The sequence below is a fragment of the Somniosus microcephalus genome, chromosome 11 (genome assembly GCF_052327205.1).
Source record: "Somniosus microcephalus isolate GS21.2 chromosome 11, FLI_Smic_1.0, whole genome shotgun sequence".
Lineage (NCBI taxonomy): Eukaryota > Metazoa > Chordata > Chondrichthyes > Squaliformes > Somniosidae > Somniosus > Somniosus microcephalus.
The window spans coordinates 207,621,443-207,693,531 of NC_140997.1; the positions used below are offsets into that span (position 1 = coordinate 207,621,443).

The window sequence follows — 72,089 nt, forward strand, 5'->3', positions numbered from 1 at the left end:
CAAACAGCAATGTGATAATAACCAAATACAGGAAACTTTGTGCTATCCGGAGGCGAACCATCCGGCAAGCTGGAACCACCGGCAAAAATCAGGAGCCATTTTCTATAAGTTTTTTTAGTTCTCGTTGCTTTTTTTCCCAGTCAAGCACTGCAAGGTCTGTAGCTATAGCAACAGCTTCAGCTACAGACGCTTGCAGCCACACCCGAGTGTTTAGAAGCTGTTGCTAAGCAACAGTGTTTGTTGTCAGATACGGAGATAAAAAATCTCTGCATCTTTCAACATTAACTCTGGAGTGTCCGGCAGTTTTGAGGCAACGGCAGCAGCTCGGTCCCGTCGGTGCCGGATAGCACAAAGTTTCCTGTAATCTGATTTTAGTGATGTTGTTTGAGGGATAAATATTGGCCAGAACACCTGGGAGAACTCCCCAGCTCTTCTTCGAAATAGTGCCATGGGATCTTTTAAGTCCACCTGAGAGAGCAGATGGGGCCTTGGCTTAACATCTCATCCAAAAGACAGAATCTCTGACAGTGCAGCACTCCCTCAGTCCTGCACTGGAGTGTCGCCCTAGATTTTGTGTTCAAATCTCTAGAGTGGAGCTTGAAACCCACAACCTCCTGACTCAGAAATGTGAGTGCTACCACTGAGCCAAGGCTACACAATCTGGAAAAGATATCACTCCATTAATGTGCAGGTGGTTTCTGCCCACCGCAATAGTCATTGCAATGCCCTGTGCTTGAGGCAGACTCCTCCATTCTCCCTGCAATAGTAGTCAGTGTACTTGGAAGGCCTGTCAGTGCATCGCACATTCTCTGCTGCTGCTCAATGATTCTCCTTTTAATCGACGACCCCAGGGTGCAGCATCTGTGTCCAGCTGAGCAGAGCTTGGAGAGGGCTGCGCCCTCCAACGTGGACTCTCCACTGCTGTCCCTGCCACTACCATCTGCTCTTGCTCACTTGGGAAGTGTGGGTCACCAAGTGAAAACCCAACTACATGTCCAATTGGACCCACTGTAGGCGGTTTTTACACTCCTTTAACCCAGATCCTTTAACCCAGATCCTGCCGCTGGTCGCCAGGAGATGTAAGCGGTTTTTGATCCTAGCCTAATTGCTAGACGGACGGTTCGAATCGCCCCCGCCTTACGAAAGTTCTATACCCGGGAATTATTATTCAGAGTGTAAATGAAATAAGTCACGGACAGGAATGCTTCGGTGAAAAATCAAACTTGTATTTATTTGGTCTAACATACACTTGCTAAAACATGCACTACTAAACAAAATCTCTATCCCTGTGGAGAATAAAATCCAGGTTACAATCAACATACATACAGTACACAACTGGGGACTATAACAAGCAGTAATTCCCTTGTTGCTATGGTGGATGCTAATTCCACCCCTACCAACGAATTACCCAGTCGCATAAACCCCTTCGCCTGGCTGAACCAACGAAGCTCCCCCCCTCAGAATAGCCCAAAAACTTCACTTCTGAGAGACTATGCTTACCCGGTTTTGATCGCTCTGCTCGTCGGCTTTCTCTGGTACTTCTTCTCTTGTTGGAGCAGGGAGCGAGAGAGAGAGAATGGTGGAAAAGAATCTGTCTTTATAGATAGTCTGCCTGTCTTTTCCCACCAATCTTAAAAATCCATTTGCTTCTGAGCACTCCGGTGCTAAATCTGTGATGAGTCATCCTCAGACCCATGTGTATTGGGTTAATGGCCCTAAGTCTGGGACATATCTTTTGGTCTTTGCTGGGTGAGCTAGTGGGTTCATTGTTCTGCTTCTCTTCTGAGATGGAGGTGAGAAGTGCTTTGCATATTAGAGTGGTTTTTCTAATCAATTTCAATGGCCCACTTCCTTTTTCCAGGGCTGTTGGCCGGACCCATACATACTGGATTAGTTATTTTGTCACAGCCAACTGCCATGTGTTCTCTGAAGTTTTAACAAAACCAGTCTTTCACGTATCTGCACAGGGCAATCCCATAACAGGGAAAATACCCTCAGAAAAGTCCCATAAAGTCCACAAAAAATTATTCTTGACTGAATCCATTCTTCAGAGACTTTGCGATCCCTTCACCACCGAAGTGCGAGTATCTGAGTTGGTGCATGGTATGCATGAGTCCTGTGACAGTGCACCCTCAGAAGGATTCAGATCCTCTGAGGAATCATTGTCCACGACCTTCGCCAACTTCTGTTGCACGCATGATGGCACGGTCGGAAATAAAAGGTATGAATTAGTACTGGCAAGGTAAGAATGTTGCAACTTATCATTATGAAGATGATCATATTTCACTCACTGTTGAAATCAAGTCAACATGGCTGAGTGCCATATGACATGTGGTCGATGTTACTTGTGTCATCAATAGCTGGCAGCTCCCATCTCCAATGGCCAGGGAAGCCGAAACGCCACTGATCTTCAGCGCCTCCTTCTCTGCATTTGTGAACTGGCAAATCTGTGATGGCACCTCCTGTTCTCTGCCCCCTCGCTCGTGTTCTGTGCTCTCTTCTCCTGCAACGGGGGAAAGAACAGACCTATGAGTGACTGTAATGGAATGTGTTCACCCCATGGATGCGATGCATTGCGATGGCGAAGGTGACTATGAGGAAGAGGCATGAAATTGCATACAGATGATCATGAGTGACAATGGTGGATGGTTAGGTGGGGATGTGAGGAATTGTGTAGGAAGATAAGGATAGGTGCATGTGCAAGGTAAGTGGGTGTGGGGAGTGATGTGATGGAGTAGGCTTGAGAAGGCAGAGTGAGGTGGTGGGACGATGCGGACAGCAGGATGAAGGTGAATGTGCAACTGTACTCACCTTTCCTGTCCTGGTTAGGTCATTAAAGCGCTTCCTACACTGAATCCATGAGCGTGGCACTACGCTCCTGCTGCTCGCCTCCTGGGCCACCTCCAGCCATGCCTTCTTGGTGTCTGCAATAGGTTCCTTCCTCCCGTTGCTGGGGAAGAGTATCTCTCTCTGGCTCCTCACTGACCTCAGCAGCACATTAAAACATTGTTAAAATACCGTGCGGCCTTTGCCCGTCTGGAATTCGTTCTTATACTTCCTTTTCTGTTGTTTCCAACTCCTCCAAATTCCATCTTCGGATTGGCCCTTTAAATACTGGAGATCAGATTGTGTCATGCTGGTCCTCATCACACCCGTTGCTCCGCATTGGATGCCAAATGCAGAAGTAAAATGCTAATGAGCTGGCTGAGTTAAAAAGCCACTGACAGACACGCTGAACTTATTCCGGGTTTCCACGTAATATCGGACCCCCCCCCACCCCCACCCCGTCCAACGCGTCTCCGAGTTAATGTCGGGGCCATAAGGTGGGCTTGCAGTCTGCTCTGATCTGTAATCTTCCTCGCCTCCTCCATTCATTTGCTCCTCCTCACTTGTGAATATTGCTCCACATGGTGTTCTTCCTTCACAGAGACGTGGCAATAAAAGCAAGCTTTGCCTTGCCAGCGACAGCCATATCCTGAGAATGAATATTAAAAGAAACCTCAAGCAATGCTTGTTAGCAATTTATACTTTGGTTTAGTGGGTAACTGCAGTGTCTCAGGTGTTACTATGTCATACAAACTGGAAAGTCCCAAGTGCAATCATTGGCAGTAGCTAGGACACTAAATACTCCTTGACTAGGGCGGGGAAAACATCAGGAAATGTGTGTGGACATCAGGTGAAGGCAGGATCAGGCTTAGTTGTGATGCCCCCATTGTTAAATAGTCTGCTACCACTCACTCTCTGGGTTCACAACTCAAAAATAGTCACTTGGACAGAGTACTGAGTACAACCAGTACCCCAGTTTAAATCTATTCCTTTAGGAGAAGAGGGGAAAAACTGAGGAGGAAAAAGGATGAAGAATTTTAGACTTGTATTTTACTGTACATGCTTTGGTTTCTCTTTTTTTGTGTTTTTCTTTTTCAAAGGGGTTTTCGTACAGACGTGTAAATTATATAAATATTATTACTCTGTAATATACAAACAAATTTGGGTGCTTACACAATCTACAATTCATTCTGTCTTGCATCTTCCTATGTCTCAACTCTGTCACTTTGCTGCAGTACGAAAATGTTAACTTGCTCTTTTGTGTCAGTAATTTATGCCAGTATTAGTCAGGGCAGGGGTACAATTACAGGGGTGTGCAGCAATATTTCCTGCAGTACCGTACTGAAAGAGTGCTGCGTTGTCTTCATGAGGAGATGTTCAGCGGGGACACTGTCTGCCTATGCAGATGGATCTCATGGCATGGTTCAAAGAGGAACAGAGAGTTTTCCAGGGTCCAGGCCAGCATTCCTCTCTCACCCAATGCCACTAAAGAGAGATTAATTGGTCATCCATCTCAATTGGTGTTTGTGGGACCTTGCTGTCTGCAAATTGACTGCCATGTTTGCCTACATAACAGTGATTACATTTCAAAAGTAATTCATTGCCTGTGAAGTGCTCTGGGATATCCTAGGTACGTGATAAAGTACTACGTAAATGCAAAGTGTCTTTTTCCTTGGCCTTGTCAACAATCAGCAAACACTTAGCAATCAGTTGTTATGAACTAATTCTAGCTTGACTGTAGTTTCTTTTCTGAGGCTGTGGCTATAGCTAGCTGCCCTCTACTATTACTTGTGGAATAAGCTTGCCAATGAGTATTACCTTTGCTCATTTGTATTATCTTTCCTTTGTGCCTGTTCTGTGTCTTCTCTCTTTGGTTTGCCTTCTCTGGTTTGCTTTTTCTGGGACCATTGAAGTGATATTTATTGTCTCATTTGTTTGTCCGTTAAGTTGCACTGATATAAGAGGGGTAACAGCTGCCTATATCACCTGATCAAGGCAGAAGTGAGGAGTTTGTGAGCTTTGAAGAGTCTGGAGGGTTTGGTTAGCGATTTCAGCAGTTTGCAAAAAAAATTCTACCCATTTTCTTGATCTGTTGCTACTGAAGTTTGCACAATTGTGACTGCTTGCTACTGGGTCAGACTACCCGAAGATTTTCAGACCCCACCGACCCCAAACAAAGTTGCCATGATGCCTTCCTCCTCTGGCATTTGGCCCTCCCTGGCCTCTTCAAGGGGAAAAAAAGCATATCAATGATGGCTACTGAGCAGCAAGGCATACCCCTGCTGCCATGACTGATGACCCCAATCCGACTACACCGAACAGAAGCAGAGGAGCAGGACAATGAGGCACATGCAGCTACAATACTGATGATAGAGAGGACCATTCATTGGGGGTGTTGAAAGTGCACTTTCGCTGCCTGGACAATCGGGTGGGGATCTACAGTATGCACCGGAGAAGATCTTCCGAATTGTGATTGCCTGCTATGTCCTTCACAACTTTGTCATCCAGGAACGGCTGCAATTTGACATGGCTGAAGAGGAAGCGCTGGATCCTAAACTTCAGAAAGCAGAACATCAGGCCGACATCCACTCAGGAGTCCTTGTTGACAGTTGCAAGGGGCATCATAGGGCAGATACTTTCAGATGTCTTCTCTTTGTGACTTAGTCTATCTGGACACCACTGCCTGACTTCTTTCTCTCCCACTTGCAAATAAAGAGACATTCACTCAAACAAAAACTCATCCTACCACATGACAACACATCAGCCCTCTTTGCCCTAACATGATGTTGCCAGTAATCACCTGAATGAATAAATCAGCACCTGATGAGCACACCCTTTCCTGTTTGATTGCAACCTCCATGAATAACAAAGCACAACATAGGTGCACCGTCTATTTTAATGCACTAATTGCAAAGCGGAAACAATCAGCCTACTCTTTCCTAACACTGTGCTTTCCAGATTAATCGTCGTTTAGAAAGGCATGGATTAATCAAGGACAGTCAGCATGGATTTATTAAGGGAAGGTCGTGTCTGACTAACTTGATTTCATTTTTTGAGGAGGTAACAAGGAGTGTCAATGAGGGTAGTGCGTTTGATGCAGTCTACATGGATTTTAGCAAGGCTTTTGACAAGGTCCAACATGGCAGACTAGTCAGAAAAGTAAAAGCCCATGGGATCCAAGGGAAAGTGGCAAGTTGGATCTAAAATTGGCTCAGTGGCAGGAAGCAAAGGGTAATGGCCAACAGGTGTTTTTGTGAATGGAAGGCTGTTTCCACTGGGGTTCCACAGGGCTCAGTACTAGGTCCCTTGCTTTTTGTGGTATATATCAATGAGTTAGACTTCAATGTAGGGGGCATGATTAAGAAGTTTGCAAATGATACAAAAATTGGCCGTGTGATTGATAGTTAGGAAGAAAGCTGTAGACTGCAGGAAGATGTCAATGGACTGGTCAGGTGGGCAGAAAATTGGCAAATGGAATTCAATCTGGAGAAATGTGAGGTAATGCATTTGGGGAGGTTTAACAAGACAAGGGAATACACAATAAATGGTAGGATACTTAGAAATGTAGAGGAACAGAGGGACCTTGGAGTGCAGGTCCACAGATCTCTGAAGGTAGCAGGACAGGTAGATAAGGTGGTTAAGAAGGCATACAGGATATTTTCCTTTATTAGCCGAGGCATAGAATATAAGAGCAGGGAGATTATGCTAGAACTGTATAAAACACTAGTTAGGCCACAGCTAGAGTATTGTCTGCAGATCTGGTCACCACATTACAGGAAAGATGTGATTGCACTAGAGAGGATACAGAGGAGATTTATGAGGATGTTACCAGCACTGGAGAATTTTAGCTATGAGGAAAGATTGGATAGGTTGGGGTTGTTTTCTTTGGAACAGAGGAGGCTGAGGGGAGATTTAATTGAGGTGTATAAAATTACGAGGGCCTGGATAGAATGGATAGGAAGGACCGATTTCCCTTAGCAGAGAGGTCAATAACCAGGGGGCATAGATTTAAAGTATTTGGTAGAAGGATTAGAGGGGAGTTGAGAAGAACTTTTTTCACCCAGTGGGTGGTGGGGGTCTGGAACTCACTGCCTGAAAGGTTGTAGAGGCAGAGACCCTCATCGCATTTAAGAAGTACTTGGATATGCACTTGAAGTGCCGTAACCTACAAGGCTACAGACCAAGAGCTGGAAAATCTTCTTCTTAGGCAGTCCCTCGGAACCGAGGATGACTTGCTTCCACACTAAAAATGAGTTCGCAGGTGACTGATGAGTCCAATGCGGGACCTACAGTCTCTGTCACAGGTGGGGCAGACATGGTTGAAGGGGCGGGCAGGTGGGGTGCTTGGGTTGACGAGTGCTCCTTCCGCTGTTTGCGCTTGGCTTCCGCTTGCTCCCGGCGAAGAGACTCGAGGTGTTCGGCGCCTTCCCGAATGCTTCTCCTCCACTTTGTGCGGTCTTGGGCCTGGGATTCCCAGGTGTCGGAGGGGATGTTGCACTTTTTCAAGGAGGCTTTGAGGGTCTCCTTGAAGCGTTTCCTCTGCCCACCTGGGGCTCTCTTGCCGTGTCAGAGCTCCAAGTAGAGCGCTTGTTTTGGGAGTCTCGTATCGGGCATGCGGATGATGTGGCCCGTCCATCGGAGCTGATCGAGCGTGGTCAAAGCTTCGATGCTGGGGATGTTGGCCTGAGCGAGAACACTGACGTTGGTGCACCTATCCTGCCAATGGATTTGCAGGATCTTGCGGAGACAGCATTGGTGGTACCTCTCCAGTGCTTTGAGGTGCCTGATGTTCATGGTCCATGTCTCTGAAGCATACAGGAGGGCGGGTATCACTACTGCTCTGTAGACCATGAGCTTGGTGCAGGGTTTGAGGTCCTGGTCTTCAAACACTCTCTTCCTCAGGCGACCGAAGGCTGCACTGGCACACTGAAGGCGGTGTTGGACTTTGTCATTGACGTCTGCCGTTGTTGACAGTAGGCTCCCGAGGTATGGAAAGTGGTCCACTTTGTCCAAGGCCTCGTCATGGATTTTGATAATCGGGGAGCAGTACCGTGTGGCGGGGGCAGGTTGGTAGAGGACCTTTGTCTTACGGATGGGAATCCCTGGCCCAAGACCGCGCAAAGTGGAAGAGAAGCATCCGGGAAGGCGCCGAACAACTCAAGTCTCTTCGCCGGGAGCAAGCGGAAGCCAAGCGCAAACAGCGGAAGGAGTGCACGTCAACCCAAGCACCCCACCCACCCGCCCCTTCAACCACCGTCTGCCCCACCTGTGACAGAGACTGTTGGTCCCGCATTGGACTCATCAGTCACCTGAGAACTCATTTTTAGTGTGGAAGCAAGTCATCCTCGGTTCCGAGGGACTACCTTAGAGGAAGAGAAGAGAGAAAGTGGGATTAGGTTGGATAGCCCTTTTTCGGCTGGCACAGACACAATGGGCCGAATGGCCTCCTTCTGTGCCTTAAATTTCTAAGATTTTATGGTTCTTTCCCCGCATTCCTACATGCGCCTTTCTATCCCCCTATTCCAGTGCTCCTTCTAAGTGCCATACAAGGACCAGGATCACAGGAGATGGGTGGTTCATCATGCTATACAGATGGGTCATGAAACTCAGGTGGTCCTCATCTACAAATATTGGGAGAGGGAATACCCATTTATTTCTCTGTGTTTCAGTAAGTTGTCCTGTTACTCAACTGACAACACACTTAGCTTTGCTGGCCTGAGGGAGCGGTGTGTGCGTGTGGACAGGTGGGGGGTTGTGGCGGTTATTAAACTTTCAACACTCTAAGGTTATGGAGTTGCCACTCCCAACCACAGCCACCTCCTTCCACATGAGCCATGCTACTGCCTGCTGATAGCTTCTTCCCAGCTATTCCAACAGTCGCCTTCCTCCTTTCCCTAACTTCTGACAGAAGAAAATATAGATGCTTGCTCCTTTCCTTCTATTGCAGCTGCCACTGCACTCCCTCTTACCAGAGCCTGCTCACTCCTTCATAGGAGGAAGCTGTGCCCTAGCTTTGTCCCAATCCTGACTACGTCTTCCTCATGGGGTATGTGGACAGCTGCTGGAAATCAGCTGAGCCTGGTATTTCTGAGGGGCTCAGCCTCCTAGGATGTCGATTGACTTAAGTTCTGCTCCACTGCCCTTCCACCGCCACTTTGGGGACTCGGGCACTTCAGAGCCAAGCTTTGTTTTAAATCAGGGCTTGTCGTTTAGATTGAAAATACGTCTTTTCTTGTCCAACTTTTCTTCTCATCCTCCTCCACCACCCCACCGCCCCCTGCCCCTTCACCCGCAAGTCATCTTCTCATTTAAAGTACTGCAATATTTTTCTGCAAATTACCAAATGGAAATAATTGCTCACAGGGCTATTAATTGAAACTAATAAATCAGTGCGTAAAAAAATCTCATGTAGTAGCAAGATTCGATGTGGCAAGCGGTAATTTTAACTGCAAGACAAACAGAAATTCCACAGCACAATGAATACAGTCCTGCGGTTACTACTTTTAGAATTAATCTATCTGCAAACAGTGTGTAAACCTGCCATTGGTAAACACGTTGGCTAGATCATCACTGGATAATACTTCAGGTCTGATTCTTGTAATACACATTGGAGTTGCATCGATGCCAAAATGAAAATGCACTTTAATTAGAACCTATGCTTTGACACTGATGATGGTGCGCAGCAAGGTGCCACAAATAGCAACGTTATAATGGCTAGATAATCTATTGTAGAGTTAAATATTGGCCAGCTATTCTTCAAATAATGCCATGGAATCTTTTACATTCATCTGAGAGGGCAGACAGAGCCTCCGAAAGACAGCATCCCCGACAGTGCAGCACTCCCTCAGTATTGCACTGAAGTGTAGCATAAATTATGTGCTCAAGTTTGTGCCAGGGCCAAGGTCGACAGCTTTGGTTTTCCCAATTTAGCTGGAGGATATTACATCTCATCCAAGGCTGGAGGTCAGACAAGCAGTCTGGTGGCAAAGCGGCAGTCAAGGGTAGAACTGGTTGTCATCACCTTACACGTGGAAACTAACATCACATCGGTGGGTGATGTTGCCTAGGGGCAGCATGTAGATGCAGAAGAAGAGGTGCCAAGGATGGATCTTTGAAGTTACTCTGTCTATGGTCGGATAGGTAAAAGTAGAACCAAACGAGAACAGCCGCACCGAGCTGATGACGGAGGAGAGGCGTTGGAGGAGGATGGTGTGTTTGACTGTGTCAAAGGCTGCAGAAAGAAAAGATAATGTACCATGGTCACAGTAACAGAGTCAAAGCTTGTAGAAGAGTACAATTATTATTTGTCTGCATGTCCATGGAATAAATTGGAACATTGAAATGAACAGCTGTGACAGGGTGGTAAAGAAATGAAAAGAAGTAGTCAGTACGTCTATCAATGACATCACCATAACCACCAGTGGTTCAATCCCTGTCTAATGATTTTCTGTTGGAAGTGACAGTGGTGGTCAGAAACATTCAACCTAATACAGGCATACTTATAAAATGATATTTAAATTGTGGGATGACACCAAGGGTGGGAATGCTCCTCCGTGATCCCACCCAAAATTGGACAAGATCACAACAGAGAATGTTAGAAAATTGAGAGAGTGCGGCCTAATGGCACCTCATTGTCCTGACCGGGGTTTCCTTCTCTCTTTTTGCATGCAAATAATGGCAGGGACCTGGGCCCGGGTCCCCATCAGATTTCCCTCCTTTCTACCAGAGTTATCGCTGCTTGCCGGGGTCGCCATTGTTGAAGGTGGCGGTAGGCTCTGGGAAGCAGCGGTTAAGGCCCAGAGTTCCCCCACTGTAAGGAGCAGGCCTTGGTTTTCTTTATTCCTTCCAGGATGTAGTTGTCACTGGCAAGGCCAGCATTTATTGCCCATCCCTAGTTGCCCTTGAGAAGGTGGTGGTGAGCCGCCTTCTTGAACCGCTGCAGTCCTTGTGGTGAAGGTACTCCCACAGTGCTGTTAGGGAGGGAGTTCCAGGATTGTGACCCAGCGACAATGAAGGAACAGCGATATAGTTCCAAGTCAGGATGGCGTGTAACTTGGAGGGGAACTTGCAGGTGATGGTGTTCCCATGCACCTGCTGCCCTTGTCCTTCTAGGTGGGGAGGTTGTGGGTTTGGGAGGTGCTGCCTAAAAAGCCTTGGCAAGTTGCTGCAGTGCACCTTGTAGATGGTACACACCGCAGCCACGGTACGTTGGTGGTGGAGGGAATGAATATTGAAAGTGGTGGATGGGGTGCCAATCAAGCGGGATGCTTTGTCCTGGATGATGTTGAGCTTCTTGAGTGTTGTTGGGGCTGCACTCATCCAGGCAAGTGGAGAGTATTCCATCACACTCCTTACTTGTGCCTTGTAGATGGTGGAAAGGCTTTGGGGAGTCAGGAGGTGAGACATTCACTGCAAAATACCCAGCCTCTGACCAGCTCTTGTTGGAACAGTATTTATGTGGCTGGTCCAGTTAGGTTTCTGGTCAATGGTGATCCCCAGGATGTTGATGGTGGGGGATTTGGCAATGGTAATGCTGTTGAATGTCAAGGGGCGGTGGTTAGACTCTCACTTGTTGGAGATAGCCATTGACTGGCACTTGTGTGGTGTGAGTGTTACTTTTTTTAAATTCGTTTATGGGATGTGGGCATCACTGGCAAGGCCAGCATTTATTGCCCATCCCTAATTGCCCTTGAGAAGGTGGTGGTGAGCCGCCTTCTTGAACCGCTGCAGTCCGTGTGGTGAAGGTACTCCCACAGTGCTGTTAGGTAGGGAGTTTCAGGATTTTGACCCAGCGACGATGAAGGATCGGCGATATACTTCCAAGTCAGGATGGTGTGTGACTTGGAGGTGGTGCTGTTCCCATGCACCTGCTGCTCTTGTCCTTCTAGGTGGAAGTGGTCACGGGTTTGGGAGGTGCTGCCGAAGAAGCCTTGGCGAGTTGCTGCAATGCATCTTGTAGATGGTACACACTGCAGCCACAGTACACCGATGGTGGAGGGACTAAATGTTTAAGGTGGTGGATGGGGTGCCAATCAAGTGGGCTGCTTTGTCCTGGATGGTGTAGAGTTTCTTTAGTTACTTGCCACTAATCAGCCCAAACCTGAATGCCGTCCCGATCTTGCTGCATGCGGGCATGGACTGCTTCATTTTCTGAGGAGTTGCGAATGGAACTGAACACTGTGCGAGCATCCCCACATCTGACCTTATGATGGAGGGAAGGTCATTGATGAAACAGTTGAAGATGGTTGAGTCTAGGATACTGCACTGAGGAACCCCTGCAGTGATATCCTGGAGCTGAGATGATTGACCTCCAACAACCACAACCATCTTCCTTTGTGCTAGGTATGACTCCAGCCAGTGGAGAGTTTTCCCCCTGATTCCCATTGACTTCAGTTTTATTAGGGTTCCTTGATGCCACACTCAGTCAAATGCTGCCTTGATGTCAAGCGCAGTCACTCTCACCTCACGTCTGATATTCAGCTCTTTTGTCCGTGTTTGGACCAAGGCTGTAATGTAGCAGCCACTTACCTGCTGAAAGCTTCGGTCTCAGCCGAGGCCTCAGTGGGAGCCTGCCTTCTGATCTTCTGCACCTTTACGGTCCCTTGCCACCTCTTCCTCTGCTGCAACGGTGTCCCCATTGCAACACTGCTGGATTTTCATCACTCACAATGGTGGACCTCTTCGTGATAGCAGAAATCCCGCTGGGAGCCTGCCAGAGATGAGCTCCCAATAGCAGCATGAGCAGCACTTGGAGTCTGCACCCATTAGGATAATAAGGCTGACCCTAAAAAAATTCAGCAGGGCCTGAGCGGATTCATGCTGCCAATTCGAAAAACCCAGACATTGAATTTCATTGGGTGGGTTTTACAGTTTTCAGTCAGATGGAGCACGGTATGAAAGCGCAATGCTCCACGTTAGACAGATGGAAAATGGAAAGACCAAATCAGTCTTATAGAAAATTGGATGACATAGGCAGCAAATGTGAAGATGCACACAGATCAGAGCACTGCCTGTCATGCCCCAAAAGGAAGAAAAGGGGCAGGAGCAGCAATTAGCAATAATTGTGATATCTTATTACAAGTTCCAGTATGTCTCAATGTTACTTCTTGGAACAGGCTGTATGGCTTTTTATGAACTTTTATTGCCTTAACAAAGCCTTGCTCAATTGTTACATATTTGCTAGTGCTGCTTGCGCATATTCCAGGAAGGCAAGAAAAATTCACAGATCAAGTTCCTGCTTGTCCACATTCTGGAATTTCTGATTACAGGCAATTAGGAAAGTGTATGGGATACTTGGCTTTGTAAATAGGGGCATTGAATCAAAAACAAGGAAGTTATGCTAAATCTTTACAAATCACTGGTTAGGCCTCAGCATTGTGTACAATTCTGGGCACCACACTTTAGGAAAGATGTCAAGGCCTTGGAGAGGGTACAGATGAGATTTACCAGGATGATACCAGGAATAAGGGGCTATAGTTATGTGGAGAGATTGGAGAAGCTGGGATTGTTCTCCTTAGAGCAGAGAAGGTTAAGGGGAGACCTAATAGAGGTATTCAAAATGATGAGGCATCTTGATAGAGCAAGGAGAGAGAAACTGTTTCCTCTGGCAAGTGGGCCAGTAGCCAGGGGTCATAGATTTAAAAGAATTAGCAAAAGAATTAGAGGGGAAATGAGGAGAAATAATCAAAGAGAGGGTTGTTAAGATCTGAAATGCACTATCTAAAGGGTGGTGGAATCAGATTCCATAGGAACTTTCAAAAGGACATGTGCTTGAAGAGAATTAATTTGCAGGGTTACGGGGAAAAGCGGGGCTGTGGGGCAGATTTGGACAGCTCTTTGAAAGAGTTGGCACAGGCACAACTGGTTGAATGGAAACCTTCTGTGCTGTAAGATTCTATGATTCTATGAATTGGATAGCGTTTTCAGAGAGAGGGCAGAGGCATGATGGGCTGAATGGCCTCTTTTTGTACTGTATGATTCCATGATTCTACTGATAACACAGCCGCCACCACCAACATCTTCAGCTCAGAGCAAACTCCTTTCCGCACTCTCTGCCATCAAAAACAGAATCTGTCAGCGTTACACTCAATTGCCCTCCTGCAACTCACAGTCAAAGAAGCAATAGCATAGCTGTTCATAAATTACAATATCATGAGAAAGGGCCCCATGGCATGATAATGAAGAGTAAACATAAGAACATGAGAAATAGGAGCAAGAGGAGGTCATTTGACCCTTCGAGCCTGCTCCACCATTCAATAAGATCATGGCTGATCTTCTACCTCATCTCTACTTTCCTGCACTATCCCCATATCCCGTGAGTCCCTTAAAATCCAAAAATCTATCGATCTCTGTCTTGAATATACTCAACAACTGAGCATCCACAGTCCTCTGGGATAGAGAATTCCAAAGATTCACAACCCTCTGAGTGAAGAAATTTCTCATCTCAGTCCTAAATGGCCGACCCCTTATTCTGAGACTGACCCTGTAGTTCTATACTTCCCAGCCAGGGGAAACATCCTCCCAGCATCTACCCTGTCAAGCCCCTTTAGAATTTTATATGTTTCAATGAGATCACCTCTCATTCCTCTAAACTCTGGGGAATATAGGTCAAGTCTACTCAATCTCTCCTCATAGGACAATTCCCGCACCCCACCCCACCCCCCAACCCCCATCCCAGGAATCAGTCTAGTGAATCTTTGTTGCACTCCATCTAAGACAAGTATATTGTTCCTTAGGTAAGGAGATCAAAACTGTACACAGTAATTCAGGTGTGGTCTCACCAAGGCCCTATATAATTGTAGTAAGACTTCTTTACTCTATACGCCAATCCCTTTGTAATAAAAGTTAACATACCATTTGCTTGCTTTACCTGCATGTTAACTTTCTGTGATTTGTGCACAAGGACACCCAGGTCCCTCTGAACACCAACATTTCCCAGTCTCTCACCATTTAAAAAATATTTTGCTTTTCTATTAACCTAACAAAGTGGATAACTTCACACTTCTGCACATTATATAAACACACATGGTTTGCAAATTTGGCTGTTTGCACACATTATACCAGTTGTAAAGCAAATTCCTGTTTGGAATGCTGCTGGTCACTGAATATATATATATTATATATATATATATATATATATATGAACAATTTAAATACATGGGTAGAATTTTCTTCTTTGGAGGTGGGTGGTTTGGGGGTTCCATCACCATAATTGCAAGGTATTACATATTGGGAGAATGTTATTTTGACACGTCATATGGCTGAGGTTGAAGGAGATCCAGGGAGAGGGGCGTTAAGGATTCAACATCCAATCCCTGAACTATATTGCTGAACCAATGAAGTATAAGTCAGAGGATGCCACGTTACATAGTATTTACAGGTCATTTGGTCCAACAGGTCCATGTCCATGTTTATGCTCCACACAAGCCTCCTCCCACCCCTCTTCATCTAACCCCATCAACATATCCTTCTAGCTTCCCCTTAAATGCATCTATGCTATACACCTCAACTACTCCATGTGGTACTGAAGTTCCACATTCAAACCACTCCCTGGGTAAAGAAGTTTCTCCTGAATTCCCCATTGGATTTATTAGTGACTAACTTATTTTTATGGCCCCTAGTTCTGGTCTCCCCCGCAAGTGGAAACTTCTTCTCTACATCTACTCTATCAAACCCTTTCATAATCTTAAGGACCTCTATCAGGTCACCCCTCAGTCTTCTCTTTTCTAGAGAAAAGAGCCCCATCCTGTTCAATCTTTTCTGATAGGTATAACCTCTCAGTTCTGGTATCATCCTGGTACATCTTTTTTGCGTCTACTCCAGTGCCTCTAAAATCTTTTTATAATATGGAGACCAAAGCTGTTCACAGTACTTCAAGTGTGGTCTAATCAAGATTCTATACAAGTTTAACATAACTTCTCTGCTTTTCAATTCTATCCCTCTAGAAATGAACCACAGTGCTTTATTTTCCTTTTTTTATGGCCTTACTAACCTGCGTTGTTACTTTTAATGATTTGTATATCTATACCTCCAGATCCCTTTGATCCTTTACCCCATTTAGACACTTATTTTCCAAGGAGTATGTGGCCTCCTTATTCTTCCTACCAAAATATACCGCCTTACACTTATCTATATTGAAGCCCATTTGCACGCCCATTCTGCAAGTTTATTAACGTCTTCCTGTATTTTGTCACAGACTTTCTCTGCATTAACTATACCCCCCAATTTGGTGTCGTCCCCAAATTTTGAAATTGTACTTGATTCCCGAGTCCAAATTGTTTATGTAAATGGTGAATAAAGGCGGTCACACCACTTCTCACCTTTTGCCAGTCTGAATAACTACCTTAAATCCCTACTCTCTGTCTTCTGTTTTGTAGCCAGCTTGCTATCCATTCTGCTACTTATCCCCTGACTCCACATGTTCTGACCTTAGTCATGAGCCTACTAGGTGCTACCTTATCAAAGGCCTTTTGAAAATCCAAATATATTACATCTGTTGCATTACCCTTGTCTACCCTTTGTTACTTCTTCAAAGAATTCAATAAGGTTGGCCAAGCATGACCTTCCCTTTTGAAATCTGTGCTGACTACTCTTCATTATATTTTCAGTTTCTAGATGTTTTTCTATTACATCCTTGAGTAAGGATTCTATTATCTTTTCTACCACCATTGTTAAGCTAATTGGTCTATAGTTCCCTGGACTTGTTCTATCTCCTTTTTTAAATATAGGAATCGCATTAGCTGTCTGCCAGTCCTCTGGCACTAATCCCTTTTCTAATGAATTTTTATATATATAAGTAATAGTGCCTCTGCTCTCTCTTCCCTAACTTCTTTTAATATGTGCGAATGCAATCCATTGGGACCAGGGGTTTTATTCTCCCTAAGTTTGATTAGTTTATCAATTATCCCCCCCCCCCTTTCTATCTTAAATGTCTTGATATCCTTTTTTGATCTCTACTTCTAATGTTATTCCCACCATGTTAGTTTTCCTGGAAAAAACGGAGGCAAAGTAATTATTTAATATTTCTGCCTTTTCGCTGTCAGTAACTATGAGTTTATCGTGTGTATCTCTTAGTGGCCCTATTCGCATCCTGATTTTTCTTTTGTTATTTATGTGTCTGTAGAGTGCTATTTATATTCCTTGTTAATTTCATTTTGTGGTTTCTCTTTGCTTTCCTAATTGTTTTTTCTGACTTATTTCCTAATCTTTTTGCATTCCCTTTCACCATCCTCCACTTTGTTGTTTATGTACTTAGTGTATGCCTTTTTCTTTAGTTTCAATTTTTCCCTTCTTTATTCATCCATGGTGTGCCTTTACTGGCTAGTTTGTTCTTTTTAGTGGGATATATTTCTCATGGACTCTATTGAATGCTTCCCACTGCTGTCCTATTTCTTTGTTTGTCAGTAAATATTTCCAGTTTATTTTCCCTAGTTCCATTCTCATCCCTTTAAAATCAGTTTTTCCCCCCAATTTATTACTTAGGTCTTTGTCTTACTTATATCCTTCTCGATCTTTATCTTAAGCTTTATGATGTTGTGATCACTATTGCCTAGATGTTCCCCTATGCTTACTTCTCTTATCTGTTCTGGTTCATTTCCCATTACTAGATCCAGCAGTGCTCCATCTCTTGTTGGGCTTTTTACATGCCGGGTAAGAAAGGAGTCCTGAACACTCTCTCAAAACACCATTCCCTGTATTACTTTCACTATCTCTTCTTGCCAGTTTATTTGGGGGTAGTTAAAATCTCTCATGATTATTATTCTATGTTCTTTACTCATTTCACATATTTGCTTACATATTTATTCCTCCACCTCCTTTCCACTATTAGGTGGTCTGTAGTATACCCCTATTAGCGTGATCGATCCACTCTCATTTATTCAATCCATATGGATTGTTTCAAGCCTTCCGTTAGTTATCTCCTTTTTTTCTACTGCCATTATGTTATCTCTAATTAGTACCACCCCCTCTTCCTTTCTATGCCTATGTTGAAACTGTATAGTATTTTGGCCATACTGCATCATGAATACTGTCTTCAATTGTGGCCACGGAGACAAGAGGGGAATATTCAAGGGCTGGAGCCAGTGCAGAGAAAAGCCATGAAGCTGATCCCTAATATCAGAGGGTAGATTTATACAGAAAGATTGTTTAAAACTTAAGCTATTTCCCCTTGAAAGGAGACAACAAAGAGGCCTTCATAAAAGTGTATGGTATTAAAAACCATAGATAAGATAAATCGGAGCAGCCCTTCAAGGTAAACCTTGACAGTAGGATTGGGGAGTTCAAGTTCAAACTGGTGAAAGGCAAATTTAGGATTGATGTCAGGAAGTTCTCTCTCAAAGAAGGAGTAAGCAACAGTTAGAAAGGACCACTCGCTAGAGCAATGGAGGCAAAATCTGAGACGTTTGGATGCTGTGATGTAATGATTTTCCTCATCTGTATTTATTTTGTGATTTTTGAAACAATTTTGGCGCGTCAAGAAAAATAATTTATTCACCAAACTATCAGAACTAGTAATAGCTAGTAATAGCAATTAGTAATTAATTATGTGTTTAACAAATTTCCTAACAACTTACATTTATATAGCACCTTTAACATAATAAAACGTCCCAAGCAATATTCCCTCGCAGCCACGCAGCGCGGGACCAGCTCTCCAAATGTGAAATTTTGCGCATGCGCGAAACTTTGAATGGTCCACATAGCCCATTAAAGGGACCGCACACCCAAAAAAAAGTTAGGGGAAACATTGGTCCCAAGGCACTTCACAGGAGCGTTATTAAAAAAGTGACACCTAGCCATATAAGGAGATGTTAGGGCAAATGACCAAAAGCTTGGTCAAAGAGGTAGTTTTAAGGAGCATCTTAAAGGAGGAAATAGAAGTGGAGAGCCAGCAAGATTTAGGGAGGGAATTCCAGAGCTTAGGACCTAGTCAGCTTAAGGCACGGCCACCAATGGTGGAGCAATTAAAATCGGGGATGTTCAAAAGGCCAGAATAGACAGAGTGCAGAGGTCTAGGGGTATTTTAGGGCTGAAGGAGATTACAGAGATAAGGAGGGGCGAGGCCATGGAGGGATTTGAAAACAATGAGAATTTTAAAATCAAGGCATTGCTTAACTTGGAGCCAATGTAGGTCAGCAAACACAGGGGAGATGGGTGAATGGGACTTGGTGAGAGTTAGGACACGGGCAGCAGAGTTTTGGATGACCTAAAATAATATAAAATTAAATTTAAGGGGGGAAAAACTGAGTCACGCCCCCATTGGGGTGCTAACTTCGCTGGAGCACTAATTGTTGCGCTCCAAAAAAATTAGCGCCCCCGCGGCCAAAAGTGAGTGGTAGCGTCCCAAGAGGGAAGTAGGGCACTACTGGAAGTGCCCCGCCTCCCTCTTGGGGCGCTGCAGTATTGCAGGCCTTCCTCCCCTTCTTAAAGGGGAGGGGCCTTGCACAGCGCCACCGGGATCAGAGTGCCAGCAAAACAGCCCGGCACTCAACGCCGGGGGGGGGGGGGGGGGGGGGGGGGGGGGGGAGGGGGGTGGTGCTCAGGAAGCCAGGGACGGCAGCAGAGGCAGGCGGCCAGCAATAAAAATGGCCACCCGGCACCTCGCCTTTGAATAGCGCCGCCCTGGCCGCAGGTAGGCCCCCCTGACCCCGTCGGACATAGCATCCAGCGGTAAGTCAGAGGGCGCTGCCGAAGATCGCGGCCGGGGCACGAGCAGGGCGCTGCGCAGTGATGTCATCACCGCGAGGCGCCAACGGTTACCGCCGCTAACCTCACGCTGAATTTCGAGAGAGGCATTACCGGCACTACACCCGGGCACTAGTTGCTTTGGGCACTAACGGGAGGCGCAAAGCAACCACATTTTTCCCAAAAAAAACCTAGCTACGATAACAATCCTCTTCTCAGTTTCAAATGAACATATGTCTGCCTAGCATGACCAAGAAAAGGAGGAAGTTATGAAATTGCCAAAAGAGCATTTCCCAGCAATTGCCTCACCCATCTGACAAAACAAACACTCTTTCTCTTTCTGTACCCGATTTGACTCTAATTCATCCATTCTAATTCACCCTGCTTTTCAGTCATTTCTCGGTTTCTTTCCCAATCCTTAAATTGGTTAAGGAGATACACAGCTGGTCCCGTTGTTCACTCAGGTCCCAGATGCTCCATTGCCCTCGCCATGCCATTATCAGCTCGCACTGACGCAAGTTAAAGCGCAAAATTTTGAGAGCTAAAGGGTGCAGGATATTGTCCAACGGCGAGCGTCGCGAGATGCCCCGCTCCAGCAAGATTTAGCCCAATATTCACCCACTCCATCACGAGCACACGCTTGCTGCAATGCCCAAAATTTTCTGGAGTGGAGCATATCACAGCGTGCCCCGTCAGTTAGGCTTGTTCCTGCACACTTCAGCTCAAAAATCTTTTGCCCACAAAGTTGCTGGAAGTGCGAACTGATCACGGCGCAGCGAGGGCAACAGGGCATCTGGGATCCTGGCGAACAACAGGACAAGCAGTGCATCTCCTTAACCAATGAGATTAAAGGATTAAGAAATAAAAAGAGAGGACGGGCTGAGGAGGGTGAATTCAATGTCAAATCAGGTACAGAAAGATAAATCAACAGAGGGAAAGATTGGATTAAGTGAGAGAGAAAAGGATACAGAAATGAAGAGAACAAAAATTTAAATTTGACATTTTTTAAATCTCCAACAACTTGAAGGAATGAGACTGCCAGAGAACCAGTCTGGTGAACCTTCATTGCGCTTATGCACATCTCCTGCACCCACCACCTGCCCCATGCAGCAGGAAACTCCCGACAGCCGACCATCACTGAGGAGTATTGCCCAGGCCCCCCGACCCCAGCCACATCCCAGAGCCAATTTGTTTTGTAAAAAAAATATTCAGCCCTTTCTTCTGGGGTCCAGATAACTTCAACGGCATGGACCAAATCAGTGGGACCACTTTTGCCCATATGGAGACTGGTATGATAAAATCATGATGGTCTGGACAGAGTAGAGAGAGAGAAATTGTTCCCATTGGTGGAAGGGTCGAGAACCAGAGGACACAGATTTAAGGGGATTGGGAAAAGAACCAAAGGCGACATGAGGAAAACTTTTTTTTTTTTTTTTTTTTTTAAACACAGCGAGTGGTTATGATCTGGAATGCATTGCCTGAAAGGGTGGTGGAGGCAGACTCAATTGTGACTTTTAGAAGGGAATTGGAGAAGTACCTGAAGGAAAAAAATTTGCAGGGCTACGGGGAAAGGGCGGGGGAGTGGGACCAGCTGAAGTGCTCGTGCAGAGAGCCGGCACAGGCTCGACAGGGCGAATGGTCTCCTTCTGTGCTGTAACCATTCTATGCTTCAAGTCACTCGATGTACCAGCCTCCAGAGATGGGTCGGGTCAAGACTGAGCAAAGTTAGTGGCAGCTCCCACACTGAGGAGTCCCAGCCCCTGGCTCCACCCTTGCTGATGGCATTTGCCTTGTAAGCTCAGGAGGTGGTTCTGCCCTTTACTTGTTGGAGACTCTCAAAAACAGCAGAGACCTGGCAAAATTGGGTCTCTGCCAACTCGCTGGGGTATTCCATGGTGACCTATGGCATAAGACAGGCAGAAGCAGCAGATATTTTTGTATCCATTAGTACCTTCAATCAGCACACCCATAATAGACTTTGAATCCAAACACTGGAGGCTAATTGCAATAATGTTCATACGAGAGATCTGTTCCCTCCTATTCAACGAATAGGAGGGAACAGAGGAAGAATGAGTGAGTAGATATACATAGACTATTTTTTTTTTTTTTTTTTAAATAAACTTTGTGCCAAAATGATTTTCCCTGGTAAATTTTTTTAATTTTTTTTTTTTTTTTTTTTTAAATCCCTAAATCTGACAAGGAACCTCATCATAATTCCTCTCGCTCAGAGGATGCGTTGAGTGAGCTTGGAAAAGCAAAACATACCCTTAACTATAAGCTCTGCTGTAACATGAGGGAGTTAAGTAAAAACAAAATGAGCAAAGAGGACATCCAAGTACTAGTCAGCTGAAGCAGGCAGAGACAACTGCAGATTTACCAGTGATTAGAAGGGAGGAGCACCATAATGTTGGAATCCTGGCAGATGTTTCCTTTCTGCATCTCAGAGGCCCCAAACTACTTCCCTTGCTTAGATCATTAACACAGCACAGAGCAGCAAGGCCCCAGTTGGATTCTGTTCTCTACAGCGTTAGCTGATCCAAGCCATGGCAGCAACTGGGGACAGCAGAGGTAGAGAGGAAAAATCTGCCAGGGTATCCAAAACTTAATTACTATCCAGTGATTTCTTCTGGAAAACGCAAATGTGGATATCAGGCACGAGTGCCACCATTTTTTTTTTTTTTTTTTTTTTTTTTTTTAAGTACGACTTTTCTATAGTTAACATAAGAACTAGGAGCAGGAATAGGCCATTTGACCCTTCGAGCCTGCTCTGCCATTCAATAAGATCATGGCTGATGATCTACCTCATCTCTACTTTCCTGGACTATCCCCATGCCCCTTGATTCCCTTAATATTCAAAAATCTAGCAATCTCAGTCATGAATATACTCAATGACTTGAGCCTCCACAGCCCTCTGGGGTAGAGAATTCCAAAGATTCCCCATCCTGAGTGAAGAAATTTCTCCTCATCTCAGTCCTAAATGGCAGACTCCTTATTAAAATAGTGACTTCACTAAAAGTCAGTTTGGTATCAAATTAAAATTATGGTGCATGATTAGAACCAAGATTTGCAATCAGATACCACAAGTTCAGGGCAGTACCCACAAAACAAGCATTGGAAGTTACAGGCTATACAACTCAGCTCCAAGGATGCATTTTGTATTCAGGCTCAGTTGTTCAGCGAGAAATACTTCAGTATACAAATCATATTGGAAACATTCCACAGGTGGAGCTTGCTGCTTATGTGATGATGTCATATTTGTGGATTACATAGAATTTACAGCACAGAAACAGGCCATTCAGCCCAATTGGTCTATGCCGGTGTTGATGCTCCACACAAGCCTCCTTCCTCTCTACTTCATCTAACCCTATCAGCATATCCTTCCATTCTTCTTCTGCTTCATGTACTTATCTAACTTCCCTTTAAATGCATGTATGCTTTTTGGCTCAACTACTACATGTGGTAGCAAGTTCCACATTCCAACCATTCTGGGTAAAGAAGTTTCTTCTGCATTCCCTACTGGATTTTAGTAACATATCTTAATAACCCTTATAGTTTTGGACTCCCCACAAGTGACTCTCAACATCTAACTGATCAAACACCTTTATAACTTTAAAGATCTCGATTTGGCTACCCTTCAGCCTTCCCATTTCTAGAGATTGATATTTCAGTTTCTCCTCTATTTTCCATTAGTGGAAAGAACTTTCAAACCATTATATATTTCAAAACATTGATTTACAAAACAGAGCCATGAATATAATTTTGCTGTTTTTTTATTAGGTTTTTTCTGGTCTACTATGGAAATAATCTTATATAATATGTAGTTAAGTTCTGTAAAAACACACATGATATGGTTTGACTTTAAATTCTAATACAAAGGACAGTCCAGAATCAAAATGAATCTAGGCATTACGCATTCACAGAGATCAGGTTGCTCATTCCACTGAAGTAGGATCTTTCCCTCTCGCACATCATCTCAAAATGTAAAGGTCTTCTGCAGAAGTTACACTCAGCAGAGGAATGAGACTTCAACTCCAATCCAACTTCCTTCCATGTAATCAGTAGTTTTTCTGTTTACAAAACACAAGATGTATTAAATAGAACAGAATTCAGGAGATATAATTTATTCAATTTCTGCAGTAATTGTAAGCTGGCTGTTTTGAGTTACATTCCGATTCCAAGCAACAAGTATCTATGGATTAATTTAGGCAAAAATTAATCCATCTAGAAGTAACCAAAACTAAGAATAGTTACTATATAAACTACTGTAAATATCATACTAAGAAAGCAAATGTATAAAACATGCACCAGATTTTCAGGTCACCCATGAGTTATGCAATTTTTAAAAATATTATATATATATATATATATATAATAAATGCTTACACTTGTTAACTTATGCAACCTAAATGTTTACTTCAGGAGTACAATGAGCTTGGGGGTGGGGGGAGAAAAAGGTAAAAATTGGGAGGGAAATGTGTACAATAAAAATATAGATTTAAACTGTATTATTGGTCCAACAAAGCCTAATTTTACATTGGATGGGCAACTAATTCAGACAAAAAGTTATGATTGCTCTTAAGCCCATGTCACCCCACTCCTAAGAAATTAACATTAATTGTAGAATCATGTAGGTTTAACTGTTTCTGTACTTAGAAATACACAGCAATTACATCACAGAAACAGACCATTCAGCTGAACCAGCCTGGTTTGGAGTTTACACTCCACACGAGCAAATCGTTCTGATCACATTTACTCACCCCATTCCTTTATCTCTTCAACCCCTTTACCTTCATCCGCCTATCCAATCTAATCTTGAATGTTGAGTTTCTAATTTAACCACTAACCCGGGAAGTAAAGTTCATAACCTCAAATTTCTCCCGCCCTCAGTTCCAAATCTGTTACATTTAAATTTGTATTTATGGCCCCTTAACCACTGGAATCAATCTGCTTCTATCTACCCGGTCCCATCCCTTCATTATTTTAACCACCATTATAAATCGCCCCATAATCTACATTATTCTAATGAAGAGACAAATTTTCAAGTCTTCCTTTGTATTTTCTCAGACATAGCACCATCCTTGCACTGCACACGCTCTAACCTTCCTATAGTGTGGAGCGCAATTATTCTCTCAGTACTCAGCACGGTGGCATAGTGGTTAGCACTGTTGCCTCACAGCGTCAGGGACCCGGGTTCGAATCCGGCCTCGGGTGACTGTGCAAACGCCACACAGACATTCTCCCCGTGTTTGCGTGGGTTTTCTCCGGGTGCTCCGGTTTCCTCCCACAGTCCAAAGATGTGCAGGTTAGGTTGATTGGCTATGATAAATTGACCCTTAGTGTTAGGGGGATTAAAATATGTGGGGTTATAGGGTGGGATATGTGTTGGTGTAGGGGTTACGGGGATCGGGTGGGATATGTGTCGGTGCAGGCTCGATGGGCCGAAATGGCCTCTATCTGCACTGTGGGGTTTCTGTGATTCTGTGATACTCTTGAGGTCTTACGGGTTTACAGAAGCTCAGTACCTCTTGGCTTTTATATTCTATACCTAGAGATAAAACCTAGAATTCTAGCAGCATTTTTCACAGCCGTATCAACTTGAAGTGTGGTGAACCTACACCTCAGTCTCGCTGGTTTTCCACATCACTGAGCCTACTTCCAGTCAGAGTAGAATTACTGTTCTATTTTGTTTTAATGCATTACATCACATTTTCTTTTATTCATTCTCTGGATGCGGACATTGCTGGCAAGGCAGTCATTTATTGGCCATTCCTAGTTGCCCTGAGCAAGTGGTAGTGGTCCTTGTTGAACCGCTGGTAGCAGTTTGATCAGCCATGATCGCATTGAATGGCGGAGCAGGCTCGAGGGGCCGAATGGCCTACTCCTGCTCCTATCTTCTATGTTTCTATATGTTAACACAGAATGGCTTGCTAGGTCACTTCAGAGGACAGAAGAGTCCACCACATTGTTGTGGGGCTAGAGTCACATATAGGCCAGACTGGATAAAGACGACAGGGTTCGTTCCCTAAAAGTAGGGAATTAGTAAACTAGTTGGGTTTATGACAATCCAATAGCCTCATTGCCTTCTTTACCGATACTTACTTTAAAAAAAAAAAAAAAAAAATTGATCTCAAATGCTTAAACTGCCATTTTGGGATCTGAAAACCTGTTCTCTGGGTCATAGTCCAGGCTTTTGATTTACTAGTCCAGTAACACAACACTTGCAGACATTGAATTCCATCTGCTACTTTAGTCCATTCTCCCATTTTATCAATAACTCTGCAGTTTCTTTTGTTCTTTCTAAAGAATTAACTATACCTATTTTGGTATTGTCTGCAAATTTCATCAACACTCCCTCCAAGCCTATTAGCAAATTAGTGAACTGAAGTTGCCCCAGAACTGAATCATGAGGGACCCACTTCCAACCACTCTGGGAAAACTGCCCTCAACTCCTACACTATTTTATCCCTCAAATAATTTTAATCCAGTTTGTTATCCTCTTTATATTCCTTTACATCATTTGATGTGAAGTCTACTTACCAACAAAATAATTCATCATTTGAGGGGTATGGTGAGGGGTTGGGGCAATACGCAAGAGCTCATCACCACGTGCAACAGTGGGGTAGTTGATAGCTTGGACATAAATGTTGTATTTACTTAGCAGTTCATCACAGATCAGAGTGTTTTTAGCTGCATTTGCAACCTAAAAAACAGCATAAATATACACAAAATCAATGCATGTCTTACTACTGTAGAACCTTCAAAAAAAAACTTAAAACCGAGTCACATTGTAAAATGTTATTCTTTCATTCACTTGGAATCAATCTGCCATCTTCTTTGGCATCTTTTATTTCCTGCTCCAACTCCATTTCCAATTTTCTCCCCTCATACCATGAACAATCCACCAGTCAAATGGGGTGAAGTCACTTGCCCTTAGGAGAGCTGCACTGGCAGAAGTTTAACATGCCATGGGCAATTTGGAGAAAATGATCTTGTGCACCACCCCCAAAATTATTGTAAAACAAAAACTGATGTAAACAAAGTTTATTGCAAAATATGAATAAAGCAATCCTGTAAAATCCAATAATATGGAACCATTTAGTTACAATTTTATTTTGGCAGGTATAAATGTGACAACAGGACATTTTTAGGAAGTAGTTTTGGCATGGTCGAGTCTGAGGGGGTGGAAGGATGAAAGCACAGCAGGGAAACTTTGGGCACCAAGTAAAAAATATTGAGCATACATGCAGATCAATACCTACCCTGACTGGGATGATGTGACTGGGACAATGAACCACAGGAAAACCAGCATCCATCAGTAACTGACGCATGAGTTTAACATTGCGTTGGTGTCTGCGGCGCAGTGCTCGGCCTTCTTCACTTTTCAGGACTTGGACAGACTGCAAAGCACCGGAGAGTAACATAGGTGGCAGGGAGGTGGTGAAGATGAAGCCAGCAGCATATGACCGCACAGTGTCTATAAGAGATGCAGTGCTGGCTATGTAGCCACCAACACAACCAAATGCTTTTCCTACAACAACAAAAGTCATTTGCTACACGTCATTTTAGTAGTATTAATGCATGTCAGAGATAGGACAGATAACTATTAGCCCAAACACAAGGATGACAAAGCAAGCAAACATCAGTTGCTCAAGGATTAATACAAATAGTTTCAATTTTTTTTTTTTTTTTTTATTAAATTGAAGTTTGCTGCCAGATTAATCAATAACATAAAAAAATGCAGAACACTCAAATTTGATTTATATCTAAAAATAACACTACGGAGGGCATTTTAAGCTCAAACAAGATGAGAAGACGAGCACATTTAAGTTGCACTTTTTTTTTTTTAAATCAAACACTTTGCAGGCCTTACATAGACTATTTGCTACACTTGCTTTTAAAACCGATTCACATCTTCCTTATAAATTTCCTGGGCTCAGTGCCATTAGTATTCCATGCAAAAGGCACTGAACATTAAATTAACGCCTCACTCCACCCAGTCGCGCCATCCTCCCTCCCGCACCCCTCACTGGACAGCGTCCGGGATCAACACATGAACGAGTGACTACAGTGTCCCATTGTTCACCTGGTCACCCCCAAAACGACAGGCTACTGAAACCTTGCTTCCATACTTAAAGATAGTACTATCCACATGTACAAATTTGTGCATTATCCTCAAAATGCAGAAGTATCAAATTGCACAAATAAGGCATTTTCCTCCTATACACAAAGACGACAATTTCAACTTAATGAAAGGTCACTATGAAGAACTGATGTCAAGAACAGGAAAGATGCACATTAGTAAAATCATCTTCAAGAGTGCTGCAGTTAGCATTTGCACTGCCTGCTTAATAAAACTGATTGGCCAAATAATAGCTCATTTGTAGACTTCTAAGTTTGATTTTTTTAAATTCTCTTGTAGCCATTGATTTACACATTCTGCATTGCTGGCTCCACGTCACAGTTAAGATTTTGATAAGTAGCGCTACTGTAAGTGCTCAGGCAGGCTCAGTAACATGAGCTTTGTTTACACTTCTCTTTGAAGCTGTCTAGTCATTGCTACATTTTATGCAAGAACTTTGAAGCAGCAGAATAAATCAGTCCATGATCTAGAATACAACACATTGCAAATCTCACGATTCAGAACTCTTTACAAAAAGGGTATAAAAGGGTGATTGCAAATCTCAAAGTAGCATTAAAAGGGTCCGCTCACCTTGTGTTAGGTACACCATTCTTATTTTGTGCATGTTATTTTGGGGAGTGGGGGGGGGGGGGGGGGTGCGTGCGGAGAAGAAATATTTAGGTAGGAACATGGAGATTTATAGCTGCACCAGACCCCACGTCAATCATAGTAATTTTTCAGAATTCAATACCAGTAAAATTTAGAAGCAAATTAGTAAATGCATTTGATGCAACTACAAGGTCAAATGGACCCAATTTCTCAAAGTCAAAAGCAGATCCCAGTGCCATTATGCAGTTTGCCAGGTCACCCCTCATAAATTTAATACAATTTTGAGATCGGAGAAGATTTGGGTTTGAAAAGGAATGCTGATAACACGTCGTTAGACAAGTACAGAGGTTCTCAAGAGGCTAGATGATCTAGACTGGTATCAGTAACTCAGTTGTTCCATTTACACAGTTGATACTTTAACCAGTTTACATGTAGTGTGGGCCATGAAATCTCCAAACTGGTGTTACACGAAAATTAGAAAACTAAGCAGCAGTACTTACATAAACAACTGGTTCAATTTTAGAACCACTGCAATATCGTACATCAACTTTTTTTTTGGGGGGGGCGGGGGTGTGAGTGACTTCAAGATGTTGACATCACATCACCAATGCTTTAGGACATCCAAGAAACTTCCACCTGAATGAGTTGTCAGCCAAATCCCACAGTATATCTTCCAGGTCAGTTACTTATTAAAAGATTATAGCCAAAATCCCAGTGAACACACGGATATCTGTGTGCATAATTTAGTAAAAAAAAAAAAAAAACACCTTTAGCTGCTAGAGCTTGAGCCATTTTGACAATCTAATGTTTTTGCACATACATTTGGTGTAATTTTATAAATTCAGTCTCAGTACTAATTTTACAACGAGAAATCCATGCCGACACCAAGTTGCTGAGGCACAGCTTTGCGCAGCAGTTTGTAACCAAAAAGGTAAACCTAGTGGACGACCAATTTTTAATAAAATCAGCTCTTCCCAGTCACTGGCCTCAGTGAACCCCAGCAGAGTTACCTTTCGATTGCAGCCAGCTGCCAGAGAGCAGTACATTAGGAATCAGTGGAGCAAGCATAGTATAAATGAAGCTTCAAATTGATCTTCTAATAACAATGTAAACCTACAGATGAATCCAACTTTTGAAACTACTCATGGGGAATAAGTGCTCTAGTTTGAGTATCTTGGCAACTATATTGTAACTGGAGTTTTAAAAACAGATCACCAGATTAGTCTCCATGATGAAACACTTCAATTTATAAGGTTCTCATACTTCAATTAAATTGAATTAGTTATGCCAGATCATGTAGGTTGATTTTGGAAATTCGAGTCTCAGAATTAAGAGTTTCTAAGCTAACATTGCACTTTTGAACAAAATGAAATGTGATTTTGTTGTCTTTTCTGCTTCAGGGAGGATTAGATTTGTATACCTTCCCTCGTTGCTATTGTAACATCCCCGCACGACTGCCTCTTGGTGAAAATGTGTGGTTGAAGCTGCTGTGCATTAAAGTTGCGAGTAACTGCAGAGCTAGTTAGAATCCCCCCTACCCTTGATCTGTGACAACTAACAGCAGAATTAGAACAGCTTTAACCATTTGATTCCCAACAGGCCTAGTGCAAGGCCCACCTTTCTGGGCTGGAATGGACTGGTTTAAAGTTTTTAGCTCACATATTGGGATGCTGAAAAGAGATTTTAAACATTGCAATGTCAGAAAACCCAATTTTAACTAAAAATGTCAAAAGTTTTAATTCTGCTCCTTTGTTGTTCCTATTACCCACTCTCACTAACTGCAGTCTTTAATTGTCCACCTTAATTTTACTCTCCCCACCCTGCCCCCCGCCAACACCCCACCCCCTGCATAACCTTTACTTCCCCTAAAAGTTTTAAATGCTTTATTTAAATGTTTTCTTCCTTCTATTAATCTAGTGACAGCAACCCCAAACTAGTAACTCATCTGTGGCACCAAGGATTTATAAATTACTGCTTTATAATGCTACGTTGGAGACAAGACACCAAGGGAGGAAGAAAAAAAACTAAACCAAAAGAACTTGCCGGCTGATTATAAAGGACACCCAGTTTATAAAAACTCAACCTGCTATTTTATCCTTCAGAGCAAAGTCTTCAATTTTGACCTCTTGGGCTCACATGCACTATTAATTGCTTAACAAAAGCATAAAACTCATCCAAATTTCTGCATGCACTTAATATACTTACCCAGTGTACCGGATATTATATCCATTTTATGCATGATTCCATCCCGATCTCCTATTCCTCCACCACAAGAGCCATAAAGGCCAACAGCATGGACTTCATCAACAAAGGTTATTGCACCGTATTCATGTGCTACATCACACATCTCCTCCAAAGGACAGACTGCACCTAGAAAGCATATTTGAACAGTTGAGAGATTTTCTTAATTCAGCTTTAACCCACAAGTACAAAAATTCAGCTGTGTAATGATCCTATGCTCTTTTATAAAAAAAAAAAAAAAAATGGAAAAAAGGTACATTCTGCTCCTAGAACTGGACAGACTAGACGCAGGAAGGATTTTCCCGATGGCAGGGGAGTCCAGAACCAGGGGTCACAGTTAAGGATAAGGGTTAGGCCATTTAGGACAGAGATGAGGAGGAATTTCTTCACCCAGAGTGGTGAACCTGTGGAATTCTCTACCACAGAAGGCAGTAGAGGCCAATTCATTAAATATATTCAAGAAGGAGTTGGATATATTTCTTAAGGCTAAAGGGATCAAGGGGTATGGGGAGAAAGCAGGGACCGGGTACTGAACTTGGATGATCAGCCATGATCGCATTGAATGGCGGAGCAGGCTCGAGGGGCCGAATGGCCTACTCCTGCCCCTATCTATGTTTCTAAGTACCCATACACGCCAACCCAATAAACCAACAAAAGCAGAGGAATGGTTTAAACAAAAAGAAAATACATCTCCTAAAAGCTGACAATTCAAGAACAGTTATGTAACTTACAAGCCCAGGAAGCAAGCAGGTCACATAGGCTTAGTGACTTATTGGGTAACTTATTGCTTTACTTATTTGAAAAACATTTAAGTACATAAAATGTCTGAAAGGGGAAAATCTAAATGTTGAAGGTACAAATTTAATGATTTATTTCTAGGGAAGTTTGGGGTTATGCGCCCCTTTAGATCCTTTATATTTCCTAACATTTTTTTAAATCTTAAAAAAAAAATTTGGATTTTCAACTAGATCAATACCTTCCTATAAGTTACCTCAATTGTCATTCCCTCACATCTAACCCTCCTGTCCCAGCTTAAACCAACTCTATACCCCATCCAATGCCCCACACTTTCAGAAACAGTCTCCTCCGCCAATCCTACTGGTTCATGCTGGCAATTCTTCTCTCCCTCCAGCCTAGTTCAAGCTGATACTCTTTCACATTCTCACATTCCCCCATTCAAATTGGTACTCCAATCCCTCCCCACTGCTTACTAGCACTTTCCTTCACCCACATCCCAAAACTCCACTCCCAACTTAATCACCCTTCTGTCTGATCTTCATTGCAATCCTTTACTCCCCTCCGTTCTTCCCTCAGTGCCGGTCTTATCAAATCCTGCCACTAACAGACCAGGTGCCACTCCTTCAGCTGTGCGCCACAAGTGAAAGGGTTCCCACCTCTATACTGTAGGCAGGAATTCTCATGAGTACAGGAGCACGGACCTACAGCAAACAGAGGCAAGGATCCTTTCCACTAGCTACAAGCAATGTGGGGCAGGGTCAAGGGACAGGGGGGCCTCTCTTGGGTTTTTAGCAGCAAGACTTGGAATTACATCGAGGGGTTCGGTCTGCTCTGATTTTTTGCCAGTAAATGCTGAGGGCTTGACTTGTATATGTATTATTGGAGCAATGCTAGCAATTCTTGCTTAAGAGTACAATTTAAAGAAGTTCTAGATGCAGCATAGTCAAGGACGGTTTAAGGAATATGGTTACATTTAACATTTTATGGCATCAAGATTAATTTTGTTAGTAACTTTATATTTTTTAAAATCTCAATTTATACATAAACAGTTTAGTGCAGAGCTATAGAAGCGCATGATTGTAACCACAACTCCAAAATGGTAGGTAACGCTCTATTTTCAACAAAAAAAACTTGTTCATCTAGGGTGTTAGCAGCAAATTGAGTTTTAGTTACACGTAGAGCTTTTAAAAAGAGTTTACAATTCACAACATGCTGCATCAACACTGGTCTCATTGAATCCTTGCAAGCTGAAAACTCAAGTTAGACCTTAAATCCTACAAGCATCAGTAAACCAAACTGTATTACATGTATTGTTAGGAAATAGAAATGTTGACAGACCAGTTTGGCAACTTTTGCAATTTAAGATTTCAATTAATTTGCAACTGTAGGTTGTTTAGTAACAGCAGTTCCCCATTCTGTAAAACTACTTTAAATTCAAGTCTGAATGCATTGCATACCATCCATTGAATGGACTGTCTCAAAGGCTACAATCTTTGGAGTGGCTGGGTTCGACTTCTTCAACAGCTCCCGTAAATGGTTAACATCATTGTGACGGAATATAAACTTGGGAACTCCACTATTCCGTATCCCTTGAATCATGGAGGCATGGTTTCCGGCATCAGAATAGATTTCACATCCTAACCATGTTAGAGAAAGGTAAAATAAGAGTTCATGGTTAACATTTGAAACAGTAGAAGGAAAGGAACATAGTCTTTGAATTAATGCACTGATCTCAAATATTATGGAGGTCGACAAAGAAGACTAATGGCACAATGTGAATTATGCAAGTGAACATCTACAGAAATTACTTTAACTTGTTCATTTAAGACAAGGCCCTACATTATGATTATTTCCATCAATATAAAATAAAAATACAGTCGGTTACAAAACCCAGAAATGGGAACTCACTTTTTCCCTCCTATTCCCCCCACCACGTTTTTCTTCTATTGCTAGCATATGGTCAGAGCCTACAGAACCATCCTCCATTACCTTACAAGTGGCCAGTCCTCATGTACAAGCCTAGACAGTAAATTATCAGGCTATAGAACCAAAGGGACATCACAACAGAAGCCAAACTTGTTCTCACCCACTAACATATGTGCACAATCACAGGCCTATTTTATCTAGTTAACCTGGGGTACTGGGGCCTAGCACTTGCTGAGAACAGTAAATTCAACACAGACCATCTATTCACTGCTTTAACCAGCTTACTGGGTATTGTCAGGGCCAGGAAAAATACCCCAATTACACAAGCTTAGTTTCTAAATTCCATGAGCAAGTAGATTTCTGTGGGGAGAACGACATATTACAGGTTTTAATGAGGGCCTTATTAAAAAGGTGAGGGAGCTGGAGAGGTCGAGGGGTTCATGGAGGATATTCCAGGAGTGTGGGGCCTAGATGGCCACCAAATGCACAAGGGAAGGGAAGGGAAAGCAGCACGGAGCTGAAGAGGAGGAAGAGCAGTCTAAGGATAGATCTTTGGAGGACTCCAAAGACAGCAGTGAAGGGAACAGGAAGTGAAGCCATTGCTGAAGATGGTATGGTTAGGATTGGCTAGATGACAGTGGAACCAAGCAAGGGAAATCCCAATGAGCTGGAGACAGAGGAAAAGTGTTAGGAGGAGGAGGATAGTGCGCTTGACCATGTCAAAGACTGCCGATGGGCGAGGAGAGAATGCACCACGGTCACAGTAACAGGATATAATTTATGACTTTGGTTAGAGATGTTTCAGTGCTGTGGCAGGGATGGAAACCAGATTGAAGATTGAAACATGGAGCTGCAGGAAGATTGGCATGGATTTGGGAGGTGACATGTTCAGAGATTTGAGGAAAGCAAGACTGGAGATGGGGCAGTATATTGGTGAGAAACTCAGGAGTGGGGATGGCAGATAATGAAAATTTTAAAAAGGAGGCGAGAGAGTTGGAACAAGGCGAGGTGCTTGAAGAAGGCCCAGAGGTATGGGGAGCAACCATGGTGTGATTTAGGTGGCAGTTTGGGGGGAGTATGGTCTGGTGGGGAGGCTTTGATAAAGGGGTAAGGTGTTCCCAGTAAGGTTCAAAGTGTGAATTTAGGCTCCCCAATGGTTCAGTTGGAGAAGACTGTATACACCTATGCCATACAAACCAGAAGGTCACAGGTTTGATTCTCGTCTGTACTGAGTTTGCAGATCTGAGCCAGGATTTGCAGGGACACTACAATTGGCTTCTCATGTCCCTGGGATTATGAAGAAAATTCAGCCAGGGGACCTGCTTTTGATTTATATCTAGAGGCTCTTGCTGGCAAGTAAGCAAATGCATGAAGACAAGATTGAGTTCAGCTCTGATGCCCCCGCCTCCTACATGAAGAATGATCACTATGGGAGGTATTGGCAGGTACACGCCCTCAAAAAAAAAAAAGAGCACCCTAGCAAGAATGAGCACCTCCAGAACGGAGAGAAAAAATTTGGCTAAAAATATTGACAATTTGACTTATAATCTGCAGCAAATAGCAACTCATACCTGGGAGCATTTTGGCCAATGTAAAGAGGGTAGAATCATTAGCCACAAAACATGACGAGAACAGTAGTGCTGCATCTTTGCCATGGAGATCAGCTAATTCACTCTCTAAATCAACATGATACTTGCTGGTTCCAGAAATATTTCTGGTCCCACCAGCTCCAGCACCATGGCACCGAAGTGTATCCCTAGAAAAAGAGAGAAAAAGAGAGATGGTAATAATGGCAAATAAATCTATTTTATAAAGTCTATAAACCAGGAAAGTAAATAGACCATAATTAAGCATGTGCACTATTAAAAAGCAATGTATTCAAACATTCCCAAATATCACCATTTTGTGCATTTGAAGGTCTAATCTTTCTTATTTACCTACATATTTGGAATCCATGTACAAATAAGTCTTTCTTCCTTCTTTATGCACCAACCTTGCTATTAATTTGAGGAAAAAAGAGTCACTTATTTAAAAACCATGGTGCATTTCTGATTCTTTACACTAATCTACTGCCACTAAACACTATATAGTAAAAAGTTAATGCAACAGACATGGACTAGCTCAAGTTCATTAAAAACACTCCCAAGAGTGAAACAGATACTTCCTTTAGAATATAAAGCAACAATCAGAAGATACTCAAGTTTTATGAGAGAGGTTATACCATATTTTACTTACAAGATAGTTAAATTCAGAAACTCACATGATAGACCCCACAACCTGTGGGTGGCGGCTCATTCCAAGGTAATCATTGCTGCACCAAACAAAAACCTCCTTCTTGACACTCACAGAATTTGAGTAGTCATCTGCCATGGGAAATACATCAGCGCGACGATTCACAGTTTTGAAAACACGGTAAGTGTGATCTTTTTTCTTTTCATCAATCTTTTTTGCAAAAAATCCATCATATTTGAAGGCTGAAACCGCTGCAAAAGTATAGAAGGAAGTTTTAAAGCTTAGAAATAAATCCAACAAGTAGCATGACCAGGTCAGTTCAAGAAAATGAAATTTGTAGGATTTGGTGGGACTTATTGCACACTTCCATGGTTAGTTTGTTATTGAGCACTCACATTTTGGCATGTTGTCCTGAATGAGATGAGAAACTGAAGGCTTTGGCTTCACCACACCATGCAGATTCTTCAGCAGGCCAGCTTTCGCTTGCCCATCTGCCTTGTTGGTGTTGACACCAGTTGGATTAACAGATGTCACAGCTATCTCTGGAGAGGATAATCAATGTGTTACCTTATCATAAACACATTAGGTTTACAGCTCATGCTGTAAACAAACCAAATTAATACAAACGCAACTTTAATAATGCACAAAAGTCAATTCAATAGCCCAGGGACATGGACAGTAGTTATCTTTGGAATTCAAGCTGCCAATATATGGGTTATGTGCGGTTCAATTCTGAAGTGACTAGGTCGTGCAGAATAAGCAGAGACTAATTGCTTATTTATATCATGGGACCTTGCTGTGCAGAAATTGGCTGCCATGTATGTCCACAAAACAACAATGACTGCACTTCAAGGAAAGTCATTAAAGTGGTTGTGAAGCACTTTGGAGCACCCGGACGACATGAATGGCATTATATAAATTCAAGTTCGCTCTTTTTCGTCTAAAATGATTTTCTGACAGCAAGCTTTCAAAATGGAAGTGCAGCAAAATGAATTTCTCTCAAAAATCTAGGTCATCCTACCTTTTCTCACAGCGTGCATCTGTTGCACATCCTCTGAAAGTTCCACGCTGGCTTTTCGGACAACGGTGCTCTTACCATGGCTCATCTCAGCAGCGAGGAATGGACATTTGGAGGCAACAGCCTGTCCAGCACTGGGGACTGGGTGTCCTGGGGGAAGCTGGCAAGCTGGGACACTTGGAGCCGAAGCCAAAGTAGTAGGTTCTGTGGTACATTAAAAAAAGCATGCTTACAACAAGCTTCTAAACTAAATCAAAAAAGAGAAAACAATTTAAATATATATACAAATAAAAATTTTTAAAGAAAAAAAATCTGGAGGCTCAACAACTTAACAGGCTTTCCAACTAAACAGATTCCAATCAAATTGTTAAAAGAAATTTAGTGCAGTCAATATTTTAAGCAATTATAGAAACCAAATGAAATGCTTTAGGAACTATACCGATTATGGATTACAAATATTGTAGTGTTTATAGCAAAACAGATTTTTAAAACATTTGTCCAAATTAAATCGATTGCATGGCCTTGGTGTTTTTCTCCCAAGTGCTGCCTAAAATGAACCCATTCAAAAAAAAATTGTCTCCACCTCTTTCATTACTGAGCTACAGTAACTCAGTTTGTTGTAACTATGCCTTTTAAAACCCTCCAGCCACAAGGTTTGAACTGGAATAATATTGAAGTCTATTATTTTAGACATGTTCATACAGCCGAGTGAGAGGGTGCCAAAAAGGGTACACGTTACTTTACTTTAGCTCGGCAATTAAAGGGATAAGTAGAGGAGCCTTTAACGTCGCGTTATTGAGTGACGTGCTTAATCAATAGATGATAATACAGCTTCACAGTAATCAATTTATTACCACCCCATGTCATTCCACAACAGATGTCAATTTTGCCCACTAATCCATTGATCAATCTCATACACAAAAGAGCACATTTTAATGGTCTAAAATCACAAGTAGGAACAACTTTGCTCCTTTTTGACTATATTCTGCTAACTGGGTTACTCCCTTCCAACTTTTTGGAGTGTTATGTAAAAACAATTTTAATTGCCCCTAAAAATAGAAGCGCCGCCTTACTCTCAGTCACTGGAGTGGTTTCTTTGGCCTGTTGACAGTGAGCAGCAGAGGTGGCTACAGTACGCACGACAGGCTTGGCTCCTGCCTTCATCATCATAACCGGGCAGTGCTGTGCATAATAGATCAGTGACTTGCCAGCCTTCTGAAGAAAAGTCTGAGACACACGTGAAAGGAATGGGCAGCGACGAACAACAGCCTCCATTGTAGTTCTTAACCTATAGGGAAAGAAAATTGTTTAGTATGAAGTCTTCTGTGTTCAGTGAAACCAAAGTTAACTAGTCATCCTGGACAGGAAACACCCACATGGTATCAGATTTATGGAAAAGTCGTCCCGCAACTGCAACACAAGATTTTTTAATAACATCGACCAAAACGATTATACTTCACTCCACCTGTCTAAGTAAAATTCACAATGATTATGGCAACAGTTCCCAAATTTAGTTAGGATGTAAAACTGACTTGTAGTTTAAAACATTCAAATGGTCATGTTTTGCATAGTTAAACTGCATTTAAATGTTTCCAAAAATGCTGTGCATACACCTTGGCCCATAATTTGGTGTCAAAATAACAGTGAGGCTAATGGCACGCGCCATTATTTATGACGAGGGCAGATGCGCGGAAATCCAAAAGTTGCTGTATGAGATGCGCGCTCCGTCGTTAGCTCAGTGAAAACTGCATCTTGTTGTCTGGCTCACCATTGAACGGTGTGAAGTTCCTGGATTTGTGTGGTAGATACGAACTGAACTCACCACGAGAAGTCAAGTCTGGTTCATTTCAGTCTAAGTACTCTTAGCAACGCGAGAAGTGTTAATTACTGAACAAACTCTCAGACATTGAAAGTTAACTATTAAAGTGTGGAGTCCCTTTCCTTCAGGTTTTAATTGTTGGAGATTTTTTAAACAACATTTAAAAATTACTTTTCTTTTGTCCCTTTTCTCTCTCAATCCAATCTTTCTCCCCGCCACCCCCTCCATTTTTCCTTCTGGCATTCAATTCACCCATTAATTTACACACCCTTCGCAGTCCATGTGCTGTTAATTTCACAATCCTTCAATCCGTTTGGTTAAGGAGGTACACAGTTTGTTTTCCCTGTTCATTCAGGCCCCAGATGCCCGGTTTCCCTCGCTGCGCCAGTATCAGCTCGCACTTTCAGCAACTTGCCACGCAAAAAATTAAAAACCTAAATGTGATGGGGCAAGTCTAACTAACGGCAGACCCAGGAGATTCACTCCTACAGCAAATTATGACCCAATATTAACCTGAAAGTGACTTAATTTAATATATTAAAGTACAGCGAGGAACACAAACTATTACTCATAATAACCAAAGATAAAAATCATACACAGGAATGGGGGAAGAGAAGGGATGAAATTAAAGCACAGGAATTGTACCCTGTGCTTTAAAGTCAACTGGAGGGTTTGAATTACAAGCCAAAAGGTTAGGGGAAAAAACCCTCTGTAAACTTGTCATCTAAAAGTCCCGCTTCCCCCAAATCACCCTTGTGCCCACTGACCTACATTGGCTCCCGGTTAAGCAGTGCCTCGATTTAAAAATTCTCATCCTTGTTTTCAAATCCCTCCATGGCCTCGCCCCTCCCCATCGCCAAGCCCTACAACCGTCAAGATATCGGCACTCCTCCAATTCTGCTCTCTTGTGATTCCCCAATTTTAAATCGCCCCACTATTGGTGGCCGTGCCTTCAGCTGCCAGCTCCCCCCTCCCTAAACCCCTCTACCTCCTTAAAACCCACCTCTTGGACCATCTGCCCCAATATCTCCGCCCCAATATCTCCTTATGTGGCTCAGTGTCAAATCCTGTGAAGCGCCTTGGGACATTTTACTATGTTAAAGGCGCTATATAAAAAGTTGTTGTTGTTGATAGAAACTGTTCAACGGTAAGTTTGGGACTGTTATCTGCAAGCACTTCATACTAAGTTTAATATGTGGAATGGTCTACTGAGCAAGATAGAGAAGTCACTGAAGAGACAGCTAATGAGATACACTGTTGGTCCCTCCGCTCACTAAAGGTCCAAGATGCTCTGTTGCCTTTGTCACACCGTTATCATCGCGCACGTCCAGCAAGTAATGGCGCAAAGATGTTTTCGGGTTGAGGCGCGCAGGAGAAAGTCTAACGAACGGCATATACTGTGATAACAACAGAAGATGCCGAAATATTCAGCAGGCCAGGCAGCATCCGTGGAGAGAGAAACAGAGTTAACGTTTCAGGTCTGGGACCCTTCATCAGAACTGGAAAAAGCTGGAGATGTCACAGATATTAAGCAGGTGCAGAGACAGGGGTGGGGAGGGGAGGAATTGAAGGAACAATCTGTGCTTTTGTAAGAGGCAGGTAAGATAAAATGTTGCAAATGGGAATGGCAAAATCACACAGCATAAAAAATGGGGGGCAGGGGTTAGTTTGAAATTGTTGAACTCGGTGTTGAGTCCGGCAGACTGTAAAGTGCCTAAATCGAAAGATGAGGTTCTGTTCCTCGAGCTTACGTTGAGCTTTACTGGAACAATGTAATAGGCCGAGGACAGAGAGATCAGAGCGGGAGTGAAGCGGTGAATTAAAGTGACAGGCGACCGGAAGCTCAGGGTCACCCTTACGGACTGAACGGAGGTGTTCCACAAAGCGGTCGCCCAATCTGCGTTTGGTCTCCCCAATGTAGAGGAGACCGCATCGTGAGCAGCGAATACAGTATACTAAATTGCAAGAAGTACAAGTAAATTGCTGTTTCACCTGGAAGGGGTGTTTGGGGCCCTGGACAGTGGGAAGGGAGGAGGTAAAAGGGCAGGTGTTGCATCTCCTGCGCTTGCTCAGGAATGTGCCAGGTGAAGGGGAAGGGCCGTTAGGGGTGATTGAGGAGTGGACCAGGGTGTTGCGGAGGGAGCGGTCCCTTCGGAATGCTGAAAGGGGAGGTGAGGGAAGATGCGTTTGGTGGTGGGATCACGTTGGAGGTGGCGGAGGATGATCCGTTGAATGTGGAGGCTGGTGGGGTGAAAGGCGAGGACAAGGGGAACCCTATCGTGGTTCTGGGAGGGAGGGGAAGGGGTGAGAGCAGAAGTGCGGGAAATGGAACGGACACGGTCAAGGGCCGTGTCAACCACAGTAGAGGGGAATCCTCAGTTGAGGAAAAAGGAAGACATGTCGGAATCACTGGTATGGAAGGTGGCATCGTCAGGACAGACGCAGCGGAGACGGAGAAACTGGGAGAATGGAATAGAGTCCTTACCGGAAGCGGGGTGGGAGGAAGTGTAGTCCAGGTAGCTGTGGGAGTCGGTGGGCTTGTAGTGGATGTTTGTAGAAAGCCGATCGCCAGCAATGGAGACAGAGAAGTCAAGGAAGGGAAAAGAAGAGTCGGAGATGGACCATGTGAAGGTGAGGGAAGAGTGGAAATTGGAAGTAAAGTGAATGAACTGATCTAGATACGCTTCCTCCCACCTCGCTTCCTCCAAGGACTCTATTCCATTCTCCCAGTGTCTGTCCCATTTCCCGCACTTCTGCTCTCACCCCTCCCTCCCAGAAACTCTTTCTCTCTCCATGGATGCTGCCTGGCCTGCTGAGTTTTTCCAGCGTTTTCTGTTGTTATTTCAGATTTCCAGCATCTGCAGTATTTTGCTATGGCATATACTGTGAGATGCCCTGCTCCATCATGTTCAAAGGATCCAGACTTTTATGCATTAAGGTCTGCTCTTTGGTACAATCTGATTATAGCATTTTACAACATTACTTTCTACAAGTCGCATTTACAGCAATTTGTTTTCACGGAGCCACTGTAGAGTTAATGCATGTGCTATTCAACCCATATTAAAAAAAAGACACCTAGAATCAAATCGCCCCCACCACCCCAAATGTTTTTTTGAAGTCTTGAAACTCTAGTTTCAAACAGATACTACTGCATTTCCTGAAATACAGAACACAAATCTAGCTGCTGTATAAAGAGACGAGAATGGCAATCACATCTACTAAACCACTGAAAATGTGTTTTTAAATAAAGAGGAAATAAGTGGCACTGTAGGTTGCTCAACCCAAAATTCAAAGTAAATGCAAAAACTCATTTTTATTTAAATCAAACTGAACAGTTCTCAAAAAGTAAACCCACCTGAACAATGTGTTCGACTGGTATTTCAGGTACTGAACAGCAAATCCACACCTCAAAAAGTTCATGGTTATTGTACTCCGAGTAAGCCCCTCACAAAAACAGAAGAAAATGTGTAGCTTTAAGCTCGGGTATGCAAGCTATAATCTGAAATGGCTACAGTCCAGAGCTTCCAAGTAAGGCTCCAGAATGAGACAGCTGGTTCTGACATCCTTATCTCTTCATGCACGGAGACAATGGCGCACAGAGAGGTTTTGCAAAGGCTGCTGTTATGTTAGAAGAATTAGGCTGCCAGAAATATCCCATCAGTCTCCAAAACTCAGACAAAAAAAATTTTTTTCACTGGCAACTGCATGATTTAATATGTTGGAAAAACATCGACAAAGTTTACAACAACTACATGTTTTAAAACGATACCCATTTCTGCAGCTAAGACAACAGGTTTGATCCTACACTATGAGCTCCTAATGTCAGTTGTGTTACTGTGGGGAATTTACCGAGCCAAAGGGAAAGCAGTCCTGTGCTCCTCTTTGCACCTCCTAGCAACTAGTTCAAAGCATAATTAAAAGGTAGTGTGGGAGCAGATAATCCACCTGCTACCAACAGCTGGCGCATATCAGGAGATAGAAAAGAGAGAAGTGTGGCAACTGAGAAATGTGATATCTTTACAAAAATTACATAATCATAAATAGGTCAGTTAATTTACATCAAAACACAGGTCAGTACAACCTAGTCCTGTCCAATTTCAATAATGGCAATTCGATTCAGAGTGGGTGGCCTACAGTTACTATTGTAGAAACAGGCATTGGTTGATACCGTTCCTACACAGCTAGCAACAGCAGCAAGGCCAAGCATTCATGGGAAATGCAGATGTTCTTAATCTGTGCAATATACAATCTATTAAATCCACCAAGTTTCAAAATGGTTCACATTTAATAACTCCTTTCTAAAGCAGTGCCACTTAGTCAACAAGGTTGGATTAGAACCATCAAAATCAGCAAAATGCCATTTGAAAATGTACTGATCAGAATAATAGTGGGGTTTAGAGGGTTAAATCAAGGACAGGTTGCAGTTTGCATTCCTTGAATATAGAAGATTGAGGGGTGACCGGATTGAGGTATTTAAAAATGTTAAAAGGATTAGACAGGGTAGCTACGGGGAAGCCATTTCAAGAACTAGGGACAGAATCTTAAAATTAGAGCTAGGCCATTGAGGAGCAAAATCAGGAAGCACCTTGTCGCACAAAGGGTCGTAGAAATCTAGAACTCTCTTTCCTCCCCTACTCCGGGAGTTGGATTTTTTTCTCCCCTCGCTCTTCAGCTCAAAAAAAATTGTGCTGCGAAGTGCAAGTTGATAATAGCGTGGCACAAACAGGAAATCTGGGATCTTGGTGTACAGTGAGTTAGTCTGTAAAGAACAGAAAGGGCACTCTGATGTCGTTCTTCCCTTGTATTACTTGGTTCCTGCACTATGACCCATGCTGCAAAATAGATACATCAGGCTCCAGAGAATATTGTATTTATCCAAAAGAACATAACCATTGCTGCTTAATTTGAAAAGTAATGGGGTTTCTCACAGGGACTCCCTATTCTAACTGCATGTAGAATGTGTCATCATTGTTTTAATATATACAGCAAGACAGAAATAACAGCAGTAAGTCAACAAGAGTTCAAAAATCTGGTGACCTCAATCTCCTCACAGACCTAGGGTTCAGGAATCCCTGTTGGGAAACATAGGATCACAGAATCACAGAAACCCCACAGTGCAGATAGAGGCCATTTCGGCCCATCGAGCCTGCACCGACACATATCCCACCCGATCCCCGTAACCCCACGTATTTAATCCCCCTAACACTAAGGGTCAATTTATCATAGCCAATCAACCTAACCTGCACATCTTTGGACTGTGGGAGGAAACCGGAGCACCCGGAGGAAACCCACGCAAACACGGGGAGAATGTGCAAACTGATCTAAAAGGATATATTCTAATGCAAGGATTAATGTCACTAATTTCTGCAGATTAATGCAGGGTTGTCAGTAGTAAACTACTACATCAGTAGTCATAATTAGCAAGGTCACGCAAGTTTTCTAGATACTGTACTGTTTGCCAAATATTTTACTGCAAAATTAACACAAGCTCATTCTCTAAGAGAAACATAAGAGTTATATCATCTACAGCAGGATTTATCTAAAGTTCATTTAGGCCAGCTACATCCCAACAGTACCCTCAAGTTTAAAATGTTAACACAAGAGTGAAAACAAGCTCAATTTTTCTAGTCCATGTATTTAGAAGATTGCAGTAAACTCAAGGAGAAATTAGCTGTTCCCAGGAACTTAATACCTGATCCTGCTATTGTTTAGACTACAGTCACACAACTTGATTCCTCAAGTCTCAAGTGTCATTCAGTAAGTTCATCAATTGAACATTCTTCTCAGTTAGTCACATTACACATAGGCCCTAACATCTAGATTTACAGAACTGTTGCTGCATACACTGTTCAGAACATTTATAAAATGTGAGCCCTCAACATTATATCAATGAAGACTTTTTTTTCCTAAGTAGTATTAGAAATGTATACTCCCAGCGGGATGTGTCAAATAAACATTCTGTTGCCAGACATCTGGCAAATATGAAGGGGAAGGAAATGGCCATTTGCCTCTATTTAGATATATTGTGTAATACTGTAATGCCAAGTTGGAAAGGCACACAAAAAGTGTTAACTTCAGACTTTCCACCTAAAGTGGCTTTTCAACACTGTTTCAACAAAAACTGCAAGAAAAAGTTAGTACTGTACATCAACTTTACAATGTACAGATGAGCTGAAAAAAATTCTAATTAATTTATTTCTTCTTCCACTCAGCCTGTAGAACAGTTACATCACAGGGCGAGTCTACTTTTCTTTATACGTTAGCTTTATAATATTTATGATGCAGGAAGCACATTTATAACTCATTGTTCTCTGCAAAATTAATAAGTGGCAATAGGTCAGAAGAGCGTAAATGGTGTTACAAAAAAGAGAAACACTGACAATACGACTAACTGCAAGACTCAACTTGCAACTCATCAATTTTAGTCCGATTAACAGGAATCAGATTAGAATATCTGCTACATTTTCAAGACTAAACAAAGTTTGAAAGCGATAATAAAAACATGGAACATACATCATTTCACAACTGAAGCAGTGAAGGTTCCAGGAGCATCAATAAACCTTTAAAGAAATTCAGATTACCTGAAGAAACTGCTGAAAAGAATACTTGCTTCACAGTCAATGCATTTCACTTGCAAATCATAGCACCTGCATTATGCAGTGGTTTGCCTTCTCTAAACACGGTTTTAAAAGCAATACCCTAATACCTAGATAGATAACAGGCTCATTTCAATCTACAAACTAAAGTAGCTCTCCATAAACAAGTTTATATTTTAGCGGAGGGTACACACTTTCCAATAAAAGTGCATTCAGATGTATTATCCCTCGTATTACTTAGTTCTCTGCACTGTGAGCCAGAGAATATTGTATTCATCCAAAGAATATAACCATTACTACTTAAATTTAAAATTAGGCTCATCAAATCACATTTTAAATGCTCCCTCAATCGCGCACACACACACACACACACACACACAATCAGCACGTTTTGACAAGTATCACATCGTAGTACTCTATAGAACAGGAGGCAATTATTTTTCGTTAAAGATGATGGCGCTTCATTTAAAAAAAAGTAGTTTCTGTTAAAATAGTCATCCAAATACAGAAGAAATCAGAAAATGTTGGAAACACTCAGATCAGGCAGCTTCTGCGGAAAGTGAAAAAGTTAAGATTTCAGGTCGATGACTTTTCACCAGACCTGAAATGTTAACTCTTTCTCCAAAGAGGATGCCTGACCTGCTGAGTGTTTCCAACATGTTCTGATCTCATGTATTTGGTTTACTATTTAGAAAGAAACTACCTTCTGTTATTTCAAATTTCCAGCATCCGCAGTATTTTGCTCTCATGACAGAAGAGATCAACGGCCATCCCATGTAAACGGGGGCTAGATTTCCCCCAGACGTGAAGAGGTACTTCACTGAACTGTCGTTGGTTTGTGACAAGTTTAGTTTCAGGTATGTTTCTTTAAACTTTGCGCAGTTACACCCCAGTGTTTCACAATCTCAGGCATTCCGTGACAGTCAAGCCCTGGCTGAAGCCGCTCAACAAGGTTAACGGGGTGAGGCGAGGGTGGGGGGTAGGAGAAAGCAGTTTAAAGGCTGCACATGACCGGTCTGATTTCAACAGCCTTTACACAACCACACGCATCACAGCTGATGTCACTGAGTAACCGGGGTAACCGGGCCCGGCAGGCGGGCGAGCCGAGTCCTTGGGAAGTGGCTAGAAAAAGATTATAAAAGGATCGCCGCCGGGCTCCTTACCCGGTATTAATGCTGACGATGGTTGACTTTTTCCCCCGGCGCTGCTGTCGGTGTTACGGGACGGTGCTGTACTCGGAAAGGCCGCGGTTGGGACACACACGCCTCTGGTTGCCCTGCACTGAGGACGAACTAGAGCAACGTAGCGCGGCGCCGCCGCTAATAACCACACTCCTGGCCGCCAAACACCGCGAGATTCCGCCCGGAATGCCCCGCCCCCACCTTCACAAGCCCCGCCCCCATCACAAGCCCCGCCCCCTTGCACCTTCACCCTCTCCACACCCAGATCTTCAAAACTGTTTGAGGCTCAGGCGCCCTCCAGTGTATTCTTTTCTGCAATAACCCATTTTAAAAAAAAGGATGTGATTGCATTGGAGAGGGTGCAGAGGAGATTCACCAGGATGTTACCCAGGCTGGAGCGCTTCAGCTATGAAGAGAGACTGGACAGGCTGGGGTTGTTTCCCTTAGAGCAGAGAAGGCTGAGGGGGGGACCTGATTGAGGTGTACAAAATTATGAGGGGCATAGATAGGGTAGAAAGAAAGGAACTTTTCCCCTTAGTAGAGGGGTCAATAACCAGGGGGCATAGTTTCAAGATAAGGGGCAGGAGGTTTAGAGGGGATTTGAGGAAAAACTTTTTCACCCAGAGGGTGGTTGGAATCTAGAACTCACTGCCTGAAAGGGTGGTAGAGGCAGGAACCCTCAACATTCAAGAAGCATTTAGATGAGCACTTGAAACGCTATAGCATACAAGGCTATGGACCAAGTGCTGGAAAATGGGATTAGAATAGACAGGGCTTGATGGCCGGCACGGACATGATGGGCCGAAGGGCCTCATTCTGTGCTGTATAGCTCTCTGACAGTGTCACCAACCTTTTTTTTTAAAGGGGCACAACTCATTAAAGAACTTAACCACAAAGCCAAAAGGAATCTTTCAATAAAATGATCGCTATTACCCATGACGCCATCAGCCGTGGCTCAGTGGGTAGCCCCCTCGCCTCAGAGTCAGAAGGTAGCCCCATGCCAAGGACTTGAGCACAAAGTCTAGGCAGACACTCCAGTGCAGTACTGAGGGAGTGCTGCACTGTCGGAGGTGCCGTCTTTTGGATGAGACAGTAGAGCAGCCGGGGCCATTGTCTCTCAGGTGGACGCAAAAGATCCCAGGGCACTATTTCAAAGAAGAGCAGGGGAGTTCAACCCGGTGTCCTAGCCAATATTTATCCTTCAATCAACATTACTAAAACAGATAATCGGGTCATTATCACATTGCTGTTTGTGGAAGCTTGCTGTGCACAATTACTGACTACACTTCAAATAGTACTTCATTGGCTGCAAAGTGCTTTGTGACATCCAGTGGTCGTGAAGGGCACTATATAAATGCAAGTTTTTTTTTCCTTTTTCACTATTACCCACTACGCACTCCAGTCCATGGGGTGCCCAACGGTTGTGGAAGGCCTCAAGCGTACAGGCAGACACCACGTGCTCCCTCTCCAGGACCACCCAGGAATGGACAAGACCACGCAAGGAAGGCCCAGCAGTGTATTAATGTAAATCTTCTGCCCTGTGATCCATTTGAACACACATTAGTAACTTAAGGATGATGAAATGTTAAATGTTTGAGAAATAATCCACCTTTTTCCTCAAACCCTGTAAAGGGTCATCTGCATGAGATATCTCAGCACCTGATCCCAGGAGTGATTCATGAAGGGTGATTGGATAATTTGCATGTACTTTCGCTAACTCAAGTCTACACAAACTTTTACGACTGAGCAGCATAATCCTAATATTTATAGAGCTGAAATGGTAAGAGTGACGTTTGTGTCAAAGAGATGTGCCAGGGACATATCCGTTTAAAGCTGTGTGCTGGAATGTAATAAGATGCCAAGCTCATTTTTTTTAAAGTTTAGTCATGGAAACTCCACTCCTAAGCGTCATCCACTGGCTGGAAGTGTACATGCATAGAAGCTGACTTAAGGGGAAGTTGAGGAGCAACTTCTGATGCAATGGTAATGAACCAGTGACCTGTAGCGTTACAATATTACAACAGCGATTGCACTTCAAAATGACTTAATTGCCTGTAAAGTGCCTTGGGACATCCCGAGGTTGTGAAAGGCGCTATATAAATGCAAGTTCTTTCTTTCAAATCCACCGGTGTCTTACCTCCTTGCATTTGTGTGCCAAGTAGCCCAGGGATAGCTTCTCCTACTTTGTCAATTGCTCCCTCTGACAACAAACAAGTCCCTCATCTACTCCAGTGAGCCATCTCTGTTTCCCATAGGAAACACAATCACGTCCATTTACTAGCACTAACTAGTCAGCAGTTGTTTCCACTACTTTTTACAGCACCCAGTAGAATTATCGTTACCTTCATGGGCCTTTCCTACCCTTCGTTCTTGAAGTTTTTGACTCATTTAATCACCCTCATTGATAAGTCCCAACTTCCAGGCCCTATGAAAGTGTCTTCACCAGCCTTACAATCCAAGTAAAACAGGACAATGAACATAGAAACCTACTGTTAAAAAAAAATTAATTAAAACCTACTGGAATTCCTGTTTCGCCTCCACAAAATGTACCTCCGGTCCTCTAAGTGTTGGAACATCACATCAGACCTCATTCTACTTTTAAACTTAAGCAAACAAACAAGCAATTGAGAGGCAGAATATCATATTTCTATAAAAAAAATCTAATTTGCTTCTTCAAAAAGTAGAAGGCACACCTAAATGCTAACTTGTTACTCCTAACATAAAAAGGAATTCAAAAAAGCCTTCTACAAGCATATAAATTGTAAACTGGTAGTAAGAGGAGGGGTGGGGCTGATTAGGGACAACAATAGAGACCTATGCATGGAGGCAGAGGGCATGGCTGAGGTACTAAATGAGTGCTTTGCATCTGTCTTCACCAAGGAAGAAGATGCTGCCAAAGTCAGTGAACGAGGAGGTACTGGAGATACTGGATGGGATAAAAATTGATAAAGAGGAAGTACTAGAAAGGCTGGTTGTACTTAAGTCACCAGGACTGGATAGGATGCATCCTAGGATGCTGAGGGAAGTTAAGGTCAAAATCACGGAGGTCCTGGCCATAACCTTCCAATCCTCCTTAGATTCAGGAATGGTGTCAAAGGACTGGAGAATTGCAAATGTTACACCCTTGTTCAAAAAAGGGTGTACTATTTTGGGTACGAACAATAAAGGAAACTACGATGGTCTGAGGAGCGAGTTGGGTAGGATTGATTGGGGAATGGTACTCAAAGGGTTGACGGTGGATAGGCAATGGCAAACATTCAAAGACCGAATGGATGAGCTACAGAATTTGTTCATCCCAGTTTGGCATAAAAATAAAACAAAAAAGGTGACTCAACCGTGGCTAACAAGGGAAATTAGGGATAGCATAAGATCCAAGGAGACGACATATAAATTGGCCAGAAAAAGCAATAATCCTGAGGATTGGGAGCAGTTTAGGATTCAACAAAGGAGGACAAAGGGATTAATTAAGAAAGGGAAATAGAATATGAGAGTAAGCTTGCAGGGAACATAAAAACTGACTGTAAAAGCTTTTATAGATATGTGAAGAGAAAAAGATTGGTGAAGTCAAGCGTAGGTCCCTTGCAGTCAGAATCAGGGGAATTTATAATGGGAAACAAAGAAATGGCAGACCAACTAAATTCATACTTTGGTTCTGTCTTCACAAAGGAGGACACAAATAACCTCCCAGAGATGCCGGGGAACATAGGGCCTGATGAAAGGGTGGAACTGAAAGAAATCAGTATTTGTAGGGAAATGGTGTTAGGAAAATTGATGGGACTGAAGGCCGATAAATCCCCAGGGCCTGATAATCTACATCCCAGGGTACTTAAGGAAGTGGCCCTAGAAATAGCAGATGCATTACTGGTCATCTTCCAGAACTCGATAGACTCTGGAACAGTACCCATGGATTGGAGGGTAGCTAATGTTACCCCACTATTCAAAAAAGGTAGAGAAAAAGCGGGGAATTATGACATCGGTAGTGGGGAAAATGCTAGAATCTATTATAAAAGATGTAATAGCAGAGCACTTGGTAAGCAGTGACAGGATCGGACAAAGTCAACATGGATTTACAAAAGGTAATCATGCTTGACTAATCTACTGGAATTTTTTGAGGATGTAACTGGTAAAATAGATAAGGGAGAACCAGTGGATGTGGTGTATTTGGACTTTCAGAAGGCTTTCGATAAGGTCCCACATAAGAGATTAGCGTGCAAAATTAAGGCACATGGGATTGGGGCAAGGTATTGACTTGGATAGAGAACTGGTTGGCGGACAGAAAGCAAAGGATTGGAATAAACGGGTCATTTTCCGAGTGGCAGGCAGTGACTAGTGGGGTACCGCAAGGATCGGTCCTAGGACCCCAGCTGTTCACTAAATATATTAATGATCTGGACGAGGGAATTGGATGTAATATCTCCAAATTTGCAGACGACACAAAGCTGGGTGGGAGGGTAAGCTGTGAGGAGGATGTCGTGAAACTCCAGTACGATTTGGACAGATTGGGTGATTGGGCAGAAACACAGCAAATGCACTATAATGTGGATAAATGTGAGGTTATCCAGTTTGGTGGCAAAAACAGGAAGGCAGATTATTATTTGAATGCACTTCCCCTTCTCCCAATCTATTGCCAAAGAGACCTGGGTGTTCTTGTGCACCAGTCGCTGAAGGTAAGCATGCAGGTGCAGCAGGCGGTTAAGAAGGCAAATGGTATGTTGGCCTTCATAGCAAGAGGGTTCGAGTACAGGAACAAGGATGTCTTGCTACAGTTGTACAGGGCCTTGGTGAGACCACACCTTGAGTATTGTGTGCAGTTTTGGTCGCCTTACCGGAGGAAGGATGTTCTTGCCATGGAAGGAGTGCAGCGAAGATTCACCAGGCTGATACCTGGGATGGCAGGAATGACGTATGAGGAGAGATTGTGTCGATTGGGCTTATACTCACTGGAGTTTAGAAGATTCTGTCAGGCCTGGACAGACTAGATGCAGGAAGGATGTTTATGATGGCCGGGGAGTCCAGAACCAGGGGTCATAGTCTAAGGGGTAAGCCATTTAGGACTGAAATGAGGAGGAATTTCTTCACCCAGAGAGTGGTGAACCTGTGGAATTCTCTGCCAGAGAGGGCAGTGGAGGCCAGTTCATTAAATATATTCAAGAAAGAATTGGATATGTTTCTTGAGGCTAAAGGGATCAAGGGATATGGGGAGAAGGCAAGGACAGGGTACTGAATTTGGATGATCAGCCATGATCTCATTGAATGGCGGAGCGGGCTCGAAGGACCGAATGGCCTACTCCTGCTCCTATCTTCTATGTAATAAGCAAATAAACTGTAACTTAACAAAAATACATTAAACAAAACTTAATAAATTAAATCAAAATTTGTTTGCCGTGGTAATGATGCTCTCCAGTCCCTGTGGTGCCCACTGGTCACGGAAGGCCTTGTGCGTGCCAGCGGACACCGCATACTCCATCTCCAGGGCGCGAACGTGGCCACGGGAGAGAGGCAGGCAGTCGGGCCGAACGTCCCCCTTGACCGCCCGCTGCCTGGTCCAGTTAATGGCCATTTTGGCCAGGCCCAGGAGCAGTCCTACAAAAAGGTGTAAAAATAAACCCAGCAACTACAGGCCAGTCAGTTTAATCTCGGTATTGGGGAAGCTTTTAGAAATGATAATATGGGACAAAATTAACAATCACTTGGACAAGTGTGGATTAATCAAGGAATGTCAGTGTGGATTTGTTAAAGGCAAAACGTGTTTAACTAACTTGATTGAGTTTTTTGATGAAGGCAATGCAGTTGATATGGTGCACATGGACTTCCAAAAGGCATTTGATAAAGTACCACATAATAGGCTTGCCAGCAAAGTTGAAGCCTATGGAATAAAAGGCACAGTGACAGCATGGATACGAAATTGGCTAAGTGACAGGAAACAGTTGGGCTGAATGGTTGTTTAATCGGACTGGAGGAAGGTATAAAGTGGTGTTCCCCAGGGATTGGTACCAGTACCACTGTTTTTCTTGATATACAGGAAACTTTGTGCTATCCGGCACCGACGGGACGGAGCTGTTGCCATTCCCTCAAAACTGCCGGACACACCAGCGTTAATGTTGAAGCATACAGAGCTTTTCAGCTCCGTATCCGACAACAAACACTGTTGCTTAGCAACAGCTTCTAAACAGTCGGCCCGTACCTTGGAAGCATCTCTCTGAAGCTGTTGCTAAGCTACAGAGACTTTACAGAGCCTGACTGTTGGAAAAAAAAAGCCACGAGAAGAAAAAAAACCTAACAAAACGGCTCCTGATTTTTGCCGGTGGCTCGAGCTTGCCAGACATTTAGCCTCCGGATAACAAAGTTTCCTGTATATTAATGACTTGGATGTGGGTGTACAGGGCGCAATTTCAAAATTTGCAGATCACAAAACTTGGAAGTATAGTGAACAATGAGGATAATAATAGCCTTCAAGAAGACAGATAGGCTGGTGAAATGGGCAGATGAAATTTAATGCAGAAAAGTGCAAAGTGATACATTTTGGTAGGAAGAACAAGGAGAAGCAATATAAACTAAAAGGTACAATCCTAAAGGGGGTGCATGAAGAGAGAGACCTGGGGGTATATGTGCACAAATCTTTTGAAGGTGGCAGGGCAGGTTGAGAAAGCAGTTAAAAATATACAGGATCCTGGGCTTTATAAATAGAGCAAGGAAGTTAAGATGAACCTTTATAAAACACTGGTTCGGCCTCAACTGAAGTATTGAAATGTTGAGCACCACACTTTAGGAAAGATGTGAAGGCGATATAGAGAGGGTGCAGAAAAGATTTACGAGAATGGTTCCAGGGATGAGGGACTTCAGTTACGTGGATAGACTAGAGAAGCTGGGGTTGTTTTCCTTGGAGCAGAGAAGGTTGAGAGGAGATATGATAAAGGTGTTCTAAATCATGAGGGGTCTGGACAGAGTAGAGAGAGAAACTGTTCCCATTGGCAGAAGGGTCGAGAACCAGAGGACACAGATTTAAGGTGCTGGGCAGAAGAACCAAAGGCGACATAAGGAAAAACTTTTTTACACAGCGAGTGGTTAGGATCTGGAATGTACCGCCTGAAAGGGTGGTGGAGGCAGACTCAATCGTGGCTTTCAAAAGGGAATTGGATAAGTATCTGAAGGAAATACATTTGCAGGACTACGGGGAAAGGGCAGGGGAGCGGGACTAGCGGAAGTGCTCTTGCAGAGAGCTGGCACGGGCTCGACAGGCCGAATAGCCTCCTTCTGTGCTATAGCCATTCTATGAAAAAAAAAGCTCTACTTACACAGCTCCCTTCTGGCCAATGAGCTGCCGGTCAGAAATATCTACCCATCTCTCTATGATGAGCTGTTTATTCTATTCAACTACACAAGCCCATTCAATTTTCTCTTTTTATAGCACAGCTATTCCCAAGATGTTTAGAAGTTTGTGACCGCTAGCCTAATTTATAACAGGCTGTTATATTCATAATAACTGAATCAAAGTCTGCATACGATTCATGTTTTGGACCTCTTAAGTTACCAGAGAGACTATAACAAACTTGTAACATTTGCAACAAAATAGGTTTGAGGCTACACAGATGGCTCTTTAAAGTCTTCATGTATTGTACCTAATTTAAAAAAGGGACAGCTACCAGACCAAAACAAGACAGACATGTCTCACAATTAGCCCTTCAGGAGAGAAGAGCAATTGGGGTGGGGTAATGTAGACTGAAACCATCACTTAACCATACACAATACTTGTGATAAAAATGCTAACTTCCGGGAAGTTATGTCATCACTTCCTGTGAACTATGAACTATGAACTATGAACTGTGTAATTACCTCACTTCCTGTAAATGTCACTTCCTGTTGGACTGGTATAAATACTGGTCTGTTCAGTATTGTAAGAGGCTTCTACCAGAGGCATGGTAAAGACCTCTCTTGTATATAGTGTGTTTATAAGTTACTTAAAGCTTACTTTAAAGTTACTTGATGGTAAGTCTCCTTTTTCTTACATCAATTTAAGTAACTTAGTATTTACACTGACAAATACTAGACCTTCAGACAAACTCGGAAGTTAAGGATCCAGGGAACCACCCATCATGGAGAAAATCCTTAGACCTATTCGTCTGGACTTGGACCCGAATACACCAGCAGCTGGCAGGGTATGGAAGCATTGGTATCGTACTTTTGAGAATTTTCTGGATGAATGTAAAGTGGATGCTCCTGCTAAATTGAAGATACTTGTCAATTATGTGACCCCAAAAGTGTTCGAATATGTTGATGACTGGGATAATTATGAAGAGGTGATTCGGGCACTTAAGAAACTGTATGCGAAGACCCCAAATGAGGTCTATGCTAGACATCTACTGGCCACAGCCCGACAAGGGCCAGGGGAATCAATTGACGAATTCCTGCAAGAACTTCGCAGGCTCAGCGTAGATTGTAACTTTCAGGCAGCCTCAGCTGAGCTGTACCGCCAAGAAATGATTCGTGATGCTTTCATCTGCGGGATTGCCTCTCCATTTATACGCCAGCGTCTACTAGAAAGTAAAACACTTGAGCTACAAAAAGCTTTTGAACTAGCTTGTTCACTGGATTTGGCAAAGAGAAATGCAGACCTCTATCAGCTGCCCAGATCTCGATCTGCTGCTGTAGCTGCAACCAGACAATTCAAGCAGTCTCAGGTGAACCCTATCATGGGGGAATCTAATTCTGATAATTCTGATGAAGAAGAGGAGGACGACCCCACTTTAGCAGCCTCTTGGCAATCTAGGAAGGAATGCTTCTTTTGTGGAGATGCTTTTCACCCTAGGAAAACCTGCCCTGCTCGCAATGCAATCTGCAGTTATTGCGGGAAAAAAGGACACTTTGCTAAAGTTTGCCTATCAAGGGCCTCTACGAGGGCCAATCCAGCTAAGGCCTACCGAACTGCCCCAATTAGGGCCTATCAAGATGCTCCAGCTAGGACCTATCAAGCTTCTTCTCGAGCTCTCTCCCGAAGAAGCACACCGAGAGTTTTAGCCACTCTCTGTGCAACGACACCAATTACAGCTGCTTGCCCACAGAACCTGTCTCAGGCAGCCACAAAAATTTCAATTAAAGGGCATACCTTAGATGCCTTAATTGACTCAGGAAGTACTGATAGTTTCATTAAGGAACAGATTGTTGCGAAATTGAAACTACATGTCTTCCCATCGGACCAGGCAATTGCGATGGCCCAGTCATCACTTAATACCAGAATCTCCGGCTTTTGTGTTGTTGATATGACACTTCATGGTCGTATGTATCCCTCCACCCGACTTTCAGTGCTCAAAGACTTATGTAGTGATCTCCTCTTAGGGCTGGACTTCCAAAAACAGCATAAGAAACTCACCATTGAGTTTGGTGGATCCAAACCCGGACTTACTATTTCTAATATACCATCTAAATTACCATTTTGTGCATTATCAGCAGCTTCACTTGATGAACCCTCATTATTTGCCAGTATTCCGCCTCAATGCCAACCGATAATAACGAAATCGCGGCGCTTTAATCAGGGAGACCAATCTTTTATTGCGGCTGAAATCTCTCGACTTCTAGCAGAGGATATCATTGAACCATGTTCGTCGCCCTGGCGGGCTCAAGTCGTCATTGTCAAGAACCCTCTAAAACCTCACAAACAGCGACTATGCATCGATTATTCGCAAACCATCAATCAATATACCGACTTGGACGCCTACCCATTGCCACGCATTGATGATATGGTTAATAAACTGGCCGAATACAAAGTGTTCTCAACTTACGATTTAAAAAGTGCCTATCATCAGTTACCCTTGAAGGTCTCAGATAAGCAGTACACAGCCTTTGAGGCTAATGGACGGCTGTACCAATTTCGTCGCCTCCCATTCGGGGTTACTAATGGAGTGGCTGTCTTTCAACGGGCAATGGATGGCCTGGTTAAGCAGGAAAACCTAAGGGACACTTTTCCCTATCTTGATAACATTACCATTGCAGGTCACGATCAACAGGAACACGACTCCAACCTCCAAAAATTTCGGGATGCCCTCCATCGCCGTAATTTGACCCTGAATGAATCCAAATCTGTTGAGTCGCAACCGACCATCAACATCCTTGGCTACTGCGTAGGCAATGGTATCATTAAGCCAGACCCAGAAAGACTTCGCCCGCTCCAAGAGCTCCCGTCACCTAAGAATCCGGCTTCTTTACGTCGGGCTCTCGGTCTGTTTGCATACTACGCTAAATGGATTCCTCATTTTTCGGACAAAATCCAACCCTTGCTGCATGCTAGATCATTTCCACTGGGAACAGCGGCTGTTGCAGCCTTTAACCTTCTCAAAAAACAGTTGGAGAAAGCGGCTCTTCACTCCATCGATGAGAATCTCCCTTTCGTGGTTGAATGTGATGCCTCGGAGGTGGCGATCTCGGCTACTCTGAATCAGGAAGGTCGTCCTGTAGCATTTATGTCCAGGACCTTACAAGGTGCCGAGCTACATTATCCTCCGGTTGAGAAAGAAGCCACAGCCATCATAGAGGCAGTACGGAAGTGGAACCATTTTCTAGCTCGCCAGCATTTTACATTGATCACGGACCAACGATCAGTCGCCTTCATGCTCGATAATCGAAAACGAACCAAAATTAAGAATAATAAAATACAACTTTGGAGGATGGAACTGGCCTCTTTTGGTTATACCATTCTCTATCGGCCTGGCAAGGAGAATGTGGCCCCGGACACCCTCACACGGGCATTCTGCTCCACTATGTCATCCTCCACTCTCATGGATGTCCACAATGGTTTGTGTCATCCTGGCGTTACGCGCATGCTACATTTCGTACGATCACGGAATCTCCCTTTTTCCACTGGAGATGTAAAAAAAATATGCTCAGAATGCCGGCTTTGTGCGGAATTAAAACCTCAGTTCTTCCGCCCCTCAGATGGTATACTCATACATGCAACCCAACCGATGCAACGACTTAGCATCGATTTTAAGGGCCCAGTGCCCTCTTCAACTCGGAACACATATTTGCTCACCATGATCGACGAATATTCACGTTTTCCGTTTGCCTTCCCCTGCTCCAATATGCTGGCGTCCACAGTAATCTGCTGCCTTGAGCAGGTATTTTCTCTCTGTGGCATGCCGGCTTATATTCACTCAGATCGGGGTCCATCCTTTATGTCAAGGGAACTCAAGGACTACCTCTCAGAACGGGGAATTGCTACAAGCAAAACAACACCATACCATCCCATCGGAAATGGGCAGGTAGAGAGGTATAACGGTATCATCTGGAATTCCGTACGTCTCGCTTTAAGATCTCGGGGCCTACCAGACCAGCAATGGGAAACAGTGCTTCCGGATGCATTGCACTCTATACGGTCCCTGCTTTCTACAGCCACAAATACTACACCTCATGAGCGGTTCTTTGGATTCCAGCGTCGCTCATCTCATGGAACATCACTCCCGTCATGGCTAACTACTCCTGGACCTGTATTACTCCGAAGATACGTTCGGACGTCTAAAAATGACCCTCTTGTAGACGAGGTCGAACTAACCGATGCCAACCCCACCTATGCAAACATACGATATTCCGACGGCCGAGAATCTACCGTATCATTACGGGATCTGGCTCCCTGCCCACCAGGACCTAGTGGGACATCGGGTGATGGCATTTCACCAGGAAACTCTTGGGACCTATTGGGTACCCCTCTCCAGGATCCTGATCGGACACCAACTAGCTTGGTGCCGGTAGAACCCCGTGCTCAAGGTTACGACCCTCCCAGTACCGCGCATGAAAGTACTGATCCGCCACAGACCAGCTCTGCACCTCCCTCTGAACAGAGGCAGTCCAACTTTGAACCTATTGGGGCTCGTACTCGAAGCCATGATCTCCCCGACCCTTCACAGGGCAATCCAGGCCACACAGACTCTGACCAATGGCCAACCGCATGTAAGCGGACCAGCGACCCTCTACGACGGGAATCCAAACGGGTGCGACTCTTCCTTGTTCGGCGGCTACGGACCAAAAGGTAGACCACAGCCTCCTAATCCTGCAGGAGGGAAGAATGTGATAAAAATGCTAACTTCCGGGAAGTTATGTCATCACTTCCTGTGAACTATGAACTATGAACTATGAACTGTGTAATTACCTCACTTCCTGTAAATGTCACTTCCTGTTGGACTGGTATAAATACTGGTCTGTTCAGTATTGTAAGAGGCTTCTACCAGAGGCATGGTAAAGACCTCTCTTGTATATAGTGTGTTTATAAGTTACTTAAAGCTTACTTTAAAGTTACTTGATGGTAAGTCTCCTTTTTCTTACATCAATACTTTTGTAAAAAAAATTCTTAAAGCATTGTGTCAATTAGAAGCCAAACTAATTGCTTCACAGAGCTCTATATGCCAGTATGCCTACTCACATATGCCCTTTTAGTTGTATGCATTCACACATGTACCTACCCATCAATCATCTAGTCAATAACCGGCTTAAGTCAGACTCCCCTTAGACATTGATAGACATTACAGGTAACAACTTAACCCAGCAATTTGTGTTTCAATCTATTTAATGAAATTGCAGAGGACTACTTTCACACAATTACTGCCAGGTTACAGTGATCAAGTCTCCTCACCTCAAATTAGGAGTTAACTACAACTAAACAGGTAGGGGGACTACTTTTAGCAACATACTTGAGGAGCTACTGAAAAACAAACAAAATAGCATTTGCAAATCATAATTTATATCCCCTTTGACCTGCATATGCTTAAGAGTTTCATTTAATTATCTATAATAATCAATTTACATTCTGGTTGTCCTTTCCAGGTTCAGTGTTATTTTTGTCTCCCATTGAATTATCAGGAACACAATGGTTTCAAATTCTAGATGATCAGCTTGAAAGGTGCAAAGGAAAAGCATCAATACAAATTTCATTCATCCAGCAATTCTACCCAATGTTCATTGAAGAATCTAAATCAACTGTAGTTCACTTCATACAGCCACCACTAACTACTGAACTCCTTCCTTGTAACTTATAAAAGGGAAAAGGTTACAGATTTTTTTTTTAAACATTTCCCAGGAAGAAAATAACCTTTTTCTCTAAATAAATCCAAAGCATAATCTTCCATCAGTTTCCAAGCATTCTCCATTCCTTTTATTAACACCACCATGGTGATGTGTCGAGCTTGAGCCAGACAACCAAGATCTCAGAGGTCTACCTCTCCCATCCAATAATATTCTTGATATATTTTCCAGGTGATTTAACCCAATTTAGAAGATCAGAATAAAACTTGCCATTTAAAATTCCACAAAGGAGACAATCAGTATTCCAAATAGGCAGCTGCTTCAGTAGAGTACACTCACTCTTTGCCTTCCGCGACCGGTGGGCGCCGTGGGGACTGGAGTGCATCATCACCCCGGCCAACGCACTTTTAATTTGATTTGTTCAGTTTTATTTAAAGATTTATTAATTTACAGTTGATTTGTTTAAGTAAAAGGTTAAAAAGTTGATTTGGGTCATCAAAAAGAAGCACCCTGGCCAATGCAATTTTAATTTAATTTGTTCCTCTTTTGATAGGACCAATCAAAATAAACAAATAAACTGTAACTAATAAAACTTTAAATAAACGTTAACAAATCAAATTAAAATTTGGTTGTCCAAATCAATTATGCACTCCAGTCCCCGCGGCGCCCATCGGTCACGGAAGTACTCGAGCATGCCGGCGGACACCGCGTGCTCCATCTCCAGGGCCACCCGGGCGCGAACATAGCTGCGGAAGAGAGGGAGGCAATCTGACTGGACGACCCCCTCGACCGCCCGCTGCCTGGACCAATTGATGGCTTTCTTAGCCAGGCCCAGGAGCAGACCCACGAGGAGGTCCTCCAACATGCCCGCTCCCCTCCGCACCGGGTGACCGTAGATCAAGAGCGTGGGACTGAAGTGCAACCAAAAATCGAAGAGCAGCCCCTTCAAATAATGGAAGAGGGGCTGCAACCTCTCACACTCCGTATATATATGAAAAACGGACTCCTCCAGGCCGCAGAACAAACAGGCGGCTTGGAGGAGTCCGTGAACCTACTTAAAAATATATTGCACGGGACTGCTCCGTGCAACACCCTCCAGGCCAAGTCCCCAATAGAACAAGGGAGGACTCCCGCATAGAGAGCCCTCCATTGGGGACCGCCGCCTCCGCCGGAAGGCAAGACGGTGTCCGGACGGCAGGCGAAGATGACAAAGTGGAGAGTGTGCAGGAGCAGCCCGTACAGGAAACACCTCCGTGCGGAATGAAAAGGCACGGAGGGTATTTCCTCGAGACGGCTCAAGTTGTGAGGCGCCGGTTCCCGAGGGGAGTTTCGGGGCTGGGCGCCAATGAGGAATTCCGTCCGAACGGGGGAAAGCTCGGACGGGATCGCCCCACGCGCTTGAGCCGCCTCGATACACCTTGTGGCGCCGGGGCGCAGCGTCGCTTTCATCGACTCGATGGCATTGACCGCGAGCCGGACGTTGGCCCAAGACATGCGCCACGCCAACTCCTCCGGCACCATCCAGCCCGCTCCTCCACCATCGAGCAAGTCCCCGACTCTAGTCACCTTGCCAGGCACAGCCCTGCGCTCCGCCAGCCACCCGAACCCACGGACGTGGAGGTGCGGACTCCTGAACAGCGGCTCCCGAAGGACAGCCGCCATTCCTGACGGGGGAGAGCTCCGCCTGGAAGCGATGTAGTTCCAAACCCATAGCAGTTCCTGGTAGAAGACAGGCAGCTCCCGCAGGCTGGCACGCGTGCTGCCCACTTTCACAAACAGGAGCTGCATGTCGTAATTGAGGCCGTGCAGCTGGCGGAAAAAAATACATCGCCAGCGCACACCATCTCGGAGGATTCTCGACGTACAGGTATCTCTGCAGCGTCTGAAGACGGAAAGTTGCAGCCTGGGTGTGAAGGCACACCAGCGCCTGACCGCCCTCCCTAAGCGGGAGACTCAGAACCGCGGCAGAGACCCAGTGCTTCCTTTTGTCCCAGAAGAAGTCGATGAGCTTCTTCTGTATCTTGACGACAAATGCAGGGGGAGGGATCAGAGTGACCAACCAGTACCACAACATGGTGGCCACCAGTTGGCTTATGACCATCGCTCGACCCCTGTAGGACAACACTCGGAGCAGTCCTGTCCAGCGTCCCAAGCGAGTGGTGACTTTGGCCTCCAACTCTTGCCAGTTCGCCGGCCAGGCGTCCTCGGCAGGGCTAAGGTAGACTCCCAAGTAGAGGAGGTGCGTGGTGCTCCAAGCGAAAGGCCTGAACTCCTCCGGCAGGGACTCCACCCGCCACTGACCCACCAGGAGTCCGGAACATTTCTCCCAGTTGATCTTGGCGGAGGATGCGTCTGAGTAAATCTGCTGGCATTCCCACATCCTCCGCAAGTCAGCGGGATCCGTGACCGTGAGGAGCACGTCATCGGCGTAAGCCGAGAGGGCCACCTCCACGCCCGGCCCTTGCAGAGCCAGTCCCGTCAACCTCTTCCGCAAGAGGCGCAGGAAAGGCTCTACGCAAACGGCGTATAACTGACCGGACATGGGGCATCCCTGACGCACCCCCCTCCCGAAGTGAAGGGGCGCCGACAAGGACCCGTTAACTTTAATCAGACACTCTGCGGCAGTGTACAGAAGTCGGATCCGGGCGACAAAATGCGTCAAGGTATTTTTGTTCCTCTTTTGATAGGACCAATCAAAATAAACAAATAAACTGTAACTAATAAAACTTTAAATAAACGTTAACAAATCAAATTAAAATTTGGTTGCCCAAATCAATTATGCACTGCAGTCCCCGCGGCGCCCACCGGTCACGGAAGTACTCGAGCATGCCGGCGGACACCGCTGTTGTATCCGTGTGTTAATGGAGACACGGAATGCAGGAGTTGGTTTAACAGTGTTTACTGAACAAGGTCTGGAGGTGAACTAAAAGATACAAGACACTATACAGGCTTATATAGCCCGAGTGGCCACTACCGGCATTACTTTACACAGGGGCTCTTAAAGGCACATACACCACAATTCCTCCCCTTCTAGACAACCAGTACATAACATTTTTAAGTAATCATTAATTAACATGTTTACAAGAACAATAATCTACACATTTGCTGCAGTTAATCAATTATAAGTTAGTCTCTCTGGAGGCTTCCTGACTCGGTCCGGATAATGCCTTGGTGGTGTAGTAGTTTTCGGTGGTGTAGTAGGTTCTTTTGGCAAGGTCGATTCAGCTTGAATGCCAGTGTCGGGTTCATCTGGTTCCAGTATCACCGGATCGGAGGTAGATACTATGGGTATCTCTGCTTCATCATTAGGCGTATAGAGTTGTGGTGTAGGTTGTCCCTTTTCGGATGACTCTATGATCTGGTCAGCATGGCGCCTTATTATGCTTTCTCCAATGTCCACGGTATACATCAGCGGTCCTAGTCGCGTGCAAATAGTTCCAGGCTGCCATTTCTCGGTACGGTAGTCCCGGGCCAAAACTTGTTGACCTATCTGGAAGGTTCTAGTTGGCCTTTCATTCATGCCTTGAAATTGCCGGTTCTCTACGTCCCTTCTGATGTTTGGCTTGATCAAATCCAGCCGGCATCTTAGTCTTCTATTGAAAAACATCATGGCGAGAGTTTGGTTTGTAACCACATGTGTTGCATTCCTGTATGCAAACAAGAAGTTATCTACCTTATGCTGTATTTTTATGTCTTCATTACCCATGGCCTTTATGGCCTTCTTGAAGGTCTGGACAAACCTTTCAGCCAATCCATTGGTGGCGGGATGGTATGGAGCGGACGTGTAGTGCTTAACCCCATTGTTTTTTAAGAACTTCCTGAATTCTTCGGACACAAATTGCGGTCCATTATCAGAACAGATCTGTTCAGGCAGCCCATTCTTGGCAAATATGGTCCTTAATACTGTGATGGTTTTTTCCATGGTGGTGGAGGACATCTTTATTACCTCCGGCCACTTGGAGTGTGCATCAACCGTGATTAAGAACATTGAGTCCATAAATGGACCAGCAAAGTCGATGTGTATCCCTTGCCATGGAGATGAGGGCCACTCCCATGGATGTAGAGGGGCTTGTGGTGGGGCGTTTTGGACCTTCTGGCATCCTAGACAGCCCTTGGTCATTTCTTTGATGTCTCCATCGATACCTGGCCACCACACAAACGCTCTGGCTAGGTTCTTCATTTTCACTCCACCCAGATGCCCCTCGTGAAGCTCCTTTAGCACTTTATCCTGGAGTTTGGGTGGAATCACCACTCTGGATCCACACATCAAGGTTCCTCGGCACACTGACAGCTGTTCTCTTCTTTGCGAGAATGCTGGCAACAGTGGTTCGCCATGTGCTGGCCATCCCTTCACCGTTAAATCGTAGACTCGTGAGAGAGTCGGGTCATTTCTCGTTTCCTTTTCAATGGTAGAATTTGTTACTGGTAGACATTCCACTATGGTTGAGTGGAACATCTCCACTGGGTCCACTGTAGGTGCCTCTTCTACCATTGGCAATGGTAGACGCGATAAACCGTCAGCATTTCTATGCTGTTTTGATCCTTTGTATTCTATGTCATATTGGTGTGCCCCTAGGAAAAGGGACCACCTCTGTAGCCTTTGCGCTGTCATAATGGGAACGCCCTTTTTAGGGTTGAATATGGAGACGAGGGGTTGATGGTCAGTCAACAAGGTAAATTTTTGTCCGTGTAGGTAATGGTTGAATTTCTTCACTCCCCATATCAGGCTGAGTGCTTCCCTGTCGATCTGGGCATAGTTACGCTCAGCTGAGTTCAAAGAGCATGACGCAAAAGCTATCGGCCGCTCCGAGCCATCAGGGAATCTATGTGATAATATCGCTCCTACGCCGTAAGGGGATGCATCGCACGCCAGTCTGATTGGCAGTGATGGGTTGTAATGAGCCAAAACTTCCTTGGACGTGATCAAGCCTTTGCATTTATGGAAGGCATGTTTACAGTCTTCGCTCCATTTCCAAATTACTCCCGTTTGTAGAAGTTCGTTAAGAGGGTGCAGAACAGTTGACAAGTTCGGTAAAAATTTATGGTAGTAATTTATCAATCCCAGGAACAACCTTAATTGTGAGACATTTTCAGGTGCTGGGGCTTTTATGACCACTTCAATTTTTTCAGGTGACTTATGCAACCCTTCTTCGTTAATTATGTGGCCACAATATGATAATTGTTTCTGGAAAAATTCGCACTTGGGGCGATTTGCTCGTAGGCCCCGTTCTCTCAGCCTAGTGAGCACCTGCTCCAAATTGGCAAGGTGCTCGTTGTCGTTTTCTCCTGTTACAAGAATGTCGTCTAGGTAGCATTGAGTCCCCGGAATCTCTTACAGGACTTGCTCCATAGCTCTTTGCCAGATAGCTGGAGCTGATGCTACTCCGAAAACCAGTCGATTGTACTGGTACAGGCCTTTGTGTGTGTTTATCGTGAGATACTTTATAGAGGCCTCCTCAACCTCCATCTGTAGATATGCCTATGCCAAGTCAATTTTGGTGAAACTTTTCCCTCCGGATAGCGAGGCGAAAATATCTTCTATCCTCAGAAGAGGATACTGTACCGTGTGAAGGACCGGGTTTACAGTCACCTTGAAGTCCCCACAGATGCGAATTTTTCTCTGTTCTTCAGATTTATCATTATTCAACGTTTTCTTCATGACCGGGACGATGGGTGTTGCCCACTCGCTCCAATCTATCTTGGATAACACGCCTGCCTTTTCCAAATTCTCCAGCTCTGCCTCGACTGCTGGACGAATTGCGTATGGCACCGGCCTTGCCTTAAAAAACTTGGGAATTGCCGCATCTTCCACTTTTATTGAGGCGGTGACGCCTTTCAAGGTTCCTAGTTCCTGTTGAAACACTTCTTTGGCGTTGGCCAAGATGTCTTTTAATCGTTCAGGTATGACGTCATCATCATTTTTTTTCTTATTGGTCACCGTCAGTGCCTGAATGGAGTGCCAGTCTAAACGTATCTTCCTGATCCATTCATGTCCCAACAGCGGTGGACCACCATCTTGCAGAATGTATAAATACAACTTCTGTATTTCCTTGCCGTTGTATACAACAGGCACCCTTATTTTCCCTCTGGGGTATACTTTCTGCCCCGTATATGTTTTCAAGATAATGGATGTGTCTTTCAAAGGTATATGCGGAAATAGCCGCTCATAATCCCGTCGACTTATGACGGTCAGAGCTGATCCTGTATCTAGCTCCATTTTAACTGGGGACCCCGCTATCATGAGGGTAACCCAAATGGTCTGGTAATCTTCTTTGGCAATTACATTATGTAATTTGAGACAGCTTAGTCTCTTGTTTCCGGAGTCGCTATCGCTCTTCTGGTCTTCGGAGCTACTGTCCGTCATCATTTGTACCTTTCTGTACTTTTCTTTATTGATTTTTTTTCTGTCAGTGGATTTTTTGTTTCCAGATCGGCATACACGTGCAATGTGTCCCATCTTTCCGCATTGCCTGCATGCTTTGTCCTTGAACCAGCAGTCCCTCTGGTCATGGGTGGATCTGCCGCAGCGATAACATCTCTCGAAACCCTGTGTCATTTCATGGGTGCTGAAGTCCTGTGGCTTTTGCTGTATCTCTGCAGCTCCTCTTGCTGCTGCTTTGTATGATACAGCTACACTGAAAGCCTTGTCCAGTGTTAAATCTTTCTCAGAAAGTAGCCTTTTCTGTGTTCCTTCACTTAGGAGACTGCAGACGAATTTGTCTCGAAGAGAATCTGCCAGTCCTGCCCCGAATTGGCAGTGCTTTGATAGCTTCCTTAATTCGGTGAGGTAATCAGCGTTACTTTCATTCTTGTGCTGATTCCTCCTGAAGAATTTGAATCGTTCCGCTATCAGCAGCGGTGTTGGGTTTAAGTGCTCCTGTAGGGTATCAACAATCTCCTTAAAATTCTTGTCCATCGGTTTGGCTGGAGTGATTAAGTTTCGTAACAGCCCGTATGTCCTTGCGCCCATTAGATTTAGAAGTATCGATGCCTTTTTATCATCCTCTATTTCATTCGCTGTGCAATATACCTCCACTCTTTCCACATATGTGGTCCAATCCTCTACATCACTATCGAAAGCAGTAATATTGCCAGTCTTAGGCATCCCGAAAAAAAAATGGCGCCTCCCGCGCTTTCCTTTCTTCCCTGCCGAGAAAAAATGGCGCCTCCCGCGCTTTCCCGCCGCTGCCGCTGCTGACAACGCTGTTCTCCGTGGTTTTTATTTATACAGATATTTTTAATAGTTGGAGACTCGTTCCCGTCAGACTCTCTGGGACTTTCCCCTCCCTCTGCTTGGTCCAAACGCCGACCTACTTTGCAGCGCTGGTTGTCTCCCGAGTGCTCCACCCTCCGTCTCTGTTTGCCTCCGCCTTCGCTGCTTGGCCCCGCTGCAGAGCCAGCCGATCGAGCCCCAGCCCGCCGCCCAGGAAGGATTATTGCAGTACCTGCCACCAGCCCGGCTAGCTGGTGAAACCACAGTTTTTTTTCCTTTTTTTTTTTCTTCGACTTTCGTCTGAGGAATCGATCTCCTTGAGGTGCTGCCGAATTGCAGGTAAGTCCGTTTCCAATTTGTCACCACTGTTGTATCCGTGTGTTAATGGAGACACGGAATGCAGGAGTTGGTTTAACAGGTGTTTACTGAACAAAGTCTGGAGGTGAACTAAAAGATACAAGACACTATACCGGCTTATATAGCCCGAGTGGCCACTACCAGCATTACAGTACACAGGGGCTCTTAAAGGCACATACACCACAACCGCGTGCTCCATCTCCAGGGCCACCCGGGTGCGAACATGGCCGCGGAAGAGAGGGAGGCAACCTGGCTGGACAACCCCCTCAACCGCCCGCTGCCTGGACCAATTGATGGCTTTTTTAGCCAGGCCCAGGAGCAGACCCACGAGGAGGTCCGCCAACCTGCCCGCTCCCCTCCGCACCAGGTGACCGTAGATCAAGAGCGTGGGACTGAAGTGCAACCAAAAATCGAGGAGCAGCCCCTTCAAATAATGGAAGAGGGGCTGCAACCTCTCACACTCCGTGTAAATGTGAAAAATGGACTCCTCCAGGCCGCAGAACAAACAGGCGGCCTGGGAGTCCGTGAACCTACTTAAAAATATATTGCACGGGACTGCTCCGTGCAACACCCTCCAGGCCAAGTCCCCAATAGAACAAGGGAGGACTCCCGCATAGAGAGCCCTCCATTGGGGACCTCCGCCTCCGCCAGAAGGCAAGACGGCACGCCAAGGCGTGTCCGGACGGCAGGCGAAGGTGACAAAGTGGAGAGTGTGCAGGAGCAGCCCGTACAGGAAACACCTCCATGCGGAATGAAAAGGCACGGAGGGTATTTCCTCGAGACGGCTCAAGTTGTGAGGCACCGGTTCCCGAGGGGAGTTTCGGGGCTGGGCGCCGATAAGGAATTCCGTCCGAACGGGGGAAAGCTCGGACGGGATCGCCCCACGCGTTTGAGCCGCCTCGATACACCTTGTGGCGCCGGGGCGCAGTTTCGCTTTCATCGACTCGATGGCTTTGACCGCGAGCCGGACGTTGGCCCGAGACATGCGCTGCGCCAACTCCTCCGGCGCCATCCAGCCCGCTCCTCCGCCATCGAGCAGGTCCCCGACTCTAGTCACCTTGCCAGGCACAGCCCTGCGCTCCGCCAGCCACCCGAACCCGCGGACGTGGAGGTGCGGATTTCTGAACAGCGGCTCCCAAAGGACAGCCGCCATTCCTGACGGGTGAGAGCTCCGCCTGGAAGTGACGTAGTTCCAAACCCATAGCAGTTCCTGGTAGAAGACAGGCAGCTCCCGCAGGCTGGCACGCGTGCCGCCCACTTTCACAAACAGGAGCTGCATGTCGTAATTGAGGCCGTGCAGCTGGCGGAAAAAATACGTCGCCAGCGCACACCATCTCGGAGGATTCTCGGCGTACAGGTATCTCTGCAGCGTCTGAAGACGGAAAGTCGCAGCCTGGGTGCGAAGGCACACCAGCGCCTGACCGCCCTCCCTAAGCGGGAGACTCAGAACCGCGGCAGAGACCCAGTGCTTCCTTTTGTCCCAGAAGTAGTCGATGAGCTTCTTCTGTATCTTGGCGACAAACACAGGGGGAGGGATCAGAGTGACCAACCGGTACCACAACATGGCGGCCACCAGTTGGTTTATGACCATCGCTCGACCCCTGTAGGACAACACTCGGAGCAGTCCTGTCCAGCGTCCTAAGCGAGTGGTGACTTTGGCCTCCAACTCTTGCCAGTTTGCCGGCCAGGCGTCCTCGACAGGGCTAAGGTAGACTCCCAAGTAGAGGAGGTGCGTGGTGCTCCAGGCGAAGGGCCTGAACTCCTCCGGCAGGGAGTCCACCCGCCACTGACCCACCAGGAGTCTGGAACATTTCTCCCAGTTGATCTTGGCGGAGGATGCGTCCGAGTAAATCTGCTGGCATTCCCGCATCCTCCGCAAGTCAGTGGGATCCGTGACCGTGAGGAGCACATCATCGGCGTAAGCCGAGAGGACCACCTCCATGCCCGGCCCTTGCAGAGCCAGTCCCGTCAACCTCTTACGCAAGAGGCGCAGGAAAGGCTCTACGCAAACGGCGTATAACTGACCGGACATGGGGCATCCCTGACGCACCCCCCTCCCGAAGCGAAGGGGCGCTGACAAGGACCCGTTAACTTTAATCTGACACTCTGCGGCAGCGTACAGAAGTCGGATCCGGGCGACAAAATGCGTCAAGGTATTTTTGTTAAGCTACAGTATATTTGTTTATGGGTTGCTCAAAAGAGTACACCTGTATTGTATTGATCATTAATTACAGCTACAATAAATGCTTCATATAAAAGGCATCAATTTAAAGTGAACAAATTCTATTGGGAAATAGGAGAAAGAGAAAGGTCTCTCCCAGAGTGTTTCCACCTATCAACTTAATTGTCCCACTTACTGACCCAAGCCTCTTCTCCCAATTTAAAATCTAAACTGAGTATGAATTGTTAATTGAAATTAGGCATTTTATTTTAAGCAGCAAGAGACACTACTTAACTATATAATGGGCTGAGAGTTCAAAGAAAGCAGTATATACTCTAGTTCTTATCCCTTTTCTTAATAAGACTATAAGGAGACACTGTTGCCCAGTGTCACCAAACAAAAATCAAAGGTGCCCCCTTTTAGAGGGCCACAACTAATAAAGAACTAAACCGTAAAACAAAGGAAACTTATAAAATTGAACAATAATATTATCATCCATGTCAACTATGCCAGTCGTGGAAGGCCTCAAGCGAACCGGTGAACAACGCATGCTCCTTCTCCAGGGCCACCCGGGCGTGGACAAAGCCGCAGAAGAGAGACAGGCAGCCACAGCAACCAACCCTACGGGCCTGACCCAACCTGGACTTGCGGATGGAGGCTCAGTGGTATCATTCTTGCCTCTGAGTTCGAAATTTGTGGATTCAACCCCCTCCCTCTGAGGCTTGAGTACATAATCTAGGCTGACAGTTCAGTGCAGTACGGAGGGCATGCTGCACTGGTGGAGGTGCTATCTTTTGGAAGGGATGTTAAACCAAGGCTCTGTCTGTTCTCTCCAGTGGATGTAAAAGATCCCATGGCACTATTTGAAGATGAGCAGGGTAAAACAGATTATCTAGTATTTTATCTCATTGCTGTTTGTGGGACCTTGATGTGTGTAAATTAGCTGCCATATTTTCCTACATATAAACAGTGACCACAATTCAAAAGTATTTCATTGGCTGTGAACCACTTTGGGATGTCGTGAAAGGTGCTATAAAAATGCGAGTTCTTTATTGATTTCTATAGATTGTCTATAATATAATAAAACTACAGTATGAATGATTCACTACCTGACCTTAAATAATCACAACATCAACTACAACCAACAGTGGCAACCTTTAATGAAACAAATCATCCAAGGTGTTTCACAGTTGGGGGTCAGACCCAAGCAGGAGTGAAATGAAGTTAGGGGAGGTGGCTTAAAGCATAGTTGAAGTGGTAGATTTTAAGGAGGTTTTAGAAGGTTGGAAGAAATAGAGGTGGAGGGCTTTAGGGAAAGACTTCCAGAGTGTGAAAGCAAGATGGTGGAGTGGAAGGAGGAGTTAAGTTGCAATAGTCCAGAATGCATGCTTGGTCATAAGGTTAGAGAAGTTTGCAGAGACAGTGTGGAGCAAAGCTGTGGAGGGATTTGTAGATGACTGCAAAGACTTTGAAGTCAATATCTGAGAGGTAAGAAACTGATAGAAGTCACCAAAATACAAGTGATAGATGAGTTGGATTTTATGTGGGATAGGATATGGACCGCAGAGTTCTGGATGAATTGAGATTATTATCTGAACGGCAATAGATTGGGAGAAGGGGAAGTGCAACGAGGCCTGGGTGTCCTTGTGCACCAGTCGCTGAAGGTAAGCATGCAGGTGCAGCAGGTGGTTAAGAAGGCAAATGGTATGTTGGCCTTCGTAACGAGAGGATTCAAGTACAGGAGCAAGGGTGTCTTGCTGCAGTTGTACAGGGCCTTGGTGAGACCACACCTTGAGTATTGTGTGCAGTTTTGGTCGCCTTACCTGAGGAAGGATGTTCTTGCCATGGAGGGAGTGCAGCGAAGATTCACCAGACTGATACCTGGGATGGCAGGAATGACGTATGAGGAGAGATTGGGTCGATTGGGCTTATACTTGCTGGAGTTTAGAAGAATGAGAGGGGATCTCATTGAAACATATAAAATTCTAACAGGACTATATAGACTAGATGCAGGAAGGTTGTTCCTGATGGCGGGGGAGTCCAGAACCAGGGGTCACAGTCTAAGGATAAGGGGTAAGCCATTTAGGACAGAGATGAGGAGGAATTTCTTCACCCAGAGAGTGGTGAACCTGTGGAATTCTCTACCACAGAAGGCAGTTGAGGCCAATTCATTAAATATATTCAAGAAGGAGTTAGATATATTTCTTAAGGCTAAATGGATCAAGGGATATGGGGAGAAAGCAGGGACAGGGTACTGAATTTGGATAATCAGCCGTGATCTCATTAAATGGCGGTGCAGGCTCGAGGGGCCGAATGGCCTACTCCTGCTCCTATCTTCTATGTTTCTATGTAGCATGGAGCTTGGAAACCAGCAAGGAGGGCACTAGAAAAGTAGAGTTTGGAGATGGTAAAGGCATACATCAAAGTTTCTGCAACAGTGGGGGTGTGGTGGGGCAGAGACAGACATATGTTAGAGGCGCAAATGTTTTGGAGGTGGACTGTTGAGGTTGTGCATCATCAGGTATAGCCTGAGTGGGCATCAAGATGTGGGGGGGGGGGTGGGAGATGAGGGTTAAGATTTTTTGAGTTTCTGAGGAAGAATGAGCACGATGTCTTTGGTCTTGCTAATGTTGAGCTGAAAAAAGTTCTGCTCATCTAAGACTCCACCATAGATTAAATAATACATAAACAATCTACTTCTACTGTCATTTCCCCTTCTCCTGTATGTAGAGATCTCAATAAAGTAATCAAATATATTTGCGTATGATAGAAATATTAGATGGTGAGAAACTATAGCTACTAGTTGTTCTACTTGGAGTGCATTTTTTTCAAAACTAATTAAAAAAAGTTAAAAACAATAAAATAATGTTGTCTTTTCTCAAACATAAAATGCCTACTAAGAGAAAGAAAGAACTTTCCATTATATAGCACCTTACACATCATCCAGACATTCTAAAGTGTTTTACAGCCAATTAATTACTTTTCTAAACTGTAGTCACTGTTATTTTGTAGGTAAACATAGAAGCCAATTTGTACACATCAAGGTCACATAAACAGCAAATGAATGACCATATAAACTATTTTTATGAGGGAAAATGTTGGCCAGGACATTGGGAGAACTTCCCTGCTTTTATTTGAACAGTGCCATGGGATCTTTTACATCCATTCAAGAGGGCGTACAAGGCCTCTGCTTAATGTCTCATTTGAAAAGTGACCTGTCTGACCAGCAGTACTCTCACAGCACTGAAGTGCAAGCTAGATAATATGCTCATGTAATAGCAAAATACTGCAGATGCTGCAAATCTGAAATAACAATAGAAAATGCTGGAAATACTCAGCAGGCCAAGCAGCATCCGTGGAGAGAGAAA

General features: G+C 44.3%; 1 protein-coding gene across 1 annotated transcript; it reads right to left on the bottom strand.

The window, feature by feature from the left end:
- Positions 1-23,260: 23,260 nt before the first annotated feature.
- alas1 (aminolevulinate, delta-, synthase 1) lies at positions 23,261-46,105 on the bottom strand. The gene is made up of 11 exons (XM_086001777.1): positions 45,968-46,105; positions 37,463-37,677; positions 36,393-36,593; positions 35,767-35,913; positions 35,400-35,622; positions 34,711-34,895; positions 32,671-32,850; positions 30,440-30,604; positions 26,766-27,034; positions 26,044-26,206; positions 23,261-23,573 (listed from the first exon to the last, which is right to left on the bottom strand). The coding sequence occupies exons 2-11, from the start codon at positions 37,662-37,664 to the stop codon at positions 23,413-23,415; spliced, it is 1,896 nt and encodes a 631-aa protein (XP_085857903.1). The 5' UTR covers positions 37,665-37,677; positions 45,968-46,105; the 3' UTR covers positions 23,261-23,412.
- Positions 46,106-72,089: the final 25,984 nt, after the last annotated feature.

What these genes read in the sequence shown, in the direction of transcription:
- alas1 (XM_086001777.1), bottom strand. Translation starts at nt 37,664, where the DNA reads ATGGAGGCTGTTGTTCGTCGCTGCCCATTCCTTTCACGTGTGTCTCAG. An exon ending in ATTGGCCAAAATGCTCCCAG is followed by an intron (nt 32,851 to 34,710) that starts GTATGAGTTGCT and finishes TAACATGGTTAG; the next exon opens with GATGTGAAATCTATTCTGAT. An exon ending in TATAATATCCGGTACACTGG is followed by an intron (nt 27,035 to 30,439) that starts GTAAGTATATTA and finishes TTGTTGTTGTAG; the next exon opens with GAAAAGCATTTGGTTGTGTT.